Genomic DNA, 60,948 nt, shown 5'->3' on the forward strand with positions numbered 1-60,948 from the left:
CTGTTTTACTGTCTCGTTTTCTACCATTACTTTTCACTTTTTAAATACATCAAATACATCGATTTATGCTTTAAGAAATAGACCCACGCTTTTCTACTAGCATTATCAATAAGGAAACTAAATAACATGAGCCACTAAGAAATGATACATGTGTCGGTCCCCACACATCGGTGTGTACAAGCTCCAACAGATGTGTCTTTGGAGCACGTCTGTTTTCTTGAAACTTACCGTCTTCTGCTTGTCATACACGCAGTTCTCGTAGAATTCCAAGTCAATAGACTTCAACCACGATAGCTTCCCTTTTGACAATAGCACTTTCATCACTTTTCTCACTCATATGTCCCAACCTTTAATGTCATAATTGTCCATTCACTCCAGTTGATGCGACTCCGAGTAAACTATATGATCTTAAAATCACGTACAAAATACCTTCCTTCTTGCCTCGAGATATTATCAAGGCACCTTTTGTGATCTTCCAGGAATCACTAGTGAATGTCGTCACATATCAGGTATCGGTCAACTGTCCTACTGAGATCAAATTCCATTTTAAACGCGGTACATGTTTGACATCCTTTAATTTCAAAATCGTTCCGTCTTTCTGACTTATATAAACGTCTCCCTTTCCAACAATACTACACGGCTCATCATCACCTAGGTAGACTCTCCTAAAGTCACCTGACACATAATCACGCAGAACTTCCTTACACGAAGTGACATGAAACGAAGCACCCGAGTCTATGACCCAAGACTTATTCCGCATATCAAGAGATAAGATCAACGCCTCTGTGTCACTCTCCTCAGATAGATTCATTGAATCCTTCCCACCTCAAGAGTTTCTTTCTTGTTTCTTAAGCGACCTGCAATCGCATTTCATGTGCCCCTTTTTCCGCAATACCAACACCCGTCTTTGTCTTTCGGTCCCTTAGACTTTTTCTTCGACTTAGAACGTCCGTGTTTATTACCTCATTTATTTAGCGGTCTTCCTCTTCCTTCAACGTTTAGAGCATTCCCGAAATTTCCGAAACTCCTAATGTCTTTCTTCTAAATTCTTCGTTGAAAATTAGACCGGTCACATAATCTAATTTCACTTTGTCGACCAAGAATTGCTCACAAAGAATCACCAAATCATCCCAAGTTGCAACCGGATAAAATCAATAATGCCCGACCTCGTCTTTAAAAACAATGCCAACGGATTTCAATTGGCTCGTGATCGTATTGAACTCGTTTAGATGTTCACCACGCTCCCACCATCCGACATCTTCACGTTAAATAGCTATTTCATAAGATGAACCTTGTTGATGCCGAGGGTTTCTCATACATCGTATATAGGGCTTCTATTAATTCTTTTGTGGTCTTCACCTTAGATATATTAAAGGCTACGCTCTTAGACAAAAAGAGTCGGATCGTTCCTAAAGTCTTCCAATCCAATAAAAATCATTCATCACCGTCATCTTCTCTAGTTTCTTCTCTTTTCCTCATAAAGGAATATAGAGGTCCTTCGATACAAATAATCTTTCATCCGCATCTTTCGGAAGGTAAAGTTTGAACCATCAAACTTCTCAATTCTAGTCTTTCATTCTTCCGTCATCGCTCCCAATTGAACTAAACCAAGAGTGGAAGTATTTGTTGCGCAGCACGCCAACAATACAGTGAACTGAGATCCAATCTCCGGTCTCACCCATAAACAATAAACAAAAAGAAGTATAATCTGGGAATAGAATCAAAGCATACCATACAAACTACAAGACAATATACGTGGAAAAACCCCAACAATGGTAAAAAACTACGGGTGCAAACTTCCACTCTGGAGAAAACGAGATTACAAGCACTATACTAACATTTTTCCTTTAACTGTATAAAGAAAACCCTTTGGCCACACATTAGAATCCCCTAGAAAAGCCCTAGGAACCCATATTTATAGTTTAGGCAACTTCCCTTTCGCACCCTTGCGAAACCGCGTCAAAATTCCGCAGTCTGTATCAAATCCGCAAAACGAATTTGCGTAACCTCGACTGGTCAAGCAGGCTTCTCAACTGGTCAATTACCTCGAAACCCAAAAACTGCTGCTCACTGGACTTTGAGTCGAGCGCCACTCGACTGGTCGAGTGGGCCACTCGACCTGTCGAGCAGGGCAATCGATAGGTGGGTCCTACCATGAGTGGGCCACCTATCTGCAAAATTTTAGAATTTTTGAGGTAGTATAAATATTTTATTTAATTCATACAAATTATGGATAGCAAGGTCCAGAAATAATTCCTGCTGAAACAATGTTGCTGCCCCTAACTTTTGTGCCCCATTATAGTGGGCCCAGGTCTGCCAAAATTTAGAAAATTATAAGGCTAACATCCCTGTACAAGTATACCATAGGTTGGGGTTCGCAAAGGTAGTTCACCATTTCAGAAACAAACTGATAAATATGTTTGTACAGCAAGCAGAGTGGCTGGACAGTTCATTGGGATGGCCCACCTCACTGATCATGCCCCATTTACTCAGGCTCTTTTGTGTGAGGCCAGTGACCAGGGCCCACCGCTCCATCAATCTAGATCCAGATATCGTGACCTGTGGAGACTTAATTAAAGTCTTGCAAGCTTGACTCCCCATGATTTGTTTCAAGTGTTGGAGGTTCCCATCAGGACCGTTTGATTGACTGAGATTGGTGGATTTTGTTTTTTTTTTTTTCCGGTGCAAAGATCTGTAGGTCAAGCTTAACCTACAATGCTATATGTGGGGGCCTAACGTGATGTTCATATGGTATCCAATACGTCCATCATATGTGTTACTAGTGTTCTCACTGGCGCCCAAAAATTTTGGTTGACCCAAAACTCAGGTGGGACACCACATGGAAAAGTTGGGATGGGACACTGACTGTTAAAAACCTTCCAGATTGTATGTTAAAAATGTATAACGGTGATCTTATCAAAAATGCAAAATAAAGATCATTGGACTAAGCTTAACCATAATCATAACAAAAATGCACAATGAAGATCATTGGACTAAGCTTAACCACGATCCTATCCCATGTGCGATTCGAGTACTTTTAAGTATGATCCACGGCCCTAGGTGCTATCCTCTCCTTCCCCATCTTTCTTCCCATCATTTTCCTTTCCTACCTCCTACTTATCTATCTTTTTCTTCGACCTCTCCTCCTTATCCATCTTCCTTTCTTACCTCATACCTATCCATTCTTTTCTTTGACCTTTCCTCCTTATCCATCTTCCTTTCCTACCTCCTCGTACTTATTCATCTTCTCTCATGGTAGGGCCTCAAAATAAAGCCCTTTGAAGTAAAAACAAGTTGTTTTTCCGACCGTAGACCTCTACCCACTTCAAGGTCGATTGTAGATTTTCACAGTCGACCGTGACTACCTTTTTTCACATTTTTCTTGGAAATTTTGGATTTTCATGCTCCCCGCTCTAAAAGTAAATCTCTTCTCAATTCCATTCACTCATTAAAATGGTTTTTCGAGTGATTGTGCATGAATTGAAATCCTACAGACTCGATCATATTTACCAAGGCAATCCGAAAACTCAAATTGCGACGTTCAAAATTGCACAGCATGAAAAATTGACCTAAGGTTTTCATTTCAAGTTTTCAAGTTCCAAAATGCATTAAACTAAAGAATTTGGTCCTAAATTGTATGTTCATAGTGTATTTAATTTCTTACATTGTCGGATACTCTTAAAAGCATAAAAATCTCCATTTTTCGTAGTAGCATTGTGCTCCTCACGGTGGCATTGCTGTTCAGGTTGCCCAAACTTCACACTCTTACTCGATCAGACGATTTTGGTTGACCCAAAATCACTCATTTTGATCGCAAAGACATGCACTCAAATCGAGAAATCAAAGGTAACGTTCAAGGACATCTAATTTTCAAGTTAACAAAATTTCAAAGTGTTACAATCTCACTAGAGAGTGACCGAAGAGTAGTCCCTGTAAAACTACCTTATAATCATTTGAACTTTTAAAATAGGTGGTGGTCTCACTCTCTTTTTTTCTTTTTTTCTTTTTTTCTTTTTTTTTTTAAAGGTCATTGAAAACACGCCAAAATGGAGAGAATGTCGCTAGAAACATGCTGGAATTTCATAAGTCGTCTAATACTCGGCTCGTGAGATCCTGGACGTTAATCTCACCCTATTTGGGCAGGAAGTTTATTTGAGTCCTCATCATATAGTAATCAAACACTTAAGTGATTATCTTTAAACAAGCAATAGGTTCCAAAATAATCATATTTAAGTAGAAGAAAGTATACTGAATGTGTCTTATACATCGAGTCAGGATACGGGTCTACAACCAGGCCCAATATACATCTAAGGCTCTAAAAAATATGTCCAAAAGAGTGGGGCATCTAGGTCCAAACATAAATACCCAAAATCAAGTGATATGCCGTCTAAGTCGGCCCATCGAAAAGCTGGAAGAATGAGAATTCTAACTCGTGGTCCGTATACACGTCGTCGAGCGCGTCTGCCTTCGTAGTACCTGCATCTATGAAGTCGTCTGGTTGATGTTTTAAAACACTGTCCCAAAGTGAGAGTGGGTGATCAACTCAATGGTACTATTAACAATGAGTTACGCATATTATTAATCCAATCAATGTAGGTAAGGATATTAAGAGAAAACGACATTTTCTAATAACTCTTATTAAATATGAAATATGAAGTTATAACATGATGTATGCTCCTAAATAGTGCAATGCGATGGATTCAAATCATTAGTTAAGTATTTGTTTAGTTGTGTTCACCCAGTAGTTTGGGGGAAACTAAAGTACCCTTATCTTATATTGGTCTCAACCGATTGACGAGGCTCGGAGCGGCAAAAATACTCCTTACCTGCGTCTCGAAATCCGATATCGGGTCCATGACCAATGCGACAGTTTCCCCCACCGATAGGAGGCTAACACTAGCCCGACCAATAGTCTCGACCGATCACCATGGACCCCGATGACACAGTCTGGATGCACAGTCTGGACGCACAGGGTTAGGCAGCTCATCGACAAGTGGAGGGAGTTCACGGTTTACATAAAAGTCGTCACTCATACGTACACATGGGACGGTCGCGTAATTTGAAATGTCTTATTCACAGCTTCCTTGATTTGCTGATCATTGGTTACTACGGGGAGTCTTGTCGCCCCAGCATAGGCCGACAGCTCAGACACGATGTCTCATACCACCATGCTCGGCTCATGAGTCTTGCGGATTCTTCCCCGTTATGATTTAAAGTAGACTCATTCAATACTAATGTGGGTACTCTAGGTTCTATTCGAAGTTATTTCAATCCAAGATTTCCGAGCAAATTCGTCGACTTTCAAGCTTATTCGGTCGACTTGGGGCACTTCAACTCGACCGACATTGTTACAAGAGTTCCGCGTAGTCCGACTACAGTCGACCGTCTAAGTTCAACCCAAGTCAATCGAACAAGTCAAACGTGGCTGGCTCGGATCAAGCCACTGTTTAATTCAGGCGGTTAGTCGATGTTCCCAAGGAGGGAAGAAATCATATGTCTCTGTAACTTGATAATCGCTACGATACTCTAGCATAATGTTATTGTCAGGCTCACACAAGCATTTCGTCGAACACATAAACATCAGTGGGTTACACATTTATGTAATCATCAAATTTAACATATGAATAGCATTTATCGTCATGACTATACTTAGGCATTTCATCGAACATGTAACCAATAGCAAAAATCTGAATGAAAATCATGAGGCATTTCATCAAACATGTGGATTGCAATAGATTAATCGAAATAAACAAATGGCAACTTGTTTAAAGGTAAGATGGTGAAGCCAATTTATAGGGGTAGCTTACGAACCACGATCACTATCTGGACCCTCAGGGGTCGATAAAAGGTAACCTAAAATCAATAGTCTGCACCTTTGCGTCGAGTCTTCTTCCCTTGGCGTTTTCTAAGATAGAGTTTGGCGGAGGGCGTCAGAACCTATCCAACATACGAAGTCTATAAGAAAATTTGGAAAGAGAAAACCCAATTAACCTAGGGTTTGGGTGAAGGGTTGGATATCACCTTCTTATGATTCTAGGGAACCCGAAAGAGCTCCCGGTTGCGGTACGAAGTCCTCCTGAAGAAGAGAAATTTAGTTCTCCTTGGTTAACCTGTCACTCTCCTTACCTTCACTTCTCCTTCCTTAGCTTCTTCCCTTAGAGACCCCGATTCAATATTTAATTTTCAGACTTTAATGTTATATATATATATATATATATATATATATATACATGGAAAAGGTGCCGTACGGTTAAGCTCATGGGAACTCCCCATGAAGTTGAGCTGTGTGGGCCTACCATGATGTATGTCGAACATCTACCCCATCAGTCAGATGCACCATTCCACGGTGGGCTTGGGGCTTAAAAATCAAGTCAATCCATGACTTATGTGGGCCACACCACATACAAAAGTTGAGAGGGGTTACCCTGCATTAAAACATTCATAATCATTTGTTGGGCCCATCGAGATGTGGTTCACAAATCCAGCCCATCCATTATGTGTGTCCCACTTGGATGAGGGGTCAAACCAAGTTTCAAATGCATCCAAATTTCAGGTGGGCCCCACCAAGTGCTTTTATATATTTTAGGCATGTCTTCACATGATTTTAGATGGTATGGCCCACCTGAGTTCCGTATACGGCTGATTTTTGGGATATCCCATAATTTAAAGGGGACCCATCAAATGCACGGTGTTGATGTTCGACATACATCATGGTAGGGCCCACACAACTTGACCTCATGAGAAGTTCTCATGAGCTCCGCCGCATAGAACCTTTTCCATATATATATATATATAAAGAGAGAGAGAGAGAGAGAGAGAGAGAGAGACGCTCAGTTGTGCACCGATTTGCACATCATTACGTGCGAACCTTGCTATCAACCGTCGAATAAGGCAGACGGTTTGGAGACCGAGTGTCCTTCTTTGACACAGGCATTATCGCTCTGTAACACCCCGTACCTCTGGTACTCGGGTGTTACCCTTATAGACCCACATTAACTTGAGTCAAGCTGACTTGAACTTGGTTCGTGTAGGACGAAGGTTCCAACTGGAATCGAAGTCATCCATCCAAGTCCTCTAGGTGCCGGAACGCACCCCATAATACGTAGAGGGTAAGACTTCCTAAACATTTTAAATTAGAACATTTATGTTAATAAAAGACTGCCACGACGCACTCATCCCCAATGTTTGAGGACTCGCTAGTGGCAATCAAACCTTCAGCACGACCAGTATGGGATATGAACCGTTGAAAATAAATATCAGACCCACTGGGCCGTCGGGTCGCGTTATATGGGCCAATAATAGCCTAAAGAGTAGTATAACGGCCCACCTGGGCCTTACCATCAGCCCAGAAGTTGGTAGGGACCCCTAGGAGGGTCCCCCAGTGCGAATGGACGGTGTGGATGGGAGCACTAACATCCCATAGGGGCTCCCACGTAGTGCGTGTACATCGAGTACACATGCACTCGACGCGCGTTGGAACCATGAGGTCGGTCAAACGTCCTTTGACCGACTCTCTCTCTAAAAAAAAAAAAAAATCCGAAAATGGCGTTTTCCCGCCGTTTCTTTTTTTGAATGGGGAATCTTTGAACCTCTAAGTGGCCCACCCTAGCCATTTTCCGAGCCATCTGGACCGTTCATTTTCTCCAAGGGGCCCAGCTTAACAAAACCGTATAGCTTTGTGGGCCACTGTAAACGGACGAGAAAGAAAGGAAACCACCGTCCATTTCATTACAAGTGGCGAAAATCCATTGAACGGAACCCATCTGGAAATGGTTGGACGGTTCATGATCGGCCCGATGGCGCCATCTCAGCCATCCAACTTCCACAGAGAGGCGTGCTCTCTTCGTTTCGGAAATGGCCGGGCAAGGGCCGTGTAAGAAAAAGCTAGGAGCTACATTCCACTCCGGGAAAGAGATGCGGAATCTCTCCTAGCCGTTCCTGGGGACACGTGGCTCCATCCCTGTCAATGGTGCGAGGCGAGACCCAATGAAGACGAAAACTCGAGCTCCATCTCACGAGAATTGGAGATTCTCGTGGGATATGAGGAGATGGACATTTGGGACACGAGAAGTAGGCCCCACGCTGATCCTGGGTCCCATCTGGACCGACCAGATGGATCAGATCGTGCCCATGCACGTTAATCGTCGGTCCGCCATTAGAGATCGGGTCATCTTCCCCGTTGAAAAATCCACACGAAACGACGAGATGGGCCCCACCAGACCTGAAAGAATGCTTTTCTGATGGGCCCCAAGTTCAGCTTTTCATCCAAACGGATGGATGGACCCCATGCAAACCTGATTTTAGATCTCAGCCATGCACAGTCGGTGCACTTCTAGCCGTTGGTGCTCTCCCTCTCCCTCTATATAAGGAGTCCTATAGCCTTGGGTTTCGCACCAACGAGAGAGGAGAGAGATAGAAGGGATAGAGCGTGTGTAGAGAGAGTGGCCAGCCGACAGTGTGGGCTCGGTTTCCACTGCTCAAACTCAGTCCCGGTAAGGTTGGGCCGAGTCGGGTCAGTGGGAATTGCAGCTTCACGAAGCAGATAGAGAAGGGAGAAAGGAGAGGGCAACCAGGTGAACTCAGTGCACCCTGCACCGCCTCAGCCATGGGGAAGAACTAGGCTGAGTCGGGTCAGTGTGGACCCGTAGTGGCACCACAAGCAAGAGAGAGTGAGTGAGAAAAGAAGAGGGAGGAATCAGGGAAAACCTGACCCAGGTGAGCTGCTGCAAGAGAGGACATTTCCTCTTGATTTTTTTTCCTATGCTTCTCATATCTTCCTACTTTGTAACATTAGTAAGAGGTAGGTGGTGTCACCTGGAACCCAACGGTGGTTGTAACTCGGACTTAGATCAGCCCAACAATGGCTGAAATCGGACCAAAAGACAAGATGGAAAACAAGTTTTCGTCGAGCTCTGTTTGGAGCTAGAAAACTGGCCAAACTTTCAGGAAGCAGCAGTCCAACGCTGGCCTTCATCAGGCCCTGTTTGGGGCCGAGCCATGATATATATATGGTCCCAGTTTGGGGCTGAGGAAACGGTGGAAATCGAACCATTTTCAATCTGAAAAATCGACGCCAAGAACAGCCCCTGCAGCGTGCGGCAGTAGGATTGTTTTGCGTTGAAGTTTGCAGGCTGCGATGGCTCTGGGCCTCACCAAAAACGCAGATGGGCCTCACCAAACTCGGGTGGGCTGTCTGACGTTGGGCTCCACCAAGCTCTGCTGGGCCGCACCTTGCATCTCCTGGCGGGCCTCACGCTGATGCCAGGTGAGCCACACGAGGCTATAGGGGAACGCCCATCAAGGGACGTTCAAATCCTGACCGTCTAGTGCTGGACGTTACCAGCTGAACAGCAACCGTGGGTTCTCTTTTTTTTTAATAAAAAAAAATATATATATAATAATAAAAAAAATAGAATATATATATATGTATATTTCTATATATATATATATATATATATATATATATATATATATATATATATATATATATATATGTATATTTCTATATATATATATGTGCGTGTGTGTGTGTGTGAAAGTACCATAAGATGTGGGCCCCACCATGGCTTGGGCCATATCCAACCGTCCACCCATCTGGATGAGGATGTGGGACCCACCTTGCTCGTGATACACATGCAGGGGAGGGGTGCGCTATAATGTCCAGACGCTGGACTCCCTCTTAATGGCATATTAGTCTATATTCATAATATATTACATACATATGTACATACATGTATATGATGGGTGGAACACACGTACTCGTGAAACCCACTTTGTACACGCTGGATGTAGAACGTCCAGGGTCTGAACGTCATACACTTGGACGGACATCCACTCCGTTCACCAAGTGCTCGTGTGATGCATGTATAATGTATATGATATGTACATACGTACCGTATGATGCAAATATAATATACATGTTGTATACCTAAATATACTAGATGATACATCCATAATGTAAATTATGCATGCATGTAAACCGTCTGATGCAAATATAATATACATAATGTATACATAGATACACTATGTGACGCATATATAATAATTATAGTGTGCTAGCTCATCCATATGGCGGTGGGCCAACACGTCTAGTGATAGCATGGTTGCTGCATCCCCAACAGTTATTCTGTGGGTCCCATGCATTGTGCGGGTTTCATCTATGTGCGTTTCATCCATGTCGTCTATTGGATGGACTGCACCACAAGGCAGTTGGCCACACACCAACTGTCGGTGGGTTGCACTGGCAAGGGCTGCGCCATGTTCAAAACCATGTGGCTATGCCACATACCACGTTAGCGGATCTCATGGGCTGCACCCATTTCTAATAGGGCACTCCACACGCCTCCATGAGCCTTAGTCGCTTGTGGGCTGATACACGGCAGGCCCACCTTGGCCAAGTTTGGACTGATTGAGCCCAGTTCACACTAAAATAGGTGCACGTGTTTAGAAGGCTTGACTGCCTTTGGTTACAGCCTAAACAACCTCGGTTTGGACCTTCCAACTCTCCACCTATCCTTATATATATATTAGACATTGGAACTCATGTCTAAATACGAATTAAAATTGTGCAGGAAGTTGCGTGAGTGGTAGAAATTCACCGTCTTCTCAAGGAACCTTGCCTTTAGGAGCATTCTACAACTTGTCTGGTGATGATCTCCTCCCCTTAAGCTTTCCATCCCCATCTAAACTAGAAATAAGTAGTTTTAGTAGTGTAAATGGTTAACTAGGCCAATGATGAACTGTGGGTTATTAGCTTAACATGAAAGTCCTCATGCTTACTATTGTTTATAATGTTTATTTATTTGAACTGCCTAAGTGAATAATCCAGTCATTATGCGATTTCAGATGTTGCTCCTTATTTCCCTTCAAAATTATGATGCATGTTGCTATGACACACATATGGCTAAAATCTCTCTATGGGAATTCTTATCAAAAGAGAGTCCGTGCTTGGGGTGTAATTAGACTAGTTGTGATTTATGTAGATCCCTGACATGGAGGTTTTGGTTGGGGTGTTAACCATGGGGTATACCATCCATGTGGGTTTCCACCCAATGACTTGGGATGAACTTTATAACATTTCTAAATACCGCTGTTTACTCGTCCTTATATCATTCATGCCGTCATGGTTTAAACACTACATTTGGTGATTTCAACATTTCATACCCAGTAGCATTGGTGGTGGCCCCCTTATGTTGAATTAATTGACCACATGTTAGCGGGTACTACACACACCCTAAGACGGTAGTCTCATGGGCCGGGGATGGTGGTAATGGGACACTATGCCCGGGCCGTCGGCCTACGCTGGGCCTTGCGCTCCCCGTAGTGACCGTGAGCTCATTCTAAATGGTTGATTGAAAATGGATTAATAATGGGCTGGCAGATCATGCATGCACAGCATACTACGACGGCTTGGATCATTATGCCCATACGATTACGCTGCGTGTTGCGCTAATGACCAGCCAATCGATTTATGATGATGACTAGGATCCTCATGCCCATGCGATTACGCTGAATGTTGCGCTGACGACCAGTCACATCCAGGGTGACGACCCCATTGCCTGTCTGGATATCTCTCCTGGGGCACCGACCGTCCGGATGATTTACCCGGGTCGATGATTACATTCATGCATTCATGCATTTAACAAGATTGCATATACTGTGTTTTGGATTATCTGTATGCTCTTATGTTATTCCTCGTTTAGGGCGGCGGTGTGTAATCTTGAGGGGAGATCACACTGAGCTGGCCACTCATTCATCAATATTCAACCGTACAGAGGATGCAGGTACGGGAAATGTTGGGGGCGAGGCAGGCCCGGAGGCGGAGGCCGTCGAGGAGCCATATGATGAGATGCAGCAGGAGGCGGCAGCCTACTACGGGCTAAATCAGTAGCTTAGTCATCTATTTTATTTCAGTACATTCGGGTTTTAAGGAAACTTGAGGTTTTGTAAGTGGCCCCCAGCTGGGTGGGCCCGAATATTGTTCCTATTTTGAAGCCATATTTATGATATGATTCTCATTTCCGCTATATCGCACTTTGATTTATTGGTTGATCATCAGCTAACTCCTGGGTTTTTGGAATCCGAGTCGTGTACTCGGGTTCTGAAAATCAGAGTGTTACAATATGACTCAGTGTATTTCTTGCAAAAGCCTTTAGCATAAAGTACTGCTATATATGGAAACTTAGGTGGGGCCTACCGTGAGATTTTTTGAGAAATCCACATGGTACATCCGTTTTTCCATATCATTTAAGGGGTCGAGCTTAAAATTGAACCAAATCCACATCTCAAGTTGATTATATCACAGGAAACAGTGGGAAAAATGATTTCAACCATTGAAATCTTGCTAGGCCTCATAGTGATGTTTATTTGTCATCTAATCATGTCATCTATCACTGAGACATGGATGAAGAGAAGAAACAAATATAAGCTAGATCCAAAACTTCCATGGCCCCCAAGAATTTTTCAATAGTAGACATTCATTTCAATGTTTCATGTGGTGTGGTCCATTTGAACATTCTATATGATTAATTTTTGTGCTCAGGCACTAAAATTATATGGTAAAATGGATGGATGGAGCGAATCAGATACATAAATCATGGTGGACCTCACAGAGTTTACTCAGTATGCTAGGCGTAGTGAGTTACTGCGCAATTTGCTTCCGTCAAACGGGACCCGTTCTGGAGACGGATTGACTACTCCCCCGCCACCAGCCAATGGCGGGTGGTTGGTGCTCTGTGGGCCCCACAATGATGTATGTGTTTCATCCATGCCGTCCATCTATTTTTCTAGATCATTTTTGGGTATGAGACCAAAAATAAGGTATATCCCAATCTCAAGTGGACCACATTACCGGAAACAGTGTTGATTGAATGTCAACCATTAAAAACTTTTTGGGATCCAAAAAAGTTTTGGATAAAGATGTTTTCACTTCATCTATGTTTGTATGACTTAATCAATAGATTGGATGTCAAATAAACAGTACGATGGGCCTTAGGAGGATTTTGATGGTGGATATCCAATCACTATTGTTTTCCCGTGGTGCGGTCCACCTGAGATTTATATCCCTTTCATTTTTGGGATAAAATCATAACATGATATGTAAAAATGGATTAACGACATGGATGAAACACATACATCATGGTGGGGCTCATAGAGCACTACCCACCACCACCGAGCTAATAGTAGAGGGAGTAGCCAATCCGTTTCCGCCCGTTTCACACTGACGCAAAAGAAAGAGGACGCGGATTGCGTCCTACCCCCGCTCGGACGATAATCCGTTTGGGCAGGACTCTGTGGGGCCCAATATGATTAAGTGTTTTATCCATGTCATTCGTTGCTTTTCTCAAATTATTTTAAGGTATGATCCTAAAAATGAAGCAGGTCCACAGCTCCAGTGGACCACACCAAAGGAAGCTACAATGATAATGACACCCACCATTGAAATCTTTTTAAGGGCCACCGTGGTGTTTTTTTAACCATCCAACCTATTCAAAAGGTCATGTAGACATGGATGAAGTGAAAACACAAGTACCAGATTGATCCGAAACTTCTCCATCTCCCAAACAATTTTTAATGGTGGATGTTCAATCCCCAACTTGTGGTCCACTTGATCCCTAGACCTGGCTCATTTTTTAGATCATATCCTAAAATTATATGAGAACAATAGATGGATGGGGTGGATTTCTCAAAAAACCCCATGGTAGGGCCCACCTAGGTTTTTAGGGTAGGACCTTCATGTGAGAGGCTTTCGTAGGAAATATGCTTGAGAGAGAGCCGATTTCACTGGTTTTATTTCTCCACTTTCTCGTAAAACCTTACTCTTCTCCCTATAAAATTTCACCGTTCTTTTGAAACTTTCACCATCCAGCCGTCCGATGACTGCTTGCATAGTACCTTTTCTCATATATATATATCCTTATTTTGGAGCATGATTCCAAAAATAAGATAATCCAAATCTTGGTTCGACCATACCATAGGAAATAGCTGTGACTGTCCATTAAAAACTTCCTATGGGCTGTAAAAGTTTTGAATCCAATTAATATATTCATGGGCCCTTCATCCAAGTCTTTGTGACTTTATAAAAAGTTGGGATGACAAATAAACATTTACGTGGCCCACAAGAGGTTTTTAATGATGGGAATTCAGTCAACACTTGTTTCCTATGGTGTGGTCCACAAAATATTTAAATTTGATTCATTTTTTGAATGATGCCTGAAATGAGATTTCAAAACGTTTGGATGGCATGGATGTCAGGAACATATATCACGGTGGGCTCCACGTTCAGGGATCCCACCAACCTGGTGGATTCCCAGATCCACCGAAGCCGCGCCCATGAAAAGGATACAAAGACAGGTGGTCCCGCCTGATAAAAAAAACAGCAGCTACCGTTAAAATCCTCCAGCTTAAGTGCCGGGCTCACCATGTATTATATGTGCCATCCAATCCATTCAAAAGATGTGCCATGCTGAAAATAAGGCTATTCAACAACTCAGATGGGCCACATCACCTAATTTTAGATTTTGTTTTTTGAAAGTATAAAGTTTTAGCATGACCTTACATGGTGTGGCCCTCGTATTTTTTTAATCAACCTTACTTTTGTGCTCCAACGAGAAAATGAGGTGATGCATACGATGAACGGATTAGATGTCATGTTTTTAAAAAATAAAAAAAGAAAAAAAGGCCTCTCTTATATTAATGTTAGTGTATCATGTGAAATTCGTGACCATGACCTGATATTTTAAAAAGTAGAAAAGGGAATCATATGATACACTACCCAGGTGTTGCAAGCAGTTTTCAATTCATTCAAGAGGGGGCCATTCTTTAGTAATCCAGACCATTAATCTATTACATCCCACCTTGGATGGACTACAACCCAAAAATCTCTTTGATTGAACAATCTTAACCCTCTGATTTCTGTCCTAAAGATAGATGGCTGAGAAGATAAATACAACAGCGGTCCAGATTCAACTGAGAAAAAGATCCCTACATTGATAGCCCAGGCCTTCCATTTAGGATGATGGGACGCAACAGGCGTAGAATTCAAAATTGATGCACACCGTTGAAAGAAGTGGGCCATGTATAATGTAATTCCTAAGAGTAGATAAGGTATGAACGGCTGAAAATGAAGCCATTTTTTACAATTCTTTTTTGTGAATTTGAGGTAAAGAAGGGTGCCTTTCATTCTCAAAATCTTCACCCTTTTTGAAAAGTCAAGATGCCAAAGACATCCTTCCATGGGGATGGCCCACCTCACTGTCATACCCCATTTACTCCGAGTCTTTTGTGTGAGGCCAAGGACCGTGGCCCACCGTTCAATCAATCTTGATCAAGAGATCGTGACCGGTGGAGACTAAGTCAAGCAAGCTTCACTCCACGTGATTGGTTTCGAGTGGTGGATGGTCCAATCAGGACCGTTTATTTGATTGAAATCGGTGGATTTCATCAAGAGGCTGAATCCGGTGCAAAGCTCTGTAGGTCAAGCTTGACCTACAATGCTATGTGTGGGGCCCAACGTGATGTGTGCATGGTATCCAAGCCGTCCATCGTGTGTGTTATTGGTGTTCTCATTGGGGCCTAGAAAAATTGGACGACCCAAAACTCAGGTGGGACACACCATACGGAAAGCTGGGATGGGATGCCCACCGTTAAAAACCGTCCAGATTGCATGTGGGTCTCTGCATGTTTTGGAGCTAACGAGAACATGATGGATGGATTAGGTCTCAGTCACACGTCTCAGTGGGCCCCACTGTACACATGGCAGAAAACGACCTCAATCCAGGCCGTCCAAAATCATTTGACTAAGTTTAGGTGGGCCATGACCTTAAAATGAGATTGATGGGACGACCCTACCTCTAACCAGCGCCCATTTATTGGTAGACTAATCTTGCTTGTAGTTGCATCGGGATACTAGGATAGTCCAATCAATCAATCTGATACGTTCATCACGTCCAACACAAGTTCCAAGGCCTACCATGCAAAATCACCAGATTGGATGATCCAAACCATCCGTTAGGTTGACATTCTTTTCCAAGAGATGGATCAGATGGTTACGATGAAAAGGATTCTTTAAAACCATAAGCCATACATGATAAGACCCAACAAATAGATGGATCGAATTTATTATAAAACCCACTCTTTTTTTTTGGCTAAAGATAGTGACCGTCTATTTTATAGACTACCAATCGGACGGCTACAATATCTTGATCAGTGTGATTTTTATGCAGTAGTCCACAAAAGCACATGCTGGACACAATGGACGGTTCAGATCATGGAATCAATGGACCAGCAAAGCAAACCAGTGCAACTAAGAGCAATATAAGATATAGTGTTCAATAAGCGCTTGATCATTGCCCTTGCATTGACTCCAAAGTCATTCACAAACATTTATTATATTCTAAATGGGTTGTTATCAAAGAGAAGATGCGTTTAAATTGCAGATGATCGTGACCCATGGGACATACGGTCAATCTCGGCCATCGTGACCATTGTTTTCATGTTGACATGGACGGACCGTGAAGTCTTTGTTGTTGTTATTGCAGCACAAATTAAACTATCTCCAATAAAATTCTAAATTTGAAATTCTTCTAACTTTATTTAAATCAAGTAAGATATTCGTACAATCATCTCATTTTAGTTAACAATAATTATGCATTAAATTATGTATAATAATTATGTATTATCTGCATAAATTATAAAAAGCTTATTTTACATCTTTGAATTTAAGTTAATCCAACCCATCAAGTGGGCTGCCCCCAAAGTAAGGTCGATATAGCCATTGCATGGGCTGTCATATGAATTTGAAAATTGTTGTTGTCGGAATCTGGTGTACAAACATGATCAATTGGAGATGTGCATGAATCGATGCACTTGCAGGGAAATAGGAAGATGTGAAGAACAGCAGTGTCAATTATGATAGTCGTGGATCATCCAAAGCAGCCTAATAGAATGGGATAAAAGGATTGAGTTTGAGTTTTTTTTTTTTAGCTTAGCCCCTTTTTGTGGGGGTCATACTTGTAAGGTCTTTAGGCAGTTCTAAAACAACCATATCTTCATGGGATACATTGGATATGTTGGAGAGTCCCTATTTGGATAAGAATCTACTCCCTAAACTGTTGGGAAAACAACCTTACTCAGAGTGATCTTCGACTAGGATCATTCCAAATCCTGCCTTTTTGGGTCAAGGGTGGGAATCCTTCCGGATATTTTGTCTTGCCTTTGGCCATGATCGATCTAGTCAGCTCGAGATGTCTGAGAGTTCAGCCCGAGCTCCTTACCTTGCCGGTCCTTAGCTCGTATTTATAGATGTATTGGTGAGATGGATCTTCCCCTACTAAGCTACATCTTTGAACAACTCAGCTCGAGTTGGCTCATCTCTTCGTTGAGAGAGTCACTTGTCTTATCTCCGAGTTATGTGCTTCCACAGCTCAAGATAAAAGCCTATTCCGGTTCTCTAGTCGCCTTGGCCTTGAGTCACTTATTGATTCTTCCCGTATGATGGATCAATTTACTTTTGCCCACAACAAAAATCCTTTTGGTACATGTCATTGTTTTTCATATGGTGTGACCTGCCTAATGATTGTATAAATTCGATCTCTACAGCATCCAATCATTATGGTGGGACTCACTTGGTGAGTGGGTTGGATAGCATACAACAACATCACTTTGATCCTATGCATACAGTTGAATAACATTTACAAGTTCCATACATACTACTAACTCCTACATACATACTACTGACCTTTACATCGGATAAATAAAAGTTATAGAGAAGCTTTTCATGCACACATTTGGTCCATTTTCTTCATTGATTTTTGTTGTTTCCACCTCGCTTTGGATCTACTAATTTGACTTGAGTTACTTTGATTGCTTGTGTGTGAAATGAATATTAATCTAAATGAGATCACACGTGCGTTTTTATTTGTTTAACATATGGGAACTTTGAATCGGAGTTTATGTACTTGGGTGCCGATTTTCGAGCGTTATAGTGACATCGTTAACTACTATCAAGATTTTGACGGTAGCACCATCGAGGTCTATAAAAAACTCTCTCTCTCTCTCTCTCTCTCTCTCTCTCTCTCTCTAATGGTAGTATCATGGGATACACAATGGCATCATGAAAGCCATCCACTCTTTGCAATTTTTAAACTTTCACTCGATCGGTTAGGTGGTTTTGGTGGACTCAAATACGTGTGAATATATGTACGGGCATGCACTTAAATCAATAAGTCAAAGGTAATGCTCGAGAATGTCCAATTACCTAGTTGGCAAAAATTTAAGGCGTTACAATGTGACACTCATGGGAGTTATTGATCCCATATATGTATTTAGTTAGTGGAAGTAAAGTGTGATTTGTTTTTCATAGACATATACAGAGATATCATTTATAAAGTTTTGATGATTATGATATAAAGTTTATTTTTTATTCTCCTGAAGTATGCTCTATTTGTTTGAGCAGGCAAAACTAAAATCTTGTTTCGTTGAAAACATTTGAAAGCTCAAAGACCTCCTAGGATATGTACATATGATCACACTATGTATGTAGTTCTCATAGCGCACTTCTCTATCCAGATCTATGTCATTAAAGCTGGTGGTATTCATGACCGTACTTAGTCTCACTTCACAATGATTAAATGTTGTGATTACTACCACGATCCAATGCTAGTAGTCTTGATGGACCTGATTATAGAAGCGTTACCCATATTTTCCAACAACTGCATTGGTTAATCATTTTAATGTTTTCTTCAAAATAATAAAACATATTTTCAAAGTGTTTTCATAAATAAACCTTCGACATTAATCAATGTAGCTCAAGTATCATGAGAATGTAAGACTTATATAAGGTGGGCCTAATTGATCAACAATCTAAATCTCCCCACGGGTTCAACATCATGATTTGGCATACCGGTGGATCCACTCAATCTGTGATTAATCTAAAATCGTGCAAGGGGTGGTGCATTACAACTATGTTACACGCATATTTTTTAAATTGGATTAAGATTGCTAAATTCGTGTGGAGCCTAAAGGAGAGGAGTTTCGTTGGGTTTCAAACTCCTCACCCTCAATAACTATTTAAACACAGTTGAGTGCCAAAACCTATACATGTTTTGAAGCCTATTCATCCTATCTCAATGCTTCTATAAGAGTGTAAGGTGCAGAAGATCTCGACGATCGATTCAACAATATCTTCCCAATTAGGTACATCATTTATTCAATCTATTTGATCTCCAAACTTGATACATAGCACGATCCATTCCAATTTTATATAAAGTATTACATGCGTGTGTTAATAAAATAATAAAAAAAAAATCTCCATTGGAGATAGCATGAGGAGCATTTGGCCAATTATACCCTTGCAATTAGTCATGGGAGATACTTGAATTAATAACTTTTGAGATGTAGCCTACCCTTCATATTTTTTTTCTATCACTTCAATCCATTCATATAAGTAGTCCACTCTCATGTTCTGGAGCATAGCCCATTCATGCTACATCCTTCTAGGAAGCTTGCACATGTAAAGGCTTTATTAGTACATGTGATGACTTTATGACATTCACTTCATGCAACTATCTTGTAAGCTCATATTAAAATGTCAGTCTAAAAACAAAGCGGATTCAAAAGCTAGGGTGAGCCATGGCATTGGAAAAGGCAAGATAGGTTGCAAAGGATGAGCGTTTAATGCTGATGTAAGAATAATACTATGTGGGCCCCACTACATTGTAAGTATTTCAACAGTTGTGGACCCCACCATATCACATGTATTCTGTCCAAGTTGTCCATCCATTTTGCATTTTAGACCATGAGCCCAAAAATGAGAGAGATCAAAATCTCAGGTGGACTACGCTACAAGAAAAAGTAGTGATTGAAGGCACCACTAAAAACTTATTATGGGTCATAATGCTTTTGGATCAACCTTAGGCGTCGTTTGGCACCATGGATTAGAGGGGATTTGAGTGGGTTTCAAATTCAGAGGGTTTCCAATCCCCTCTTTGAGGGGGTCTGTAATCCATGGTGAGAACTTGAATTATACCTAAAATCATTTCAACAGTTGCAGCTGTAACATGTGTGTCACTATACACTATCATTTTATTGGGCACATGACCTACTAATGATGATCAGCACCATCCAAACATTGTCCATGTAAATCAATGATTAAAAATCGTTGGTTAGTCACGTAGACATGATCTTGTGCTTGTGGCTCAATCGAGACTTGGAATTTCATCATTTTCAAGCAAAGCATATATTTTAGTTGGCTTATCACAACCACTGTGTCAAAAATTACATATCTTACTAATTAGAGATATTAAAGTTGATTTAATAATTAAATTCAAACCCCTGTAAATATATCATGGATAGGTACTTTTGGATTAAAGTTGATTCACACTCCAGGGTGCCAAACACACCGGGAGAATTGCAAATCGAGGGGGTAATCCTGGGGGTTTTGAATCCAGGGTTTCCAAATCCACGCTCCAAGATAGGCCCTTATATTTATATTTTTCTTTGAATAAGTCTGAGTAACCTAATAAACAAGTTGAATGGCAAATAAATATTAAAATAGGCTCTAAGAAGTTTTTAATAGTGGGCATTCAATCATCACTGTTTTTCTATGCATCAAGTCATTTGATATTTAGATCTACCTCATTTTTAGGCTCACATTCTAAAATAATAATGTGAATAGACACGTGGATAAAACACATATATTATTGTGAGGGCCATATATCACAATCCAATATTCTCATAGCCATCGTCTTCACATGTAGCCACGCCTTCTCCATGTTTCTCAAAATTTCCATTTTTTTAAAATTATAATTTTTTTAATTAATTTTTTATATAAATTTTATTCTCCTCCCTCAGGTGCACCGACCGTCTGAGCTATTACCCTTCGTGACTTCTAACCAAACTAATGCAATCTCAAGATGAGTAGCCACCGAGCAAGACCCAGAGGCCAGAATATAATTGCATCCGAAAGCTTAAAAAAATGACGTAGGGATATTACCGTGATTCCAAAACCCAACGAAATTGAACCGTCCATTTAAGGAGGCCCACAATCAGATAATCAATCTGTGGTCCACAATCAGACGGTTGAAAAATGGCCAATTATGCACATGTAACATCAAAAGAGAATCCTTTATAGGATCAATATACGTATTGGATCTCTTTGCACCATGGTTCATCCAAAGTGAGCCCCATAAGATTAACGGCTCTGATAATCTATGGTGGCCCCTATTCAAAATCGAGATTGGTTGGGTACTAGAACTCATTGTGCACACGCGGGTTACCGAAACGTGTTGATCAGGTCGTTGCTAAGTGCGAACTGGCGCCGGACTTTCAGCGAATCATATGTAGTATAAAAGCTTTGACACTCTGCTAGAGGATGTGGATGATACGCAGGCACTTAGAAATTGCATATATGGAACACAACTAAGTCAAAATAAACTTTCCAAATCATGTTTTCTAGTTTAGATGTATCATGAACGAAAAATTTACAATTATTTGATTATCTAACTATCAAATTGGTGGGCATTTATTGGACGGTTTAAAATGAAAAAATCCGATGGTCCTATTTCATTGAATAAGTGTCCCAGAATCACAGTTTTAGAGTCTCGTAACAGTCTAATTTTGGGCTTATAAGTTCATAATAATGGATTACACAATTTAGTCGGTTTAATAGGAGTTATTTTATGCCACGTGGATAATCGTTGAGTGCCTGTGTATCAAGCTTCATAAACCACTGAGTATCATATAACTCCCACCAACAAAAACCGCGTGCTGACGGATCTCATCTAGCCCATAAATATTCACCACGTGGAAAGTTGTCAGGTCAGAGGCTCCACAGACCAAACGGGTGACCGGATAAAACCGTCTTCCGTACGAATCTTAACCGAGTATTCCGGTCAATTGTCAGTGGGACTGAGATTCGGCTAGGATAGGAGGAGGGAGCCGGCTCAAAGTTAGAGAGCCATCTGACCGAACACGTCGCTGCAGATTCAGGGAACCTGACGTCTGTCATCTGGGCCCCACTGCTCTAAATAGATCAGAAACTTTGGATCATCCAACAGATAGACGGTACAGATCTCCTGAATCTGCAACCACATCGGTTTATGGGACGTGATGCTCGTGCATTGGATCATAGGGTCCTGTCCTGATGCGCTATTTATACCAACAAGGCCCATGATTTGGAGATCTGGGCCGTTGATATGATCGGGCCTGCAATGGATGTGGGAGTTACTCATAAACGGAGGCCTGTAACCTTTTGTTCACTGGCCTACAATAACAACGGTCCAGGAGAAATTTGAAAGATTAGATGGCTAAGATCTTCAGGTCTCAAGTATTTTTCGGTCAACTCATATGTGCAATAGGATCTATGTAATTAACGGTCAGGATCAGCGGACAGTGGCCAAAGGACACTCATATTCATTATTACGATGAAGCAGGACCATGCAACTACTTTTCTCATTATTGTTTCCGTCTGACGGTCTTGAAGTCGATTTATTACCGTCTGTCTGTCATTGACTGGATCCGTACTTTGGCTAATAGGATGACTTTAATGCGCCCTGGGAGCACTGAGAGTTGGTGCGCGCAATATAATCCCCGTGTCCATCAGGTCCGTTGCCTTATTTTATCCATTCAAACTAAAAATCATGACCGTCCATCAGGTATGCTGCCCCATTTTATCCATTGAATCCAAAACTCATCATCATCCAAAACTTCCGGATAATGTAAGACGTGCTCAGAAATGAGGCAGATGGGCCGCAGGATAGGAAAAAGTGTGTAGGGAAATGCCTACCGTTGAAGCCTCTCTAGAATCCATCATAATGTTTATGTGTCATCCACACCGTCCAAAACGTAACAATATCAGCCTGATCAAAAGTTTCTATGACCCCACAAATTTTTCAAGGGTGTACGTTCAATCCTCACCGTTTCATGTCTTGTGGCCCACTTGAATGAAAGAATTTCCCAATATCACAGTATTCCAAAGATCAGGTTGGCCATGTTATGTGAATTTAGATGTATTTAGTATAATTTTACAGGGAGGCCCACCTAAATAATAAATCAGCTTGAGTTTTGGAATCAACGCTCAACAAGGGGTGATTCATCTGATGGACGGTGTGGATTTCATGCATGTTAAATCGTTTTACAAGGGGAGTAACTCCAGCAATCATCCCTTCATACTGACAGCTGCTACGTGATCATGCCAGCAAGGAGTGGTCCCCACATGTAACAACCGTTCGATCTTTTCCCTTTTCAGCACATGTGACGACAACCGTTGGATCGAAAGGAACGACGTCGGTGTAGCCTTTTTCCGCCAAATGGAAGGTCTCAGCCGCAACTAGCTGTCGATGATGCTGTAACCGGGTCAATAGCTGCGTGTGGGGCCCACCGTCGTCTGCGTGAAATACAACCCTGCATTGGGTTTTTCCCACTGGGAAAATGAAAGCGACCCCAATACAGTCGGACGCGGATATCCTGGGAAGTGGATTGCGTACTGAGTTACTCAGTACGCTAACGAGGTTCACTAGGATTTATGTATTTGATCCACTCTGTCCATTCATTTTATTGGATAATTTTAGGGCTTGAATCCAAAAATGAAGCATATCCAACACTAAAATGAACCACACAATAGGAAATAGTGTGAATTGAACATTTACCGTTGAAAAATTCTCGGGGACTAAGTAAGTTTTTAATCAAGCTTATTTTTATGTTTTCCATTCATACATGTGTGTATGATCTTATGAACAGGTTGGATGACAGATAAACATCACTGTGAGGCCTAGCTAGATTTCAATGATGGAAATCATTATTCTCATTGTTTCCTGTTTGTTTCCTGTGGTATGATCGGCTTGATCTTTGGATATGTTTCAATTTTGGGTTCAATACCTTAAATTATTTAGAAAAACATATAGATGGTGTGGATAAATTACACACATTCATGGTGGACCCAACTGGGTTTACTCGGTACAATAAGAGCATACTGAGTAACTCAGTATGCAATCCGATTTCGATATCCTGCCAAAGCATCTCACTGGAAGTTCCTGTGCAAGGATACTAGGTGGTGGGGGGCCCACTGATATGTTTCGGTGAAATCTACTGTCCATCCATTTTGAGAGCTCATTTTAGGACGTGGGACTAAAAAATAGTTGTATCCAACACACAAGTGAGCTACATGAGAGGAAATATTGGGTATTCAATGAGCACAATTACACCCAGATCCATGGCTCAACTGGCAGACTGAGTAGAGGTGCCTCCTTTCAACACTTGAGGTCTTGGTATCGATCCGGGTGGCTAACACATAGTGTGTGTGCTAACATTGGTGTGTACTAACAAGCTGACCCAAAAAAAATAAAAAAATGAGAAAAGTTGAAATATTCTTATGGCCATAAAAGGTCTGTATCATGCTACGTTTGTTTTTGTTTTCACTTCATCCCTATTTCGAATGACCTGGAAACAGTCTGAATGGGATATAAACATACAGGTGGAGTCCAAAACGTTTCAACGGTGGGAATTTTTTTCCCCAATTTTCTCTCTCTTGACCTACTTAAGTTTTTTATCCACCTCAATTTTTTTGTCACACTTCTTTAAATAAGCTTTAAAAACAGATGAACGGAAAGGGGCGCGGATTAGGCCACACCCAGATGAACCTACATCGGTCTGTTTTTTTTGGGGGCCAAAAACACCCGTTCAACTGGGTGTTTTCCCTTCATCCAATTTTCTCTCTCGTGACTTACAAAAAACAGAAATCATTTTATGGCATGAACCAAAAACTGATGTTTATTTAATGTGAAACCTGTATATAAGTCAACGCAGATATGGATGTAGGGAAAACACATATATAGACTTGATCGAAAACATTTTTGGCCCTCAGGAAGTTTTTAATGGTAGGCATTCAATCATCACTGTTTTCTGTGGTGGGATCCACTTGAACTTTGGATCTATCTCAATCTTTGCTTTATTCTGTAAAATAGTCTCTTGAAATTGATGGACGGTGTGGATACATCACATACATCATGGTGGGGCCCAAAAAACCTGATGACGTCACTTCAATAGCAATGTTACTGCCCAACCAGTCAGTAGCTAATCCGCGCCCGTGCCAAAGGCTTTCGCGGGAAATCGGCCTACAAAACAGGCCGATCCAATAGGAAGCGGATTGGCTGGTGTACCACACACCACCGATGTGACTGGTGTGTTGACTTTATTAAGTTTGTGGGTCCCATCATAAAATGTGAGTTATATCAAAACCGTTCGTGCACTTGTTGAGCTCTTCGCAAAGCTTGAGGTGAAAAATAAGAAAGATTCAGAAAAAATCAAGTGGACCATACTCTAAATAGTGTAAAAGATTTAAGGCTTGCCATTGAATTGTTTTTTCTCTTCATACAGTTCAGTGTGACCTTATCAACTGGATGGAAAGTAAACGTTACGGTGGGCCCTACAAATGTTTTAATGGTGAGATTCATTATCCCACCGCTATTTGTGATGTGGCCCACTTGAGCCTTTAAAATTAGTCATTTTTGGGATCAAGATGTAAAATGATCTCACCAAATGAATGAACAGTGTAGATATGATAAATACATCATCTAGGGCCTATGTGACTTTGATATTCTTTGAATTGTTTGTACAAAGTTTAAGGAGTGATAGCGCTTGTCTTCGCATGATACGTGCCCACACCAGCTAAGTTAGTGGTGTGTGGTACACCAGCCAATCCGCTTCCAATCAAATATCGGGTGGGTCATAACAAAGAATATAATAGACATGGCGGCCCACCGGATTGCACCCAAAACCTCTGAATCAACATGGTGGCCCACCTGATGGCACCCAAAACCTCTAAATTATTTTGGTGGCCCACCCAATGGTTGGATCGCAAATCACCTTCACACAGTTATGCAACACACATCTCAGTGGCCCCACATGCAACTAGTTGCACCGTTTTCTCATTAACGGCTAATTGCGGGTGAGGGATGTAGATTGGTTGAGTTCGGGGTAACAACTTGGTCGACGAGTCCCTGAATGTGAGAAACGAATTGGCTAATCCCCCTGCCATCAGCCAATGGCTAGTGGTCGGTGCTCCGTGGGCCCCACCATGATGTATGTGTTTCATCAATGCGGTCCATTTGTTTTTCTAGATCATTTTAGGGTATGAGACCAAAAATGAGGTATATACCAATCTCAAGTGGACCACTTTACAGGAAACAGTGTTGAATGAGCATCAACCATTAAAAATATGGAGACCATGAAAGTTTTGGATCAAGCTTATCTTTGTTTTTTCCCTTCACTTGGGCCTGTATGACTTAATCAACAGATTGGATGTCAAATAAATATTACATTGGGCCTTTGGAGGATTTTAATGATGGATATCCAATCACTATTGGGTGTGGTCTGCCTATGATTTATATCCATTTAATTTTTTGGATCAAGCCTTAAAATGATCTATAAAAGTGGATGAATGGAACGGATGAAACACATACATCATAGTGGGGCCCACAGGGCACCGATCACCGGCCACCCCATGAGTGGCGAGGAGTAGCCAATCTGTTTCCTCGAATGTGGGCCCACCTCAATGGACGTATTGTATATCTGAACCCTCTATCCGTCTTGTCAATTCATTTTAGGGCATGATCTGAAAAAATAAAGCAGATAAAGAATCTCATGTTGTAACGCCTTGAATTTCGAGGGTTCGAGGGTCAAGCAAGGCTTGACTCCCGAGATTCCGGACATCACTTATGTTTTGCGGAAACTGGTTTCTCGTTTACTTCTTCATTAAACAATTAAACATGTATAAGATTATACTAAACAATGTATTATATCCGAAATAAACACGATTAAAGCAGAATATTAAATTGAAATGCATGTAGTATGATTATTCAAAATATGGGTCCAATCGGGTCCAATATACAATTCCAAAATCAACAAAAATGTGGAAACATGCCGTCTAGCTAAACTCGATCGCTCGACTCTCCATGTCGAGAAGTGTACAACCTGCATCGGTCCATCATAAAGCTATAAATAAGAGAACTCTTCATCCATGCCCACTTGGTCCAATGCATCGGCTTTGGTGGTCCCTGCCAATGTCTGGTTGGTGTTTTAAAACACCGTCCCAGGGTGGTAGTGAGTTATCAACTCAGTAGTTCCATAAATCACATGTTATCAAGTCTATCAATACAAGAATGATAAAGCAACGTAAAACGAACATTTCCTCATTACTATTCTTAATGTGAATAATGGATTTTATGAAATTATGCATGCCCTCGCCGTACAAAACTCCCTCAACATGTGGCTCTGACCACCTGGTTCGCAAATGACAACACTCCCTCAACACGCGACTCCAACGACTATTTCGCCACATTCTAAATTAATGCATTGTGGTGAATGAATATGTTAGTTGAGTCATTAATTATACCTATTCATTCAGCAGTTTGGGGAAGATAGGATACCTCCCTTATAGTTTTTGGTGTCACTGATTCACTGGACGTGGGACGACCACAACGGTTATACCCATGTAATCCCTGATTTGTTTGGGTTTGTCACTCCCAGCTGAATACATACGAAAGGCAAGTTGTAAAAGTAATGCTCGTAGTCATTACGGAGAGGCTCGTCACCCCAGCGTAAGCCGACAGCACGGACACAGTGTCCCATACCACCATGTCCCGGCTCATGGGTTTTGAGGATCACGATAGTAATGGTTAATAGTAAATCTCTGCAAATGGAAACGAGTGTGTCTCAGATTCAAACAGTTCTGATCATACATGATGAACTTATATAGGGTTAGCCGGTTCTTTGGACAATTTCGATTGATACGGACAAACACTAGCATAACTAGCATGGAGTGTGTAAGCACCTCGCGTGGCCCCCAGCCACTATCGGTCGTTCGTGTTCGATCCGAATCGATCTAATTTGTCCAGAGTGGCCAAACTAATTTGGTCAGCTCATATCCGGAAATTTACCGACTAACCAAACTACTCTTGTAGTCATGCTTCTTAATATAATCAAGTCAACGAACATTGAAGATGATTGGATTCACATTTAATCATCAAAATCAATAATCTACTCATTCAGACATTTCATCGAACACGTATGTATCTCTATCTTAAGATTTGTAAATCATGTGCTGAAATGGGAATACACATAGGTTATCTTGTAAATTCCAAGTCGGCAGTCATAAATCAGTCACTGAACAATATAATTAATAAATGACAACCTAAACATTTATAGTTTGCACCCATTGGTAGTACGTCCGAATAGGATTCACTCCTAGGAGTATATTTCCAAGGAAGAATCGTCGGCCACTTATACAAATATATGGGTTCATTAGGACTATGGAGAACCCATTTGGAGACTTATATCCACAAGAAGGTTCGTACTTTTACCCTAGGTCATCGTCGAGGATGTTCCGATAGTAAGGCAAGTTAAGTGGGAGAGGGGCCACCCTTCATCACAAGCCCTCCGTCGATCTCTTTCATCCTTATCTCCCTCATTTATCTTCTTTTTCTCACCTTAGGGTTCTCAATTTCAGATTGGGAGAAAATGTGGTGATCTGGGAGCTATTTATAGCTCCAGATGGTGTGTAAATGGCCAAAGGGCCACTTTGTTTAATACTTATACCATATAGGCGGTCATTTCTAATTAACGGCGCCACCAGAGGGCCCGTGAGCTCATTTATACCATGTGGTAGGTTCCCCACCAAAGGATCATTGCTAGGACACTTCGGTATGATCGGATACATAGATCGGCCGTGGGAAACCTATGTCAGATCAACAGTCGATAATATTCAATTGGGGCCGCGGTTATATGAATGTATGCGGGGAATTATCCTTACCCTATACGTGAAGTTTGATCTTAAACCAACCGTCTGAAGTTCTCAACTTCATAAAAGGATGTACAACTTAAATTTCAGGTTATTTCTTAGGATATTTGCACTTCTCATGCACCCGCCCTTCAACTCAAGTCGAGTGATCTTAGACACTATCCAAGTTTGGCTCCTGCGATGGACATCAAGCCTAGTAAGACGGACATTATTTTATAGTTTTAGAATTTGTGACCCGCTAACGAGCGGTATAGAACTCGTTTGGATAATTATAATATTTTTTGAATGAATTAAGCATCAAGATTTTTGTGCACAATTATTAGGGTTTGAATTAACTAAGTTCATAGTGTGGCCTATTCGCAACTAGCGGAAATAATGATTCGAACATAATCACCATAAACCATTAGTTCTTAGGTTAAAATGATATTGAGTCAGTTTGGTTTGTTAATTAAGATCCGGCTTCTAGTTGTCTCAACTTTGGGTAAATCTTTAATTTAGTTGTTATCGTCTTGATTAGTCAGTAATAGATCGATTAGATTTGGGCCTCGTGTGAAAAAATCACGAGGTTAAACTCGATGTTTAAGTAGTTGGGCGGATTCATTGGCTTTCTACGGTTGATTAATCAAATTTGTGCAGTTTTTTGTTGGTACCGACCGTGTATAAGCTCACCACGAGTATTAAGGGTTGGTTAGTGACAATGCAAGCTAACTATGATGAAAGATTTTCAAGTTTTTTTTTTTTTTTTCGAATTCCAAATAGTGAAAATACGGGATGTTACACATGTCCACCACGCCACAAGAAATAAGTGTAATTGAATGACCAGAGTTCATTGTAATATTTATTTACCAGCTAATTAGTTGATAAGGTCATGCAAATTTAAATGAAAGAAAAATATAAATATCAGATTGATCCATGACCATTCTCACCTATACAAAGATTTTAATGATCAATAATTACCATTTCTTATCATTTTTTTAACTGTTCATTTACATGAGATAACATTTGGACAACATAAATTATAATATTAAAGTAATTATAAAGATGCAGTTGATAATCTAATTGCTTTGGGATATAATTAGTAGGCCATGTGCCAAATAGATAAATAATCTTAATGAGTATAGAAAATAAGGCTACATCATATCTTAAATTAGTGGATACAGCGATTGGACAGTTCAAATGAATCAATGCAAGCAATGTAGCATTTCTCAATCACCCAAAAGAGGGAAAAGAGAGACCTTCTGTGCTAAACCGAAAGATGGGACGTTCATGTAGGGCCGTGGTTGGGTGGGTGAACCCAGTACCATGGAGGACAATGGTCTAAGGAGTCTGTGGGGCTGCCGTTTTGTATGCACTCCATCCAAACCGTCCATCCATTTTTACAGCTCATTTTAAGGCATGAGACCAAAGTTGAAGCATATCAAGTCTCAAATAAGCTACACCATAAGAAATTTTCAACCGTAGGCATTCAACCCCCACTATTTCCTGTAGTTTGATCCTCTCAATGTCTGGATATGCTTCAATTTTGAGTTCGTACCTTAAATGATCTGGGAAAACGGATGGACGGCTTGGATAAAATACATAAATCACGGTGGGCCCCACGGAGTCTTCCACCGCGTAGCTCGCGTGGTGTCGAGTTTACCATGCAATCCGCGTCCGGTTTAATGATCTAAACCGTTGATCTTACCATAAAAAACATACGGGCTTCCTGAAAAATCTTCAAGATCGAATGTTCGTGACCATTCAATTAGTGGCCCAAAAAACATTTGCAAAGGAAAAATAGTTCATTTAAATCAAGAAGCATCAAAGAAATATAGGGTCCTGCTCAGCTGGACGGATGGTTTGGTAATCTAAACCGTTGATCTAATGGTCCCACCTTGATGGGGCAAACTGAAAAATATGGAAGATTGGAAGCTTAATAACCTTTTACCAGTACAATCTAAAAAAGAGTCCATGTAGGGATTATCGGATGAACGGTCACGATGCACTCATGTGTGCGGAATCCTGTGTGCCAGCAAACGATGAGCTGGACCCTGTAATTTAGTTGAAGTGTCCTGTGGCACATGGGTCCACCTGAAATGATTAGGACCAGATGAGGTGAATTTCATTTTCAGCTGCACATTTGCATCTCCAAATAGAATCGCAGATTTTGTACCTATATGGAGCACGTGTACAAGATCTAGACCGTTCATCATTATGTACCCAATACAAATGTAAAATTTCAAAAATATATCTATACCGTTTATTATTTAGATTAAGTAATTGAAGAAAATTTGACTTCTGATTCCAGCGTGGCAGATGGTCTATTTACAACATAAGATTACTGTCATCTGATAATCGAAATAGATTTTATTTTTTATCCTAAAATATTAAATGATGGGGCCCACCTGATGAACGGAAAGGATCTTACATAAATTGCCGCACTAGCAATTATCAGGCACTTGTGTTTGGCGCGTATGGTTGGCGACGACTTATGGTGCAAAAGTTTGACTATACCGTGCAGCTGGACGAACTGGGATGCTCGGAGCCATCTTGAAACAGTACACGTGGCAAGGTGATGTGTCAATCAGGACCGTTCATTCAGTGACCCTCACTGTTGGACGGCCTATATTCGGAAAATCACACTTGGGAGACGACTGTAGCCATCTCTTCTCTACCTTCTCTAGCACTTACTTTTGACGGCTAGAAGTTGTCCTTTTCTACCGTTGCTTTGAAGGCCACTTTTCAAATGGCTGAGATTGTCCCAATCTATTTGAATTTTGAAACATTTCCCATCCATAGTAGGACCCACTAGATGGACAGTCCTGATTGACAGATCATCCTACAACGCGTCCTATGATCAGATAGATCTATTATTCTAGTTCTTCCGGCCCGAGTGCATAAAACTAATCGGTGGGCCGGACCTTTTTGATCAATCAACGGCCTGCATATCGATTATAAAGACATCAATTCTCAACCATTGGATCAACGAGATGAAATGCATCCAACCGGTGAAAGATCCAAGAGACCAATATTAGAGCTTTTCTACCGTTGAATGAGAACCGTTGTCGTACTTCTCTTCTTAGCCGTCTATCCTTAATCCACAAATGCAAATCTAAAGATGGTTATGGCCAGTGACCGTTTATGGGTTATTCAATCCACGTTAGGACACAACAAATCAATGGTCTGGATGTTACCATTTCAAGGCCCAAAGATGCGGGTCCCACACCGCACTGTCCGAAAACCGCCAATAGCTTCAGACAAGTACCAGCAAAGAGCCAATAACTGTCCCGTCTCAGCTCGCTCGAGTCCAGCCGAGCCGAGTGGAGGCGACCACCGCATCTGAACGTGAAGACACGCCCGGGCAGAGAAACCGGCTTCCCACTACTCACCTACTGCTAGAAACGCAAAAGGCGATTCGCGGCCAACCCAATCGAAGAGGAGATCGCATCCAGCCACATGAATACTAGATCCAAACCATCCATCATCTGTGGCCCACCTTGAAAACATATCAATGAAAAATCCAAACCCATCAGTCCAAGTATCAGGTGGATGACGTAACATGTACTTTGAATACCAACAACTAGTTTTCCATTTTCCACACACGTGTAAAACCCACCTGATAATGGTCCTGAGCATGTCTCAGGTTCCCATCGTAGTCATCTGATACCCTCTTGCATATCAAGTGCCATTTGATACGCATGCCGCGAATCTTCTTTCTGTCTCACACGCGCGAATATTCTTTTTTTATCGCTTTCCCTCCGTCTCCTCACCACCCTTTTCCACGCTCCTTCGCTTCTTTCATCATATATCACAACACCCTTCAAAAGCCTACCTGTAAAACCTCTCTCTCTCTCACATATCCTACGCACCGCCTCTTATCCTACGCACTCTCTCTCTCTCTCTGAGAGAAAAACCCCTGGAAATCTTACCATCTGATCCGACTCCGAGGGGCAAAACCGTAAATTTTCCCGCACCTCCGAGGGTTTTTCGGAGAGAATGCCGATCTTCCGCTTTCTGCTCTTCCTCTCTCTCCTTCACTCATCTCTCGTTTCCTGCCAGAGATCCTCCAACTCCAGCTGGCTCACGTTAAAAGGTACTCTCTCTCTCTCTCTCTCTCTCTCTCTCTCTCTCTCTCTTTCTGTCTAAATCCGTTTTACTATTGGAAAATGCTGTTGAAATTTCCAGCCCCTCCAGAAATTGATAGTTCCGTCCCTCTTTAGTGTAATGTGGTCAGTGTCCGTTGTGGGCAGTTGCTAGAAAGAGCTCAGAATGACGGAATCACACCTTTTGGATGGTGTGGGAGTATCAGTTTTAAGGGCTTCAGCTCCTAAAAATTCTGGGTTTTTTGGGGTTATGATTGTTTTTCTTTTGGAAAATCTAACTGGGGCTTTTGCTTTTATAGAATCTCTGTTATGACAAAAATGCCCTTGAAAAAAAAGGAATTATTTTCATTTTGGAAAATGATGATAAATTTTATGTTGGGTGATATTAATTGTGTACTGAGTAGGGGCAATTTGGTCACAATGATTTTTTTTTTTTCTGCGAGGGAATTTGTGGATCTTCGTTACGATCAATTAGCCGTTGTGGTAGTTGTTCGAAAGAGCTCAGAATGACGGAATTGCCCCCTTTTGGATGGTGTGGCGGTATCAATTTTAGAGGGTCGGCTCCTGAAATTCCGGGGTTTTTTCCTCTTTGTTGTGATTGGATTTCTATCTGGTGTTTTTCGCTTTTTTTTTTTTTTTAATAAAAGAATCTCCGTTATGACCAAAATGCCCTTGGATAAAAAGGGATAATTTCTAATCTATAGATGCATCCAGGGCATTACTTTTGGAAAATGATGAGAAATTTTAACTTGGGTGTTGTTATTTTTATGTGCTGGAATGAGGGTAATTTGGTCACTACCAGTTTTTTTTTTTTCTTGCGAGGGATTTTGAAGATCTTTGTTCTGACTAAATTACCCTTGTGGGTGGAAATAGCATTTCTTTTTGTTTTTTGAAAGGTGAGAAAACTCACACACTCTTACACCCACACCCCATGCACGCATGGGTTCTTGAACCCATGACCTCAGAGATGAGACACCCAGTGTCTACCACTGAGCCAAGACCCAGCATTTCCACATTAGCTATTTATAGACGCTAGTTGTTTTAGATAATCTTATAATTTTTAGATGAAATTCCTTAAGTGGGAATTGATCTGGATCATCCATTGCTTTGGCCCTACTTCGGATGGGCTGTTTGCTGAAGCATCCATCGGTCAGATCGTCCTGGCCACCAATCGAAGTAGTTCTGCCGATTGAATGCTGATTGTTTGGTGGATTTTTCTCTCTCTCTCTCTAAACTGCTCAATTTGAATCCACGGAGCCGTCCAATTGGTGTCTAGGCAAACCCAGTCACGTGCTAATTTTGGGGTATTGCCTATACATGGTGGGGTCCGGCGGCTTAACAGTTTTGATCTCGAACATCTCATATGTGTATAGAGATTGTGTACCAAAGACTAACCTAGATATTAGAGTTTATCACTAGATTCTTCCTTTTCTTGTGATATTTCCACCTAGTAAAGTTGACTTCTCCTCTCCCCCCCTAACTCATAATTTCTTGTTGTAAATGCTTCGAATGGTCTTTCTAGTGACTAAATTACCATACTGGAGGTGGAGCTAGCCATTGTAAAATGTGTGAAGTATCAACTTGCATATTTTACTGAGGTACCACATCCTGCGTTTCTAGTTCAACCCAATTGTAGTACATGTGGCCCACCTAATTGTAACCTAGATAGTTCATCCGATGGACCCGTCAGCCCTATTTCGGTCTAGTGACTCGTTTCGATGGCCATCGATACTAAGACAACTCAAATGAGCAACCAAGTTGACTTGTTTTCTGTTGCGCAGCACGCCAACAACGGAGTGAACCGAGATCTAATCTCCGGTCTCACCCACAAACGATAAACAAAAAGAAATATAATCTAGAGATAGAATTAAAGCATATCAAACAAACCACAAGATAGAATATACGTGGAAAAACCCTAATAAGGGTAAAAAACCACGGGTGCAAACTTCCACTATGAAGAAAACGAGATTACAAGCAATATACTAACCTCTTGATGCTCCCATGCACAGAGATAACCCTTAGCCTAGCTTAGAAAACCCTTTCTTATACCCTAAAATAGCCCTAAGAACCCCTATTTATATTTTAGGCAACTCTTTTCCGCACCTATGCGAAAACCGCCTCAAATTTATGCAGTCCGCACCAAATCCGCACAAAATCTGCGTAACCTTGACTAGTCGAGAGAGGTCCTCGATCGGTCGAGCATGGGCCTCGACTGGTCGAGCACCATGGACCCAAAAAACTATTGCTCGCTGGACTTTGAGTCGAGCGAACCCTCGACTAGTCGAGTGGGCCTCTCGACTGGTCGAGCAGCCCACTCGACTGGTCGAGCGACATGGTCCAGATGAGGCTCCACACCTTAATAATCTCCCACTTGGAGACACATCGCCATAATCCTTCGTCTTCTACATCTGGAGTGTATCATCTCCCCGTCTTCAAGCCTGAAGACCAATCAAAGCTGAATAGAGCTTCAGCTTCTCCCGTGTGATCGCCTTGGTTAGCATATTCGTAGGATTCTCACTTGTATAGATCTTCTGCAGAGCAATCGATCCATCTTCCAGTAACGAACATATGAAGTGATATCTGATGTCAATATGCTTGGTTCTTCAATGAAAGACTGAATTCTTAGTCAAGTGTATTGCACTTTGACTGTCACTCTACAACTTGCAATCTGCTTGCTTCTTTCCCAACTCTTCTATGAAACCTTACATCTACACCATCTCCTTGCACGCTTCTGTAGTTGCAACATATTCTGCTTCCGTTGTACTGATAGATACTATCTTCTGTCACTGAGAGACCCAACTGACTGCAACACTATCCAAAGTAAAGACATAATCTATATTGCTTCTTTTGTTGTCGATATCTCCTGCCAAATCTGAATCTACAAAGCCTTGTAGCTTGATTTCTGATCCTCCATAACACAACCCTACATCCGCAGTACCAACCAGGTATTTAAGGATCTACTTCACAACTTCCTAATGTTCCTTCTCGGGGTTGTTAATGAACCTGCTAACAGCTCCCACTGCTTGAGCAATGTTTGGCCTCGTGCTCACCATAGCACACATGACTCCCAATAGTTGACGTGTATGAGACTTTAGCCATGTAGTCCCGTTCCTCCTGCGTCTTTGCAGCTTGCTCTTTATAAAGCTTGAAGTGGCTGGCTAATGGAGTGATAACTGGCTTAGCACCTCCCATACTGAATTGATCAAGTACCTTGGCTATGTACTCTACTTGTGACAAAACCAGTTTCTTGTTTTCCCTGTCACGCTTTATCCTCATGCCTAGGATTTGTTTTGTAGCTCCTAAATCCTTCATGGCAAATTCTCTAGACAATTGTCTTTTGAGATCTGAGATGTCCTTCATGCTTGATCCGACCACAAGCGTATCATCTACTTACAGGAGAAGAATGACGTACGATGTATCAAACTTCTTCAAATAGTCATAGTGGTCTGCATGACATCTCCTAAAACTGTTTCCCGACATGAAACTGTCGAACTTCTTGTACCACTGCCTCGGAGCCTGCTTCAGGTCATATAGACTCTTCTTCAGTCTACATACCTTGTTCTCCTTTCCTGGTACACGTATCCTGTCGGCTGATGCATATATATATATATATGCATATATATATATGTATGTATATCTTCTTCAAGGTCCCCATGAAGAAAGGCTGTTTTAACATCTAGCTGCTTTAGATGCAAGTCCTCTGTATCCACTATACTCGAGACCATACGAATTGTAGACATTTTCACCACTGGTGAAAATATTCAGTGAAGTCAATACCTGCCTTTTGTTGGAACCCTTTTACAACTAATCTAGCTTTGTACTGTTTCAAACCATCATGCTCCTCCTTCAGTCTGTAAACCCACTTGTTATGAAGAGCTTTCTTACCCTTATGTAGAGTGACTCCCATGTACGATTAGACTCAAGAGAGTCTATCTCATCATTCATGGCCTGCTCCCATTAACCCGTGTATCTAACTGTAATGCCTCTTCAAAACACTCTGGTTCACCATTACCTGTTAGCAGTAGATAATGTAAGGAGGGTGAGTATCGAACCGTGGGTCTCCTCTCCCGAGTAGACCTCCTCCCAACCGGTGTCTGTGGCTTTGTCTCATTATGCTCCTGTGCATGCTCATCCTGTGGCACTGTAACACCCGTGTCCTGTAACTTTTCCAACTCTACGAATTCTTTTTCCTTGGCCTTATTTTGCTGCACACTATCCTTATACATCACTTTTTCATTGAAGACTACGTCTTTGCTTCTGATGATTTTTCGATTTTCTGTATTAAAAAAACGGTAGTCAAAATCATGCTCCCCGTAGCCTATAAACGTGCACTTCCTGGACAATGTGAACATATGAAGTGCAACTGAACACTTTGAGATGTACAAGGTTCACTTCTTTCCTAGTCCACGTTTCTTCTGGTAGCCCACCATCCAATGGTGCCGAGGGGCTTTTATTGATGAGATATGCGGTAGTGTTAATAGCATTTGCCCAAAATGTCTTGGGCAATCCTGCATGTAACCTCATGCTCCTGCTGCGCTCAAGTATAGTCCTGTTAATGTGCTCAGCCACACCATTCTGCTGCGGTGTCCCTGGAATCATTTTCTGATGTTTGATTCCATTTGCTGCACAATACTCTTCAAACCTCTTATCACAGTATTCTCCCCCATTATTTGATCTGAGACATTTTACTGTTTTATCTGTCTCGTTTTCTATCATTACTTTCTACTTCTTAAATACATCGAATACATCAAATTTATGCTTTAAGAAATAGACCCACAGTTTTCTATTAGCATCATCAATAAAAGAAACGAAATAACGTGAGCCATCAAGAGATGATACCTGTGCCGGTCCCCACGCATTAGTGTGTACAAGCTCTAACAGACACGTCTTTGGAGCGTGTCCCGTCTTCTTGAAACTGACTCTCTTCTGCTTGCCATACACGCAGTCATCGCAGAATTTCAAGTCAATAGACTTCAGCCTTGGTAGCTTCTCTTTTGATAATAATACTTTCATCCCTTTCTTACTCATCTGTCCCAACCTCTGATGCCATAACTGCCCATTCACTCTAGTTGATGTGACTGCAAGTGAACTGTATGATCCTGAAGTCACGTATAGAGTACCTTCCTTATTGCCTCGAGATATCACCAAGGCACCTTTTGCGATTTTTCAGGAATCACTAGTGAATGTCGTCACCTATCTGGTATCGGCCAACTGCCCCACCGATATCAAATTCTGTTTCAAACTCGGTACATGTCTGACATCCTTCAATTTCAAAGCCGTTCCGTCTTTTTGATTTATATGAACGTCTTCCTCTCTAACAATACTGCACGGCTCATCATCACCGAGGTAGACTCTCCCGGAGTTACCTGACACATAATCACGCAGAACTTTCTACACGAAGTAGCATGAAACGAAGCACCGGAGTTTATGACCCAAGACTCATTCCGCATATCAAGAGATAAGATCAACGCCTCTGTGTCACTCTCTTCAGATAAATTCACTGAATCCTTTCCGCCTTGAGAGCTTCCTTCTTGTTTCTTAAGCGTCCTGCAATCGTGTTTCATGTGCCCTTTCTTTCCGCAATGCCAACACCCGTTTTTGTCTTTCAGTCCCTTGGACTTCTTTCTCGACTTAGAATGTCTGTGTTTATTGCCTCCTTTGTTCAGCGATCTTCCTCTTCCTTCAACATTTAGAGCATTCCCCGAATCCCTTGAAATTTATGTTGCCTTTCTTCTAGATTCTTTGCTGAGAATTAAACCGGCTACATCATCGAATTTGAGCTTTGTCGACCCTGAAGAATTGCTCACAGCAATTACCAAACCATCCCAACTGTCTGACAAACTGGACAAGATCAATAACGCCCTGGCCTCGTCTTTAAAAACAATGCCAATAGATTCCAATTGGCTCGTGACTTTATTAAACTTGTTTAGATGTTCAGCCACGCTCCCACCATCCAACATCTTCATGTTGAATAATAGTTTTATAAGATGAACCTTGTTGGACACTGAGGGTTTCTCATACATCGTAGCTAGGGCTTCCATTAATTCTTCTGTGGTTTTCACCTTGGATATATTGAAGGCGACGCTCTTAGACAAAGAGAGTCGGATCGTTCCTAAAGCCTTTCGATCCAATAAAGAGCATTCATCATCTATCTTCTCTGGTTTCTTCTCTTTTCCTCCTAGAGGGATATAGAGGTCCTTCTGATACAGATAATCCTCTATCTGCATCTTCCAGAAGGCAGAGTTTGAACCATCAAACTTCTCAATTCTAGTCTTCCATTCTTCCATCATCGCTCTCACTAGAACTAAACCAATAGTTCTGATACCAGTTGTTGCACAGCACGCCAACAACGCAGTTAACTGAGATCCAATCTCCGGTCTCACCCACAAACGATAAACGGAAAGAATATAATCTAGAGATAGAATCAAAGCATACCAAACAAACCACAAAACAGAATATATGTGGAAAAACCCTAACAAGGATAAAAAACCACGGGTGCAAACTTCCATCATGAAGAAAATGAGATTACAAGCAATATACTAACCTCTTGATACTTCCATGCACAGAGATAGCCCTTAGCCTAGCTTATAAAACCTTTTCTCATACCCTAGAATAGCCCTAGGAACCCCTATTTATAGTTTAGGCAACTCCCTTCCGCACCTTTGGGAAAAAATGAAGTGCTGGAATTGCGGGCAACAGGGGCATACGAAAAAGGATTGCTGGAATCCTAAAGCCTAGAAGGGAGATAAAGCAGATGAAGCGCCGTAGGAGGTCAATGCAATAGAATCGACTGAAGAGGCGGGTAGTAGTGATGTTATGACCGCATTCGAATTCGGCTATCTCAACGACGAGTGGATTTTGGATACGTGGGTGTCATTCTACATGACCTCGCATCGGGATTGGTTCACCACATACAATAAGTGTGATGATGACTAGGTGTTTATAGGCAATGATGTTGCTTGTAAGGTTGTTGGAATTAGATCGGTACGCATCAAGATGTTTAATGGGATGAAACACATTCTGAGAGACGTTCTTGACCTACGGAAGAATATGATCTTTCTGGGAGCTTGCGAGGCAATTGGGCATAAATTCATTGATTTTGATTGCGTCTTGAAAGTTTGAAAGGGGGCACTCGTAGTGATGAAGATCATAGCAGAGCGGTAACCTTTATAGATTGATTGAGAATACTGTATCGGGTGGAGCTGCAGTGTTGGTAGCGGAGTCCACGTTGGCACGTTTGTGGCATGCGCGTCTAGGCCACATGAGCGAGCGTGGCATAAATGTAGGATCGATGTCTAATTTTAGCATTTAAAAGTGTTGATTTTAATATATGCGAGCATTGTATATATGGTAAACAATCATAATTATTTGTTAAGTTGGGTTAACATGTAAGTAAGGGTGTTCTGGATTATGTGCATTTTGATGTATGGGAGCCATCGCCCATTGTTTCTGGAGGGGGGTCATCGTTTTTTATATAATTCATAGCTGACTACTTTAGAAAAGTTTAGGTGTACTTCATGAACTACAAATCCGATGTTTTCTCCACCTTCAAGGTGTGGAAGGCGGTGATAAAAAAATTGTTAGGGCGACAATTAAAAATATTAAGGACAAACAATGGTGGTGAATTCACTTCAAAGGAATTCAACCAGTTTTCTAAAGATGATATGATTGTAGGGCATAACACAATCAAACACACACCAGAGCAGAACAATGTGGCGGAATGAATGAATCAGACTCTCTTGGAGGGAGTCTGTTGAACAATCCCAAGTGCAGGACTGTGTAGTAGTAATAACTTAGTAAGACTGAGGTCGATCCACATGGAATTGGTTGAGAATATAATTAAAACTAATTGGGTTGATCTGGGTTTTAATCCAACGAGGAATAAAAGAGGGTATAAACAATAAATAAAAACACTGATTCAAGAATCCCCACTTAACAAATTCTGAATTTAATTCGTCTTCTTAAATTGATAACACAAATAGAACTGGATTCCAATTCATTCTAATCGGAAGATTAAACTGTAAATCTAATCATAAACATTCAATCAAAGATATATGAATTGAGATAGATTAATCTCTCATGAAAATCTAGGTAATTGATCACAATGAATTAAAATAACCTATTGTACTCGGAGTTAACATTAGATCAATCAATTTTACTGATCAATTCCTTCTCCAATATAGGAAATTAATCAAAACAATCACAATTTCAACATTCAAAACCCATAACTTGAATTTAAAATGAATTAAATATCAAAATTCATCAAGAGGTTCATTCCTTACCCTTAGCAAAGAGATTAGCTTATCATGACTAACATCTTAAACGAAACAAAAGAAGAAAACCAAAAATCAAAATAGAATCGAAGTTTGGACGAAAGAATGACGCCGTCCATTCGTTTTTGCAGATAATTTTAATGGTTGAACCCAAAAATGATGTATATCCAAAGCTCAAGCGGACCATACCACAGGAAAAAGTAGAAGTATCAAAAGAACTACTCCGGAACGGGTAGGATCGGATCGGTCTGGATCCATTCAGATCGGTTTTCGGGTCGGGTCGGGTCGGATCAAGGCCAATCCGAACTCGACCCGAAAAGATTTCGGATTTGGATGGGGCTACCCGATCCGCACCGATCCAGACCGTCGGTTCGGTTCTGATCGGGTCTGATCGGGTTGGATCCACCGGATCGGGTCTGTTTTGCCCAGTTGTTGACAGAGTTGGTGCTACTTGTAACATCTTGTTGTCTTTCACGGAAGCCTCGATTATCTCTTGCTCTTCCTTGGCCTCCTTCACAACAAACCACCGGCTTTCGTATTTTTCCTGGGCAGATAGACTGCTTCTGGGCTTTTTTGTTCTTTCAACGATATAGCTATAAGTTATGTTGATGATCTAAGCTACCTCCCTGAAATAAGGAAGGAACGAGTTGGAAAATGAAAGTATTTGCAGAGTACCAACCGGTTTGCTCCTCTGGTGTAGCAAGAAACGAGAAGCACAGTTCCCTTTTGGCGTGCACAAGAGCACCAACCACCTTGCTCCTTCAGAGTACCAAAAAGGCACGAGGCCCTTTCTTGACCTTGTCTGCCCATTCCTTTGAATAGATGGCAAAAGCAGCTCTCAATAGGGTAGAGTCTGTGTGATGAGTGTGCAGAAGCTACTTGGAACTAAGTGTGTACCGATCAGGTGTGTTGTCAGAGAACCAGAACATACCGGACAATTGAGGCTTTTTTCAAACAGAAGGTTGTCTTCAAACAACTACTCGAACCATGATGGAAAAGAGGCCTTTGTTTTTTTTTTTTTTTTTTTTTTTTTTCTGTTTGAGATGAGATGTAGGCCATGATCGCACCGTCGGATGTCAATGAAGATGATGGAGAAGGGCCACTTGAAGCTTTGTTGGAAGGGGTTTTCTGTGACGGTGGTGAAAAAAGGGTGGTTGAGCAAAGTTCTGTACTTTTTATTTCAGGTGGTCTTCCAGAAGGGGTTTTGAGAAACCCTAGTGCGTCGGTGATGAAGGTGTTTGCCGCAACGATGGACAAGCGACATGGGTGCCGAAATCAGAGATTGGATCGTTGGAATCAATGGATGATTCGTCTTTTCAGTTGATGCAGGTGGAAAAAAAGGGTTTTGAAAACCCTAGCTCAACACTCTCACGATCAGAACAAGGGTTTCGAAAGCCCTCTTTTTTGTTTCTTTCGGTTCTTCCCCTTGTTGGTTGATGATGGTGGAAGACGACGCTGGTGGATGATGGTGGAGCGGAAGCAACAATGATGATGGTTGTGGACGGTGGCTGCGAACGGTGTGGATATGATGGCAATAAGGGACGATGCTCAAAATTGTGACATTGATTTGAGGTGCCGTCCTGTTGATGCGCCAATCGATGATGTTCATAGTTGAGCAGAGGTTGAGTTGTAGAGATGAAGTCAGACTCGATAGATCGAGATCTTCCGGCGATTAATGCTGATTTGTTTTTTATTTTTTTATTTTTTACTTTCTTTCTTTCCCGGCAGATCAATATTATGATCTTTTGGCGGATTACAGACTTGAATTTAACAGATAGAGCCTGCTCATGGCAGAGCAGAAGTGATGCTGGGCATAGATCACGATACGGTAGTTTGGGCAAATCTGCTGGCCCGGTGCCTGTTGTTGCTATGGTGACGGTGCTCTGCTGACACAAGTCTCTCAAAGATGAAGCAGGGCACTACGACACTGTGCACGGCCGAAACCTAGATATGTAGCAAATCCAGGAGTGGTTGGGGTTTCGAAACCCTGAAAATAGGGTTGTAGCGATTTGGGGATGTGCCTTCTGTTGCAATGACCTTGGATTTAGATGCTAGGAATGTTGCAGGGGTGGAGTAGAGACTTCTCACGGCGGTAGAGTTGTGACTGGCCTAGATCAGAGAAAAGGCTCTGATACCATGTTGGAAATAGGCACGAGAGTAATTACGAATTTCTTATTATTATTTCCGTTGAAAGAACATTACATATATAGATATTTGGAGAGAAGTAGTTGTATTGTATACAATTATTACAATGGATGAGAGAGAGAGAGAGAGAGAGAGAGAGAGAGAGAGAGAGTCCTAGTGAAAGTGTAAGATGTATACAGAATGAGTCCTATTAGAGATATTCCTTAACAATGTCAAACCGGGCAAGCAACATTGGGAGGCAGTGAAATGACTACTTTGATAACTACGAGGTATAGCAGACTACGTCTTAACATTTGAAAAATCATAGGGAAAGTTAGTAGGCTATGTGGACGTTATGCAGGGAATGTGGACAATAGAATGTCGACTTCCGGTTACTCGTTTGTACTAGCAGGTGCGTGATCAGTTGCATGTCGAAGCTTTAGTCTATAGTTGCTCTTTCTACAACCGAAGTTGAGTATATGGTAGTGACGGAGGCATTCAAGGAATGTGTTTAGTCGAGAGGAATGATGAACGAGTTTGGGCTTCATCAAGAGGCCGTGCCAGTTAATTGTGACAGTGAAAGCGTGATCAACTTGGCAAATAATTCAGTTAACCATTCTAGAACTAAACATATTGATATCCGTCATCATTTTATCCGATAGGTGATTGAGGAAGGCAATGTTATTCTCGAGAAGATCCATACGAGCGTGAATGTGGCGGGCATGCTTACAAAGGTGCTTCCCACAAAGAAGTTTCGATTTTGTTCGACTTCTCTAGGTCTGGCAAATGTTTGATGAAGACGGAGTGTGCACGAAAAGCGACGATGATGGATAAGTTATGATGGAGGCAATTAGAGATGAAGTTATGGTTCATGAATGGAGATTGAAGTTATGGTGGAGATTATTGTTTGAAGTCTTCAATTTGTGCAGTAAACAAGGGCTTGAGCGATCGACTAGCCTAGTCGATCAATCGAGTGAGCCTTGGATTTTATTAATTGGTCGTTGGACACTTTTGGACAAGTTTGATCGGTCAAACTCTCGGCTCAATTGATCGACATAATTTGGAAAAATCAAGTTTAATCTCTGGATAGTTTTGAGCATGTTTGATCGCTTGAACATGGGAGCTCGATCGATTGATGCTTAGATCGACGACATGCGCAGTTTTGCGTAATTGCGTGGATTTTCTTTCCTATTCCAGTTATAACACTATATATATGGGTGTAATGCGGGGTTAGGGTATTCTAAAGAGGGCCAAGTCATTTCTAGGGTTTGGAGAAGAGAAAACAAGGGTTTTCCGACATTGTAAATGCATCCATCTCTTATATTTTTGCTTTCATAGTGGATTTTGTTGTCACTTTGTGCCATGATTTTTTCCCGCAAGTGTTTTCCACGTAAAAATTTGTGTGTTCTTGTGCGTGCTTCGTTGCATTCATCTTTCGCTTGTTTGATTCGAGCTCGGGGTTTGCTTCTGTGGTTCCCCAACAATAAGTTGGGTCCAACTGGACAATTACGGTCATCAGTTGGGGAAGGTTTTTTGGGCATCTCTTGTCCACAATGGGGCCTACTAGTTTAACTGTTCAGGTCACCAGATGAAGAGCTCTGCATGCAAAGCTTGTTTGGTGCATTTTCTCCATTGATTTAGAACCCTCTAAAATTGGCACTCCACTTTTCTTTTTGGGGTAATTTGGTCAAAGTGTTATTTTCTATGAGAGCCTTTTGGAAACCTTGTTACGAGCAACTAGCCTTGTGGGTTGGAAATATTGAAACAGGCATGTCACTCTTGAGTTTGTCTGTTTAGAACAAATATGGTGTAGTATCTTTATGCGTTCGATTTGTAGTTTAGAACTTCGAATTCGTTTGCATGCAAGAAGGATATGGAGAGTTGAGCAATGATTTCCACAACTCTCAAAACTATTCAACTGGGCTCATCTGTTTCCATATCTTTTACATTTGTCTAATTCAGTTTTCTTGATTATAAGTTGTGATTGAGATATATGGTTATGGGATTTTCTCCTGTCATCATGGATCCAAAAAAGCCAAGTGTCTCAAGATAAGGAAGAATTTCCTTGCAGGTTTCATCTTTATTCCTTTCACTGTTCTTGGTACCAGCAGACTGATACGTCATTGTGCATTTTGCAGGTGGTGCTCCTGTAGTAATAGCTAAGGGCGGCTTTTCTGGGGTTTTTCCTGATTCCAGTCCAAATGCTTACCAATTTGCATCGATAACTACTCCCAATGCAATTTTCTGGTGTGATGTACAATTAACTAAAGATGGTATTGGAATCTGTGCACCAGATATAAAGCTGGATAATTGTACCGACATCTCTTCAGTGTATAATGATAAAAAGACCTACTCTGTCAACGGGGTGCCTGTGGATGGGTGGTTTTCTGTGGACTATGACCTGAAGGACTTGCAGCAGAATGTCTTCTGTAAGTTGGATTTCTACCTATGTAGTTTTTCCTAGTCCTGTAGTTGGATTTCTGTGGAAAGACCATTGAAATATTTTAAGATCCAGGGAAAATGCTCATTGGAAAAGGAAGCTGGAAATTCAAAGTTTTAGTTGGTTTCTGTTGCTGTTGCAGATTTTGAAATTCTCTATTTACACTTTTTCAAGCACATCTATTTTGTATTTTCTTGACTGATATTGATTTGATCACCTGATCTGCTTTGGACTTTTAATGCACAGCTAACTGCAGCTATGCTGTTGCATTTACTTGGTCATTGTTTCTTGGATTATGTCTTGCAGACTCCTGTGTCTCAGGAGCTTATATATGGGCCTATAATATACTGGATAGAGGAAACCTTGTTGATCATTGATGAAGTTTTACTTTCTACACTTTAAAGATATAAAAAACACTTTTGAATAGTGTACTGACATCTGCTTGGTAACTGGACAGTGATTCAAGGAATTTATTCTCGAAGTCCACGATTTGACACTGGTCCTAACACTATCTGTACAGTTGAAGAAGTAATAGCACAAGTACAGCCAAGAAGACCAGCCTACTGGTTGAATATTCAGGTAAAGTTGTGTGAATCATAAGTTGCATCGTGTGTTGCAGTGGCATTCTTGTCAGTCTAGATTGTTTTCATGATAACTTCAATGCTTAATCTGATATGTTTCTTTCTCTGCTTCTGTGAGAATCTCCAAGCACCATAGCGTCTAAGGTCCAAACGAGAGGGACAAATCAGAAAATTTTACCACATGAAATAATTAAGATTTAATGGGTCCTGATGTATGCCAGGACATAAATAATGCCCTGATATGCCCACCATTCATTAGGGGCTCATGATATGGTGATCTGGACCACTGATATGATGGGACCCACCGTGGATGAGCCATGCCCCAAAGATCTTTCAAATAGCAAGTTCCTACCAGCCAATCTTTGATCCTTTCTTTCCAGAATGTTGTGATTTTTTGTCAGCCATCTATTTCTATTCCACTGATCAAAGGGTTAGAATCTTCGAATCTGGGAGATCATTCGGGTATCCCCTATTGACATTTGGCCCAGTATAATGGTCTGATCACCAAGTCACAGGCCTTTCATTAAAGGAATGCTCATATCTCGTTGCATCAGGACCCCAATAATTCATCTAATGCTCTCTCCCCCCCCCAAGGCTTCTGCATTGAACTGATCCCATCTTCTGTTCTCTTATGTGCTGCAGCATGATATGTTCTTCAGCCAATTTAATTTGAGCATGAGAAGCTATGTGATTAGTGTGTCAAAAAGCATTGTAGTAAACTACATCTCATCCCCCGAAGTGGGTTTCCTACGCAGTATTGTTGCAAGATTTAAAGGAAGCCCGACAAAATTTGTTTTCCGCTTTCTGGGGGCAGACATAACGGAGCCGTCGACCAACCAAACCTATGGTTCACTCTTGAAGAATCTTACATTCATCAAGACATTTGCCTCTGGAATTCTTGTTCCCAAGAATTACATATGGCCTTTAGATAATGGCTATCTATTGCCGCACACCTCTGTTGTCTTGGATGCTCATAGAGAAGGGCTGGAGGTTTTTGCTTCAGGTTTTGCAAATGATGGTCCCTTTGGTTACAATTTCAGTTATGATCCACTGGCTGAGTCTTTAGCTTTCATTGACAATGGCGACTTCTCTGTTGATGGCATACTGTCAGACTTTCCTATTACTCCATCAGGGGCTATTGGTAAGGTTTTTTCTTTTCTCACATAAAAATGCATAGCCCTGCATCATCATCATTGTTGTTGGCTTGATGATGATCATCATCAGAGACTTCACACTTGTCCTGCCTATTTGGAGCTGTCTATGCATGGTCCTGCATCATTTACAAACCAGATAAAACTTGGAACACCTAAATCTTTGAAGAACAGTGATATTTTTATGATACACTGTATGGTTGCTCTATTATTATTATATTTTAAATAAAGGCAAGCACCATGCCTGTATTCCACCATAATTTTCTCCTATTAAATGCATTAAGGAATTTATTTTGGCCGTAGAGCCAATCAGTGTACCTGTGGAATACATCTAGAGCTGGATTCTGTACCTGACTTCTTTGAATTCCTAGACTTTCTTTTTTAGCTTTCATTTCCATTGGGCTTTATGATCTCTCCTTGTGCTTGGAACTTGGTTGAAGATACTAAAGTCAGTTTGTGAGATATAGCAATTGGTCTTGTGCTTGTAACTTGTTTGAAGATACTAATAGCAGTTTGTGAAATATAGCCGTTGCTGCTTGTTGCTTTGCTACTCATTAATGAGAGACGTTCCAATGCTCTCAAAAAACTGTTTAACTTATAGTGCTGCTGGTTGCATCGGGACAGTGAGAGTCCAATCCATTGTTCTAAACTATTCTGGTCCAATGCACATTTTATGGGCTATGGCTACCATGAAAATGTTGAGCTTATCTGAAAAATATTAACCATTTGATCAATGGTCTTTAAGATGGATGGTCAAGATCGTTTAGGAAAAAATAGGTCCAATCAGCAAATTTATCCACCTTTTTGTTAGGTCCCATCATGGATTGCATATGATTCTAAAGAAATAATTTTGTTAGGCAATCATAACTGTCCTGTTCATCTTCTGGAAAACGGATGGCTGCAGAAAATAAGGCCAAATCAAGGATGAATTGGATCATCTGATCATAGGATTTTCGAATTGTAGTCTATGAAATGTGTTTTGGAGTGGATGGACAGTTCAGATCGATCAATTGGACTGTCCAAATGAACTGATGCAACTAGAAGCACTATAACTTATAGTGCTCTGAGAGCACTAGAGCATCTCTCCTCATTAATAATTTTGATTGGTTAGTTAAGTAATGATTGTTAGTTCTTTCCTGAGTATTGCTGATAACTGGCTATAGTTACTGCTTAATATTTGCCATTGTCTCATCTTTCAAAAAAGAAAAAAAATTTGCTGTTGTCTGGAAAAGTGTGCATATCACTAGATGATTGCCATTATTCTGTTTATCTTTCCCTTTTTGTAGTTGGAATTCGTTCGATGAGTCTTTTCTTAGGGCCTGCTTGAAGTGCCCCCAAATAGGATACACCTTGGGTTTTTGCAGATCAGGAAATGGGAAATGGACTTGTGAGTATATTGTTTCCCCATCTTGTCAACTCCAAATTACGAGTAGGTTGAGAATGGTTATCCCACTCATGATTTGGTTGGAAAGCATCCACTCAGCTGAAAATCAGGGAACATGCAAACAGGCCTTTAGTGTAGATAGAATTCAGCAGTTGGCTTAGACCATTGTACCCCTTTGGAAGATTCATACCCTTGTTAGTAAAGCTACTCATGAGAGATTTTGAATGTACTCCTCCCCCCCCCCCCACAAATCCTTCTTTCTGGCTTTTCTCATATTCAGCTGTTGGTCTATCGATTTGAGCATAAATGCCTAAATTTATGAAAGCTGCTAGTTTTATGGTTGATAAGCTTGTGTTCTTACTTCAAAGAAAATTCTTCTAGACATTGACTTCTCGTTGTTACTACAGATTGCTTTTCTCATCTTAACAAGAATGCTTCTAAGTCGGGTATGTCACTATCCAAGATCAGTACTTTGTTGTTTCCATCAGCGGTTGAGTTTGTGACCTCTCCTTTTTTTTTTTTAATTATTTTTTTTAATTTTTAATTTTTTTTTAAAAATCTTGTGCTGTGCATCAGGAGGGAAACCAGTAATAATATCACACAATGGAGCTAGTGGATTCTATCCTGGTTCTACTGATCTGGCTTATCAGAAAGCCGTCGCTGATGGTGCAGACTACATTGATTGTTCTGTTCAAATGACAAATGATGGGGTTCTTGTCTGCTTAAACGACATAAATCTTGTCGATGGCACAAATGTTGTTCAGTCGCCCTTTAATTCTCGGATAGTTAAGTTTCCAGAAATTTCAGGAGCTTCCGGGATATTTACCTTCAATCTCACATGGGAGGAGATTCAAACACTGAAACGTAAGTCGAACCCTGTCTCCTCATCTTCGCATGAAACCTCCCAAACTGAACTTGTGACTTGTTTCTATATGTCAATCGTTATTCTTACTGTTGCTTGCTGCACTTCTCTTTATCCTGCCCTAGACATGGAGATTCATCTTTGGGAAAGGCATTATTACATCATTGTGTAGTTGGGTTTCTTAAATTCTTTTCCTGTTTGGTTTTTGTTGAAATTAATTAAAGTTTGTACCCCTCCTTGTGAAAGAGAATCATATGGGATGACTATTGAAATAGCAGATATGATAGAGAAAAGCATATAGTATTGAAGAAGATAATGCATGTTCATGCATAATCATCATCTTCATTATAGTCTCGTCCCAGCAGTTCGGGTCAGCTTTAAAAAGGAGTTTTTAAAGACCAATTATTTTCCCTCAAGCATTTACTTCCTGTAGATCTCAGTGTAGAGAAGTGTATGAAGGTGTTCTCGTATGAGAACGAATTTGTTGAGTCGTAAATTTTTAGGGTTAATTTATGAGTCTGGTGGGCATTAATGTTTGTTTTTGCATAACTCATTATTAAATGTCTCTCTGATCGCCATCTTTCTACCCGTCATTGCCAGTGTTCACAGTAGAAGGTGATTTGATGATTATGGTGTGGAGAAAAGAGGAGCAGAGTGAGAGAGAAGAAGAGGAAAGAAGAGAGTTTGGGGAAATGTTGTGTATAGGTCAACATGCCCTAACACAGAAGGTTTTATTAGAATAAAGCATACAATACACTGCAGGAGGAGGAAAGAGTGCACATGCACTTACATTAAAAGAGCCACTAACCACATACTATACACTAACACTCTCTAGACTCCCCCTCAAGTTGGGGCACAGGTGTTGATCATGCCCAACTTGTCATGAACACGATAAAGAGCATCTCGACTAGAGGTGTACACGAGTCGAGTCGAGCCGAGCCGAGCTTTGCCCAGCTCGTGCTCGACTCAGACTGCTCGAGTCTCAACTCGTGCTCGGCTCGACCTTCGAGCTCGGAATAGCAGCTCGTGCTTGGCTCGGCCGAGTTCGAGTTTTTGAGCCTGTTTCGAGTTCGAGTCTTCGAGCCTGTTTCGAGTTCGAGTTTTTGAGTCGAGTTTTGAGCGTTGAGCCAAGTTCGGCCTGTACCAGACGGTTGTTCAGCCAGTGGTCGCTGGTCGGAATTGTCGGACTTAATATACATTCAACAGGTCCGTCCGGCCAGTGGTTGCTGGTTGGATGGGTTCCGCTACTCGGACGGTTGGAAAAAATGGAGAGAGTTGAGGTCGGAGGATAGGACACACTTTCAAAAGAAATGCCGCCGGACAGACATTGGACGAGGACGGACAATTGATTTGGGCGATTTGGGGCGATTCAGGTGAAAGGGAGGGAGAACGGGTAGGGCTTGCTGGTTTGTGCGTACGGGTAGGGTCAGACGACTGGGTAGGGTTTTTTAAAAAAACTTCATATATAACTTAAAGTCGAGTCGAGTCGAGTCGAGACAAGTCGAGCCACGTCCAGCTCGGACTCGACTCGAAATGTTCCGAGCGCCCAAAATATGGCTCGACTCGGTTCGAACAGCGTTTCGATCTAAGTCGAGTCAAGCTTTTTCGAGCCGAGTCGAGTGAGTTACCAAGCTTAGGCTGCTTGTGTACAACTCTAATCTCGACTCAAAGACTTTGTAAGAACATCAGTGAGCTGATCCCCGGATCAAACAAAAGGGGTGGTGATTTCCTTAGAGGCATCTCTCCTGAATAAAGTGACAATCGACCTCAATATGCTTAGTGCACTCATGGAAAACTGGGTTACGAGTAATATGGATGGCCGCTTGGTTGTCGCAATGAAGAGGAATGAGAGTTGAAGGAGGATAGCCAAGTTATTTAAGAAGGGTGTGAAGCCACACGAGCTCATACGTTGTATGAGTCCTAGCATGATATTCTGCTTCAGTCGAGGATCGAGCAATAACTAGTTGCTTCTTGCAATTCCATGTGATAAGATTGCCACCTAGGAAGGTACAGAAGCTGGATGTAGAGTAGCGATCGTAATTATTACCTGCACAATCGACATCAGAATAGCCAGGAATATGAAGATGACCATGCGATTGAAAGCGAAGGCTAAGACCCGGGGCTGATTTTAGATATTAGATACCAAAGTATGTAGTATACAGCTGTGAGATGTGAAGAATGGGGAATTTGCATGAATTGACTAACAATACCCACTGCAAAGGAGAGATCCGGGCGAGTAAGAGTCAAGTAAATGAGCCGGCCTATAAGTCATCGATACATCATGGGATCAGAAAAGAGAGCACCATAATCTGGCCGAAGCTTCGGCCAGGTATCTATGGGGGTGGTAGTAGGTTCGCATTTTAACATGCCAGTCTCCATGAGAAGATTAAGCGCATATTTTCGTTGTGATAAGACCACTCTGGATGAGGAGTGACCAACTTCAATTCCTAGGAAGTAGCGAAGAGGACCAAGATCCTTAGTCTTTAGAAATTCTTTAACCTTCCACGGTTCAACCAAATCACGATTGGACAGAACAATAACGTCCACATACACAATGAGAACCATGATGCCCGTCGATCAACGACATATAAAGAGGAATGATTCGCATGACTACGAACAAAGCTGAACTCCATGAGAGCCTGACTAAAATTTTTGAACCATGCACGTGGGGATTGTTTGAGTCCATAAATAACTTTCTTCAATCGACATACAAGCGCAGCGTTGCGGAAAGCAACAAAGCCAGGAGGTTGATGCATGTAGACCTCCTCTGCAAGGTACCCATGGAGAAATGCATTCTAGCATCAAGTTGAAACAAGGGTCATGATAAATTGACGACCAAGGAGATCACAACACAAATATAATTAAGCTTAGCCACTGGAGAGAATGTCTCGAAGTAATCCACGCCATGAGTTTGCGTGTAGCCCTTGACAACAAGACGGACAACAAGACGGGTTTTATAGCGATCAATGGAGCCACCCGGAAGAACTTGATTGTGTAAATCCATCGTCATCCAACAGGTTTATGCCCTGAAGGAAGTGCCACAAGCTCCCAAGTATGATTCTTCTAAAGAGCAGACATTTCTTCTATCATCGCCTTCGTCCAGTTAGGACTATGAAGAGCATGTGAGAGAGATCGATGAATAATTTGTGACGAAAGGGAAGCTGTAAATGACTGAAGGGACGGTGAAAGATGATCATATGAAACGAAATTAGTAATGGGGTGCTGAGTACAAGATTGTGACATTTTGCACGAGGCAATGGAGAGATTCAGACTCGAGGTAGGAGAGTCACCTGAGCCAACATCCAAAGTGAGTAAAAGGCTAGATGGCTGAGCGTGTGAAGATTTATCTCAATGAGGATACACCCGCAGAGGCTTAGGGTCACTCAAATCACCAACAGGATGCTGGATGGAGGGGAGAAGAGTTTTCCCATGATCACCAGTGGAAAGAGGAAGAGGATAAGAGTTATGCTTCCCTTGACTCGCAAGAGGATCACAAAGGGATCGACTTGGAGCTGAAAAAAGAAACATCCTCAAAGACTGTTACATCGGCAGAAACATATTTCTTACTAGTCGAGGGGTCGTAACATGCCCTAATATCTCTTGGGGTAAGATTTTGGTCCATCTTGAGTAAAGAAACCAAAGAAAAACTTACCGATTTGAGGCAGATCAAAGAAAATCTTATTAAGGATCCGATTTTCGAATTTCTCTATTTCGGCCAAAACACCTTGAAAGAAGGTTTAAAAGTTCTCGAAAAATTAAATATTCTAAAATCAAGATCTATCAAACCTCTAAACTTTTAGCTCAAATGGGTTCCATGCGTCCGTACAACACTGACGTCAGGAAGGTGATGTGTCGCCTCTCAACTTGTTAAATGCAGAATGCCCTAATTTATGCTCTAATACCAAGAAGAAGGTGATTTGATGATTATAGTGTGGAGAAAAGAGGAGAAGAGAGAGAGAGAAGAAGGGGAAAGAAGGGAGTTTGGGGAAATGTTGTGTATCGGCCAACATGCCCTAACACAATGTTTTATTAGAATAGTGTATATAGTATACTGCAGGAGAAGAGGAAAGAGTGCACATGCACTTACATTAAAAGAGCCACTAACCGCACACACCATACACTACCACTCTCTAGATTCACAACATGAGCTCATTTCCAGTGTTCATGAACACGTGGACCCAGTGTTTAAAAAAGGTCTGGGCTGAATGATCAGACTGGTTGGGAACATAACCAGCCACCTAAATATGTCGATTGCTATGAACTGGTCAATTAAGGGGACTTCCATTTAATGTGTTTGAACTTCGAAGTATCAATATTGTCCAAAACATTTGAAAAACCACATGTATCACGTAATGTATCAGTCTAAAGTAAACATTAGGGACACTTAAAAGAAAATAGTGAAATTTTTTAAGTGAAACTTCAGGAGCTGTTAACATTGTTTTTGGTAGCGCTCGTAGTGTAGCACGTTGCGTATGTAGGCAGCGTAAGCTACAGAGCTACATGCAGTGTAGCATTTAGTGTAGCGCAAATAGCATATGCTACCTGAAATCTCCTCTTTTTATTTATTTATTTATTTTAAAAAGTTTTTCTTCTATGCTAGTTCAACACCTATTTTAAAATGATGGTGACTCATCCTCATCACATGTGGCACTACATTAGATCAATCTGGACCATCTAAGGTGTGGTCTTATATCATGGATAGAGCACTTAGATCAATCTGGACCATCCGAATTGTGGACCATATTGTGAATTTGTGATGTTTCAATAATAATAAAAAAAAAGAGGTCACACTTAGAGATGTTTGAAGGCAAAGAGAGATTTTGCATGGAAATATGTGGTTGACGATCCAGATTTGCAGTAAAAAACTCATAGCAATTATACATTTTGTAAATTTCATCATATTCTCTATTATTTTAATTAAAAAATATTAAGTATCGTGTAGCTTACGCTACACAATATGGAGGGCCAAACGTACGCTATATGCTACGCGCTATTTAAAACACTGACAATCCAGATTTGCAGTAAAAAACTCATAACAATTATACATTTTGCAAATTTGATCATATTCTCTATTATTTTACTTTAAAAAATTAAGTATCGTGTAGCTTATGCTACACAATATGGAGGGCCAAACGTACGCTATATGCTACGCGCTATTTAAAACACCGTTAAAATATACATGAGATAGTTATTTAAAATACTGTTAAAACATACATGAGACTGTGGATCGAAATTCAGATTTCCCCAATTTCTTCCACTTTCAAAATTGAAGTTCCTGCCTGACCTTGCTATTGGATCACAATTTCTCCACCAAATTTCCCTCTTGATGCATAACTACTCAAGAAACACAACCCAAGGAAAGGACAATTTCTTTTCTTCAACTTTTCTCAAATTTTATTTCCAGTCTAATATTGCAACTATCACTGGTGTCAGTTGATACTTGCAAAATATCACTAGTATCTTGATGCTGTATTTATACAACTAAACTTGCATGGATATATTTTGATAATATCAATATTGTGCCATATGGATTGATATCCATGATAATTTAAATTTTTTTTTTTTTTTTTTCCCTTTTGAACACTCCTTAGGTTTATATAGATGACCAGTGATACCGATAGTATAGGCCAATATAATCAATGCTATTGATACATTGAACACTGCATTTATGTTAAAAAAGATGCAACTATATCAGTTGAAGCTTGGATCCACAACTAGCATTTGAAACTTGAAGGAGCTTACCACTTAAAAGCAACCTTGTTAATTCTATCTGATTTTTTATGAAGCAAATTTCCAGCCCTAATGGGCCAGAGCTGTCTGACATTTGGACAGCAGTTGGACCCAACCACCCTGAAAATGAGCCAAGTTGGGTCTGGGCTTTAAAAGATTGTACCTCACGTTGCCAACCTTCATTCACTTTGTTCCTGATGTCTGTTGCCTCATATTCTGATATTGCTGTAGTTAATGGGCACAGAGATGCTCGTACTCATTATATTTGACATGCAGCAGAAATAGGCCTGTGTTCAAGATATTAAATGATGCTCAATTGAAAGAGATGGTAGTTTGTTCTTTCTGCTTATTATTATTATCATTATTATTTTGGTTTGATCCAACAGTGTACAACTGGTGCCTACCTTTCAGCAACCTCAACTAAGCTGTGGGTCTCAGCTAGTGTTCGAAATATCGATATCACGTTACATATCGCACCCTTGGGTTCTAGATATATATCGGTTATTGCACGGGATATATCATTTGTATTGGGTAATTTATCCCACTTTTTGGGAAACATTGGGCAAATGGTTAAATTTTGCAATGAAATTTAAGGGATTATTAAAAAAAAACCTTAACACACTTCTAAATCATAACATTTCAAAAAGAAGTGCACATGATAGGTTTCTTGTATAGGGTCCTAACTCCTAAGCTATGCACAGTCTAACTTAACTAATACAACTATTTTCAACTTGAATATATAACATGTAGAGTGTATGTAATGATCATTTCATCCAACACTCCTAAAAACTTCGAAATTAGTCTCAATTGACAGCTTGTTGAAGGGAATTTTTTTTAAAAAAAAGAGAGTAATATTTTAATTAAAAAATTGTTTTTATTTTCCAAAAATTGTCAATGACTTAACAAATCAGTAGATCAGCCCTCATGCATGCTTGATTTCATGTTTGGAGTGGAACATTGCAAGCAATTTGAGAGAAATTGTGGAAATTTCAAAATTTCCCAATTTTTTTTTTTTTTCCAAATTAGACCAACTACACTCAAAATTTGAAATTAGAGTGTATGTGATGATCATTTCATCAAATACTCCTAAATACTTTGAAATTAGTCTTAATTGACAACTGGTTGAAGGAAATTTTCGAAAAAAAACATGAAGAACCATTGGATATCAAAATCAAAGCTCCAACTCCATGATTTTTCATGCAAAATATGAAGAAACAATGGATTTTTAACCATTTGATATTGATTTAACATATTTTTAACCAAAAAAAAAAAAGAGATCGGAAATTGAAAACGCTCACCAGGTTGAAGATGTGGGATATATCGGTACTATCTATGCGTTTTGTATTGCACAAGTGGGATATATCAGCTGATATCGTCGATATTTAAAACATTGGTCTCAGCAGCCTCATCATGTGATAAGACATGCCCTAATATCTCCTCTTTGGTAACCTCAGATGATCTTAGCCATCCAACAGTCAGGTTATTCAGTGGATGAGACTCTGAGGTATCTCCCAAACGCCATGAGGCCCACCATACGAATAACTTGGATCCCAAAGGATTTATCCTCCATCGACAGTATATTGGGCTTACCAAATGCTTGATCAAATCTTGTATATTTCCTAACTGTTTTCCCTCTTTCTTCTCATTGCAGCGGCAATATCAAATCCATTCTTGGATTATAACCTGCAGCGGAACCCAGCTTATGCAGATGCAGGAAAGTTCATGACATTTTCTGATTTTTTGGCCTTCGCAAGGAAGCAACAAGTTGCTGGAATCTTGATCAGCATAGAGGTGAGTGCATGTCCACTGTACATTCTAGTTCTATTAGCATATGAGAGATGGGGTATTATATGAGGCTAGATGGAGAGAAATGGTTTCTTTTTGCGACCAACAAACCTTGCAGGCTGATCCTACCTTTCAGTGACCTAGGCCATTGATCTGGTTGGTCCCATCACTGAATAGGCCATGCGCTAATATCTCCCATATCCAATGATCCTAGCCTTCCAATGAAGATGGACAATTTGAACCAATGGCCTACATTTAGCAGGGACCCGATTCAACATTTGGGTCTCAAGATTTTCTTTCTTATTTTTTGGATGCATCTCCCGACCTTCATCCACAGTGAGGCCTGTGATATGAACGATATCAATTGTCAAAGGGTGAGCCCACATGTACAGTGTAGATAGCCAAGCAAATGCTTGGTGCAAGTCCCAATCTATTCTCCTGCTTCTTCTTTTTTTTGTTCTTTTTTCTTTTTTATTTCTTCTTTCTTTCTCTATTACAAATCCCTAGTGAGATAAGAACATGATGCGATTTGGATGGAGCCAGGGGTGGTAATGGGTTGCATCAGCCTGTGGGGCAACTGGCCCGACCCGCTTTTGAGGTGGGTTTGGGCCAAGCTAAATGTGTAGCTGATTGGGCTAGAAATGCGACCGATTTAAGTAAATGGGTCAGGCATGGGTCGAACCCTACCTGACCTGCCTATATCGATTATCAATTTGTTGGACCAGATAACCCAACCCAACCTGATCCAAAACCCAAAACAAAACAAAGAAGAATTGTATAGATGATTTTTATTTTTTATGTCTGAAACAACTAACTTGGCGTGGTTGTGCAAGGCCTTAGACTCATTCCATTCTTAAACCTGAGTTGGGTCATGGCAGGTTGGCTTGGGTCAGGCCCGTTTGCAATTAAATGGATCGGGTGGGTCGAGGCCGGGCTCAATGAATTTTAGGTGGGTGGGGTTTGGTTAGAGCATAACAGGCCGTGGATTGGGTTTGGGCTATAATTCTTGAACCGTTTAGTAAATGGGTCAGGCTTGGGCTGACCGCAGTCGAGCCCAAGCCCAACCAATTGCCACCCCTACATGGAGATCCCATCTACCTTCGAAAGCTGGAACACCCAAACATACCCAACCTCTTGCTTTTGAGACAACAAAGTCTCTACAAATCTGAGGTCTATAAGTTTATTTCTGTTGTAGCAATTGAGTTTTCCTTGCCTTTCTATCCCTGCAGCATGCAGCCTTCCTTGTGGAGCAGGGTCTTCCTGTTATTGATGAAGTCCTCAAAGCCTTGAGCAATGCAAGTTACGACAATCAGACAGCTCCGGATGTCATGATCCGGTCCACCGACAGCTCCGTTCTTGAAAATATCAAGCAGCAAAGCAAGTACAAGTGCGTGTACAAAGTGGACGAAAGCATCCAGGATGCCCTCAACTCATCAATCGAGGAAATCAAGAGATTCGCAGATCATGTCTCCATCGACAGGGACTCTGTGTTTCCCCTAAACTTGAACTTCCTAACTATTGCCACCAACATTATACCAAAGCTCAAGGCATTTAACCTCACTGTGCACGTGTATCTATTTCGAAATGAGTTTGTATCCCAAGCATGGGACTACTTCTCGGATGCAACGGTGGAGATCAACTCATTTTTCCAATCTGCTGGTTTAGATGGAATTATCACTGATTTCCCTGAGACTGCAAGCAGATACAGAAGTAAGTGTCCTCCATGAACGATGCTTTATTATTATTATTATTGTTTTATTGTTGTTATTGTTTAATTTTTACATGCATTTTTATGTCCGAGTACATGCAATGAATTCCGCCACAAAAATGAAAAGCCCCTTTTAAATGGACACAGATTACCTATGATCCCCAGTTACAAGAGGGGATTCCTGTAACCCTGGTCATGGCCCAATGAAAAAGTGCCCTGTGCGCCTGTCAAATGCCAAGCCTGCAATGAAAATGGCAAAATTGTTATTTCACATAGGGAGTCTTTGCTTTTGCACTGCAGTCATTCCAGGACATCTAACAGGTGGATGTGGAGCTTTTTCATTGGGCCACATTAGCTTTTTCTAGGGTGCTCACAGTCACTCTGTAGTCACTGATGGGTCCTGATGCACCCAGTCTGTACTAGGGGCCATTGTCCGGTTATCCAAACTATAGATCTGATGGGCCCCACCATTGACCGTGTATGGAGGACTGTACTATGCAATGCTGGGCCCAAGAGTTGATGCTCGGAAGATTTTTCCGTTTGTACAATTGGGGCACATTCTGTTAATATGACAGACCCCACTGTGGATGGCCCGTGGACCTAGATCACTAGGTTAGTAGATCCTAGGCATTGAATGTTTGGCCTTTTTTGGTTGAATGTGAACCATCACTGTGATTTCTCTCTCAACCATCTATTTTCTGGCCACCAATTGAAGGGTTCCAATCTTCTCAGCTGGGAAGTTCGGTGCATGGGACGTCTCGAGTGTGGTCAATGACATAAACAGCTTGGATCAGTGAACCCTGGGCCCCACTTGCCCAAATTGAAAACCCAAGCATACGATGGAAACTCTTTGCCAAGCATTATTTCCCTTGTGAGGTGTGATCCAAACTTGCCAGATCGGAAAATCCTAACCCTTACCCTTAGGTCAGTGGCTCATGATTAGAAAGTTAAAGAGAAGTTCAATGCAAATGTTCAAGGAGAAGGGGATGGTTTGGATCTTCCAAGTAGGAAGATTTTATTATTTATTTTTTTGGGAAGTATTCCCCATCCCATGGCAAGGGCCCATGAGATCAACAGTCGATCGTCGAACTGATCTTTTGAACCAGTTGGTGAAAACTCATATGTTACAAATTCACACTGCATTCCAGTTAGTTAATTACTGTTGCTTTGGGTTTGATGCAGGGACTCCTTGTTTAGAGATGGGCAATAATGCGCCAACTTATATGAGTATCATCCCACCTGGTGGCCTCTTAACTGCTATGACTCGCCAGTCGTTGCCGCCGACCCAGGCTCCGCTCCCAGTCCTGACAGACTCCGACATAAACGAGCCGCCGTTGCCTTCGATTTCAAGGAAAGTCCCAACCTCCGGGGGAGGAAGCAGCACACTGTCACCCACATCCTCACCACCTCCGAGCGGGCAGTCACGCCCATGTGCCTGTGTCATCATGTCGATGGCAATGCTCCTCGCATCTCTCCTGCTCATATGATACCATCAAATGATTTCTAATCTTTGTATTCATTTATTGGCGCCTGTGGTACTCTCTTGCTCTCATCTTTACCCTTGAGAGGTTCCGCGAATTTTCTGTTGTGGTTACTGCTCTTGATCCGCTACCGCTCCCCTGATGGCTTGATTTGTTCATTTTCTCCCCCCCCCCCCCCATTTTGAGAAACACGAAGTCCTGTAATATTTTGGACATGCACAAGTCGGAATAGATTCTTTTGTATTATTCATATGTTCTGTTTGGAGACCAAATCAGAATAAGTAAAATGTATTATCTGGGTTGTGAATCAAGGTGTTACGCAATGGCCGTAGTATGATTGCATCATCACTGTCAGATTGAGATCGCGTGGTTTGGGGTCCATCTAAAAGCCCCATCCTGATAATCTGTCACGTGGCTCAGCAATTCGGTGGGCTGTGTTTAATTACTGGCTTCAAACTTCTAATTCTGCATCATGTTTCTTTTTCTTTTTTCATTTATCATCTTTTGGGTGTATTAGGTGCCCCAAATATTATGAAATTTCATGATTAATCAGTT

General features: G+C 41.2%; 1 protein-coding gene across 2 annotated transcripts; it reads left to right on the top strand.

Moving 5' to 3' along the window:
- The first annotated feature begins 32,600 nt into the window (after positions 1-32,600).
- LOC131229554 (glycerophosphodiester phosphodiesterase GDPDL4-like) lies at positions 32,601-60,704 on the top strand. 2 transcript variants are annotated; one of them, XM_058225547.1, is made up of 9 exons: positions 32,602-32,864; positions 45,410-45,700; positions 46,169-46,290; positions 46,935-47,433; positions 49,235-49,273; positions 49,404-49,691; positions 57,071-57,210; positions 58,434-58,914; positions 60,095-60,704. In XM_058225547.1, exons 1-9 carry the CDS (start codon positions 32,768-32,770, stop codon positions 60,397-60,399), a joined length of 2,262 nt encoding a protein of 753 aa, XP_058081530.1. In that variant the 5' UTR covers positions 32,602-32,767; the 3' UTR covers positions 60,400-60,704. The 2 variants fall into 2 exon arrangements, with proteins under 2 accessions (XP_058081531.1, XP_058081530.1); XM_058225548.1 differs by lacking the exon at positions 49,235-49,273 and having other exon boundaries at positions 32,601-32,864.
- The last annotated feature ends 244 nt before the right edge of the window (positions 60,705-60,948 follow it).

The sequence above is a fragment of the Magnolia sinica genome, chromosome 16 (genome assembly GCF_029962835.1).
Source record: "Magnolia sinica isolate HGM2019 chromosome 16, MsV1, whole genome shotgun sequence".
Classification (NCBI taxonomy): Eukaryota; Viridiplantae; Streptophyta; class Magnoliopsida; order Magnoliales; family Magnoliaceae; genus Magnolia; species Magnolia sinica.

Excerpts from the sequence above, each read along its gene's own strand:
- LOC131229554 (XM_058225547.1), top strand. The coding sequence starts at position 32,768 with ATGCCGATCTTCCGCTTTCTGCTCTTCCTCTCTCTCCTTCACTCATCT. Across the intron at positions 49,692-57,070 it reads GGAGATTCAAACACTGAAAC|CGGCAATATCAAATCCATTC; the intron begins GTAAGTCGAACC and ends TTCTCATTGCAG. Across the intron at positions 57,211-58,433 it reads GAATCTTGATCAGCATAGAG|CATGCAGCCTTCCTTGTGGA; the intron begins GTGAGTGCATGT and ends CTATCCCTGCAG.